The sequence below is a fragment of the Dama dama genome, chromosome 30, assembly GCF_033118175.1.
Source record: "Dama dama isolate Ldn47 chromosome 30, ASM3311817v1, whole genome shotgun sequence".
Classification (NCBI taxonomy): domain Eukaryota; kingdom Metazoa; phylum Chordata; class Mammalia; order Artiodactyla; family Cervidae; genus Dama; species Dama dama.
Genome location: NC_083710.1, coordinates 82,704,273 through 82,776,361, shown reverse-complemented (window position 1 = coordinate 82,776,361; position 72,089 = coordinate 82,704,273).

Below are 72,089 nucleotides of genomic sequence, written 5' to 3'. Positions count from 1 at the left end.
CAAAGGGTGACAGACTACAAATTTTCCTTACAAACTCAGAGATGCTTCTTGTCTTGGTACCCTTTTCTACACTATTCCCTTAGCCTAAAAAACATCCCTGTTATATTGTTACTTATGTATTTTCAACAACCTAGCATCTCTTACAAAACTCATCACTTCCTAGGTCAAATATGAAAGTCTATTACAAAACTCATCACTTCCTAGGTCAAATATGAAAGTCTATTAGCTAAAATGGTTTCAGTATTGTAAGTGTGTGAGTGTATTAAGTTGCTCAGTCAGGTCCAACTCCCCATGACCCCATGCACTGAAGCTCACCAGGGTTCTCCTGTCCATGGGATTCTCCAGACAAGAATACTGAGTGGGTTGCCATTTCCTTTTCCAAAGTATTGTAAATGTATTACATTATCCTTTGCATGATCCAAATTAAGAAGCAGCAGTAACAAAATAAAACTTTATATGTATGCATTATTTGCACATATATGAAAGTATATTTAATATGTAACTAATCAGAAATAAGCTAGGTTATAAATATAATATAGTTACAAATATTATATAAGATATCACAGGCTTACATATGATATAGCATATCATGGAGCCTATATCAAGCATCTACAAATATCAATATTGTTGGATATTTGTGTATATTTGGTACTACTCAACTGAATCTATAAAAAATTAAATATTTTCATTGAATATTTTTAAGGAGAATTTCATCACAAGATCATTAAAACTGGAATCTTTGACATCATGCCAATGTAAGGGAATATGCATATTCTAATGACTTTGTGAACCGTTTTTAAGATAATATTTATTTATTTTTAATTATTTTTATTTTTTTTTCCAGTGGGTTTTGTCATACATTGATATGAATCAGCCATGGATTTACATGTATTCCCAATCCCGATCCCCCCTCCCACCTCCCTCTCCACCCGATTCCTCTGGGTCTTCCCAGTGCACCAGGCTAGAGCACTTGTCTCGTGCATCCCACCTGGGCTGGTGATCTGTTTCACCATAGATAGCATACATGCTGTTCTTTTGAAATATCCCACCCTCACATTCTCCCACAAAGTTCAAAAGTCTGTTCTGTATTTCTGTGTCTCTTTTTCTGTTCTGCATATAGGGTTATCGTTATCACCTTTCTAAATTCCATATACATGTGTCAGTATGCTGTAATGTTCTTTATCTTTCTGGCTTACTTCATTCTGTATAATGGGCTCCAGCTTCATCCATCTCATTAGGACTGGTTCAAATGAATTCTTTTTCATGGCTGAGTAATATTCCATGGTGTATATGTACCACAGCTTCCTTATCCATTCATCTGCTGATGGGCATCTAGGTTGCTTCCATGTCCTGGCTATTATAAACAGTGCTGCGATGAACATTGGGGTGCATGTGTCTCTTTCAGATCTGGTTTCCTCAGTGTGTATGCCCAGAAGTGGGATTGCTGGGTCATATGGCAGTTCTATTTCCACTTTTTTAAGAAATCTCCACACTGTTTTCCATAGCGGCTGTACTAGTTTGCATTCCCACCAACAGTGTAAGAGGGTTCCCTTTTCTCCACACCCTCTCCAGCATTTATTGCTTGTAGACTTTTGGATAGCAGCCATCCTGACTGGCGTGTAATGGTACCTCATTGTGGTTTTGATTTGCATGTCTCTAATAATGAGTGATGTTGAGCATCTTTTCATGTGTTTGTTAGCCATCTGTATGTCTTCTTTGGAGAAATGTCTGTTTAGTTCTTTGGCCCATTTTTTGATTGGGTCATTTATTTTCCTGGAATTGAGCTGCAGGAGTTGCTTGTATATTTTTGAGATTAATCCTTTGTCTGTTTCTTCATTTGCTATTATTTTCTCCCAATCTGAGGCTGTCTTTTCACCTTACTTATAGTTTCCTTTGTAGTGCAAAAGCTTTTAAGTTTCATTAGGTCCCATTTGTTTATAAATCAAAGCAAGATCCTCTATGACCCACCTCCCAGAATATTGGAAATAAAAGCAAAACTAAGATAATATTTAAATGTGCAGAATAAATCTACTCCAACTTTGGGACTGTGTGTAGCCTTCAGTGTTATTTATAAGTTATATCCCAGATTTCTCCTTAGAGATGATCTAAACTGTTTTTACCCTACATACAAAGAATGATTATTTTAGAATTCCATTTAGTGAAATAACCTATTAGCCAACCTATATTTCCAAAAGTACATGATCTTTACTGTAAAAATATTTGGGTTTTCTCTTTCCTTTCTGAGGGCGGGTGTCAGTGCTACATGGGAGAGTGTGTGCTAAGCAGGTCTCGGTGCTAATGCAGCGTAAGTGAGCCGCCAAACCAGCTGAGAAATACGCGCTGTGGGTCCTAAACCCTGGCCCCAACACAGGGCTGGCTTTGAGGTCATCTTCACAACGTTCTCTTCTTTCCACTCTCAAAGTTAAATGTAATGAAACGGAAGTTTGGGATTCCAAACAGGTTTTCTTAGGGCTTTTGAAACAACTTCAAGTCATGTTTAGTGGATATATATTCTAATCTTCTCATAAGCCTCTCTCAAGACGGTGCATGACAACAATTAGTGTGAAATTTAATGTAGAATCTCCTCTAGAAGAGGTTTAAAGTGAAATATATTCACAAAAGAATATCACTGGCAATTCCTAATTACTGTTGCTCTATACTTACAGGTGATATGAAATTCTTCTTTATGTTGAAGGACTTATAAAGTTTTTATATCCATTGCCAAAATATTCTGTCATCAATTAACTGAGCTCATGAACAGAATACTGTCCTTTTCCTCATTTAAAGCTTCTGAAATGCTTTCAATCAGGCAAAATGAACACAGTCTATGTGTCACTGGAAACTATTTTGCTTTCATAATGTGTGTTCCTCCTCTTATATTACTTGTTTAGCCTATTTATCAATATTAACTTTTCACTTTAATGATAAAATTGTCCTTCAGATAAAACAGTTAGGTATAAGCCCAAATTGCAAACATATAGAGGGTGATGTCTACCTGTAAAATCATAAATAGTGGAAAAGGAAAGTAATTTAAGGAATAACCTCTATCAATTAACATCACATTGTACATACAAGAACATCACATACCTCACATTTTCAAACAAGAAAACTTGCTTGACCAAAATGAAATTTAGTTAACTTGAACACAATATTTCATCACAAAGAAAGAAAGTACTTGTGTAACTGGAAAGCCCAAGTGGTGTAGAGACTGATAGATATCACATTTGTGCTTGAGTTTATGGTCAAAAGTCGTTTGAGTTCAATAAAAATTTGAATCATCTTAAATTGGCTTATTGAATACATTGCTTGAGGACATCAGTGCAAAATCAAATTTATAACAAGAAAGGATTTGGGAGGGGCTATGTTCTTTTGTGATTTTTTTCTTTTCAAAATGCAGATACCACAGTGAGATTTCTGATTCATTTTTAACACACAATGTGAGTTAGGCCTTCATTACAGATGCACTATTAATGCCGTTACAACTAGAGAAACTGAGGAAGAGAAATCAAGATGCAATTAACACACTCTATTGCATTATTAACATGTAAATGTACACCTGGATTATGAGAAATCTGTAGATTTCTTCCATTACAATGGGAGTTATACAATGAAATAGCAAAAAATCTTGTGTTTAATAACACTAGTGAGCTTCTAAAATTTGTTTGCCCTTATTCCCATGATGAAACTAAATAGTAAAAACATATAATCTGTATTTTATTTAAATATTAAAAATATTTTATATTTAAAATATTAAATTTGCAAAAAAAATGCTAAAATAAGTTGCACAAAAAGAGTATTAATGCATTGCTAAGGAAATATTTGGAAGACTCAGCAGTAGCCACTGGACTTGAAAAGGTCAGTTTTCATTCCAATTCCAAAGAAAGGGGATACCAACGAATGCTCAAACTACCCCACAATTGCACTCATCTCACACGCTAGCAAAATAATGCTCAAAATTCTCCAAGCCAGGCTTCAGCAATATGTGAACCATGAACTTTCAGATGTTCAAGCTGGATTTAGAAAAGGAAGAGGAGCCAAACATCAAATTGCCAACATCCCCTGCATCATTGAAAAAGCAAGCGAGTTCCAGAAAAACATCTATTTCTGCATTATTGACTATCCCAAAGCTTTTGACTGTGTGGATCACAATAAACTGTGGAAAATTCTGAAAGAGATGGGAATACCAGACCACCTGACCTGCCTCTTGAGAAACCTGTATGGAGGTCAGGAAGCAACAGTCAGAACTGGACATGGAACTATAGACTGGTTCCAAATAGGAAAAGGAGTACGTCAAGGCTGTATATTGTCACCCTGCTTATTTAACTTATATGCAGAGTACATCATAAGAAGCGCTGGGCTGGAGGAAGCACAAACTGGAATCAAGATTGCCGGGAGAAATATCAATAACCACAGATATGCAGATGACACCACCCTTATGGCAGAAAGCGAAGAACTAAATAGCCTCTTGATGAAAGTGGAAGAGGACAGTGAAAAAGTTGGCTTAAAGCTCAACATTCAGAAAACTAAGATCATGGCATCTGGTCCCATCACTTCATGGAAAATAGATGGGGAAACAGTGGAAACAGTGGCTGACTTTTTTTATCTGGGCGCCAAAATCACTGCAGATGGTGACTGCAGCCATGAAATTAAAAGACACTTATTCCTTGAAAGGAAAGTTATGACCAACCTAGACAGTATATTAAAAGCAGAGACATTACTTTGCCAACAAAGGTCCATCTAGTCAAGGCTATGGTTTTTCCAGTGGTCATGTATGGATGTGAGAGTTGGACTATAAAGAAAGCTGAGTGCTGAAGAATTGATGCTTTTGAGCTGTGGCGTTGGAGAAGATTCTTGAGAGTCCCTTGGACTGTAAGGAGATCCAACCAGTCCATCCTAAAGGAGATCAGTCCTGGGTGTTCATTGGCAGGACTGATGCTGAAGCTGAAACTCCAATACTTTGGCCACCTCATGCGAAGAGCTGACTCATTGGAAAAGACCCTGATGCTGGGAAAGATTGAGGGCAGGAGGAGAAGGGGACGACAGAGGATGAGATGGTTGGATGGCATCACTGACTCAATGGACATGAGTCCGAGTAAACTCCGGGAGTTGGTGATGGACAGGGAGGCCTGATGTGCTGGTTCATGGGGTCGCAGAGAGTCAGACACGACTCAGCAACTGAACTGAACTGAACTGAAGGAAGTATTGCTTATAATTGCACAAAAGAGAAAACATACATAGAAACAAACATGTTCTTGGTTGTACTCTTTTTAAAAATTTGGGTATTTACTGTGGCATGTATTGAAGATTACTTAATATGACTACTAATATTGTATAAGGTAACAGGGTGACCTCTTAGACCTTGTGTATGATGCCTTAAAAGTCTCAAGAATATGTCCTGAATTATATAATATTTTCTGTAATAACAGCTGTTAATCTTTTCAAAAAACTGGTCCTTAGGGTAAAGTGTTGAAAGCTCTCAACAGAGAGTAAGAATCCACCACCTGCTTCAGTTTATTTTCTATAAGTTTTCAGCTAAGTTTTTCTCTTAAAAATATGCTTTAATGTGACTGCAAGTGGTTGCCTCAGAACTCATCAAATTATAAGTAGGCGATATGGATTTGTTAGATGCATTCTCATTTTCAAATATATATATATATATGTGTGTATATATATATATATATATATATATATATATATGGATTTGTTAGATGCATTCTCATTTTCAATATATATATATGGCAATACTTAATCACAGAAGTAAAATGATAGGAATAAAATAAGATGGCATAAACCACTGATTAAAACCATACCCAATTATAAATGTGTATGTATGTCGAGTGTTGAGTTTAGTGGAAAGAACTTTGGTTGCTTTATCATAAATTCTCCTCATTAATAAATGTGCTAAAATGGCCAATTCATTCTTAATACAATTTAATAGCATTTAATTTGCACCTTAGTAAAACTGAGGTGCAAATTCTGGCCTGATTCATTGATTAACTGAAACTAATAATCCTTGCCAACATCATACTGATATTGCAAGGGTAATTCATTTTAGGGTTATAAAAGATGATGCTAGTATTATTTAAGCTTGCCTGTGTGACCACTACAGACCCCATTTAAACAGGAATCCTGGTTATCTTCAATAACTGATTTCAACAAGCAAATCAATCAAATATATATCAAAAGCTTGTTAAATCTGAAACTCAACATGAAGTATTTTGAGCAATATTAAGATGAATAGGGGGTATTACTAGTACTTAAGGGGTGTTTAATTTAGTTGAATCACTTTGGCTGCAATGAGCAATTCACAAGTCACTTATTTCTCAAGATTTCATTCCAAAATAATCAGGATTCTTTATTGAAAGAAACAGCAACCAAGATTTATTCACCTGGAATGAAGCTACTAGAGCCATGAACTGTTAGGAACACTTTATTATAATTTTTACAAATTGCTGAAATCTGAGTGTGGACTATAGCGGAACAGTGAGGAAATCTTAGGACTGCAGTCTCTGGGGGACCTTGAACTATACTTACTAAAGAGTTCTACCAGCTTCTCCTAATAAATATCCAAGGAAAGTCCCCTCCTGACTCTGCCCAGGGAAGGGAAGAGTCAAGACAAGAAATGCAGAGACTTAACATCACCGAGGCCTTCAGAGCACAAGGCCTTCTGAAACACTATCTCAGCTCTAGGAAGGGAATTCTCCCCATCCTGACCTTCTCTAGTCACCCTTGTAAGAGGGAAAATGTGAAGAAATAAAAAATATAGACAAAAGGCAATAAGACATCACAGAAATAAATCGTGCTGCTACAGCCAGGAAAGTGCTTCAGGCAGCTCAGGGGTAAAGGACCCGCCTGCAAGGCAGGAGATGAAGGTTCCATCCCTGGGTTGCGGAGATCCCCTGGAGAAGGAAATGGCAGCCCACTCCAGTATCCTTGCCTGGGAAATGCCATGGACAGAGGAGCCTGGAAGGCTACAGTCCATGGGGTCACAAGAGAGTGGGACATGACTTAGCAACTAAACAATGACCATGTACTAAACACATATATTGGCTTGGCCTATTAGTGCCAAATTCTGTATTTCTGTGTCGTCAAGTGTGACATAACTGATAAGACTGCACTAAGTATTGTGTAAAGGTTTTTCATGTCAAATGTTGTATCCTGCTAGCCCATACTCTTTCAAAATTGAGTCTTAAATAAGTATTAAAAAAAAAAAAATCCCTGTGTGCAAAAGAAGCGTGATTTTCTGTCCATCACCATTATCATTCTATGCCTTCACTTACTAAGAAAATTTAAACAACAAATACACAATTGTAGAGTAAAGAGGATGAAACTGATTTTCAACTTGTATTTTGCCGATTTCTCTTTCTCATGCTAAATGCTGGGCTGGATTAAGCACAAACTGGAATGAAGACTGCCAGGAGAAATATCAATAAACTCAGACATGCAGATGACACCACCCTTATGGCAGAAAGTGAAGAACTAAATAGCTTCTTGATGAAAGTGAAAGAGGGAAGTGAAAAATTTGGCTTAAAATTCAACACTCAGGAAACTAAGATCATGGCATCTGGTCCCATCACTTCATGGCAAATAGATGGGGGAAACAATTGAAACAGAGAGAGACTTTATTTTGGGGGCTCCAAAATCACTGCAGATGGTGACTGCAGCCATGAAATTAAGATACTTGCTCCTTGAAAGAAACGCTATGACCAACCTAGACAGCATATTAAAAAAGAGAGACATTACATTGCCAACAAAGGTCCATCTAGTCAAAGCTATGGCTTTTCCAGTAGTCACATATGGATGTGAGAGTTGGACTATAAAGAAAGCTGAGCGCCAAAGAATTGATGCTTTTGAACTGTGGTGTTGGAGAAGACTCTTGAGAGTCCCTTGGACTGCAAGGAGATCCAACCAGTCCATTCTAAAGGAAACCAGTCCTGAATATTCATTGGAAGGACTGATGCTGAAGCTGAAATTCCAACACTTTTGCCACCTGATGTGAAGAACTGACTCACTGGAAAAGACCCTGATGCTGGGAAAGATTGAAGGCAGGAGGAGAAGGGGTCAACAAGGATGAGATGGTTGGATGGTATCACTGATTTGATGGACATGAGTTTGAGTAAACTCCGGGAGTTGGTGATGGACAGGGAGGCCTGGCATGCTGCAGTCCATGGGGTTGCAAAGAGTCAGACAGGAATGAGCAACTGAACTGAACTGATGCAATACTAGGTGTAAACCATGCAATGAACTTCACTGTTTTCTGGGTTGTTTTTTTCCCCCTTTTTTGCAATTTCAAGTATAGATCTGCCTTTCTTAATGTACAATATTCCCTTGCATATTTATATTCAGTGCCAGTTTTGTATTAGGTTTGGCAACGTGAAAAAGGAAATGGCAACCCACTTCAGTATTCTTGCCTGGAAAATGCCAAGGACATAGGAGCCTGGTGGGCTATAGTTCATGGGGTCTCAAAGAATTGGACACACCTGAGCACACAGTAAAATCTGAAGTGAGGAAAAATAAAAAATTTCTTGTTACCAGAATTTCAGGGAGTACAAATTCTACAGCCTTTTATTGTAAAAGTGGATTTGTGCAGAATAATTTTAGCTCTCTTTCTGATGTTTAGGGGTATCTCCAACTATTGGATAGTATGAATGAATAAAGTAAACAAAATTGAATATTTATAAATAACTTAACATTCTTCTGTTTAACTCTTATAAAATATAAGCGAAAAATGAATTATGCTGTGATCTAGCCTGTATTTAGAAATCTTAAAATAACATATTTCTTCCAAATACACACATTCTTGGTTTAAAAATCCATGCATCTCCTTAATCTGAGGTATTCAAGCCCTACACCTTTAATCTTTGCTTAATTTTAATGTATAATTAATGAGTTCCCACATGTATACTGTCATTCTAAATTATTTTTACTTTATAAACACTCCTTGTTCAAAGTGATTCCAAAACCCACAATCGTTTCTCATTTTGCCCACCACTCTATGACTATATTGAATCCTCTAAGAACTGTTGATAGGAATAAGTATGATTTTGTATACAAATTGCCTGGAAAGTTTTTAAATGTCACAACCTTTTGTATGCTTCCCTTTAAATGATATTTTAATTGACTGAGTGCTACCTTACAGGCACAGAAACATACCAACCTGCAATAACCAGGGGCAAACTGGCAGAGAGACATACCTATGCCCAAGAAAATGTTTGACGTCAGATTTACAATTCGGTTTTTATTTAATAAATACAAAATAAATGTTGTGTGTGTGAAGGGAAGCATCCTTAACAAAAAGTCATTATCCATGTCTTACATTTGATAAAGCTTACCCCAAATCATTCCTGTATGAATTGGCTTCCAAAAAGTAGAGTGACTTTCACTAGTTTAAGAGCTCTTCATGTTACCTGTTTTTATTCCAATGTATTAAATTGTATCATTAATATCTGTTTCCAGTTAACTTCTAAAGACTTTTGAATAGTCAACATAAACAACATGAGTTGGGTCCTTCCTCTCCTGTATCAACTCATGTAATCTGTTTAGGTTAAAATCTTGCTATAGTCACACAGGGCTATTTTGTTGTTGTTCAGTCACTAAGTTGTGTCTGACACTTTGCGACCCCATGGACCACAGCACCCCAGGCTTCCCTGTCCTTCACTATTCCCAGAGTTTGTTCAAACTCTAGTCCATTGAGTCGGTGATGCCATCCAACCATCTCATCCTCTGTTGCCCCCTTATTGCCCTCAATATTTCCCCCATGAACAGGGCTCTTTAGTATTTCCTAAATAGATCACTTTTTGTCTCCATTTTCATACTAATGTCTATGGGTATCTCATATTGTGAGTTAAGCATCCTCTTGATACATGGTTGTCAGCTCCATGAATCCTTTCCCAGTTCGTGTATTTATAATGTATGCTTCTAGATGCTTTCCTTTTTCTCCACTCTAGTTCCAAGTCTGCTCTCCATGGAGAAGGAAAAAGAGCATTGATGAGATTTAGGAACTGCATGTCTCCTGTTAGTACATTCATCATGTGATTCTGGACATGTACTTTGATATCTCCCGAATTCAGTTGTCTCATCTATAAGGAAAATATGTTGAAAAAATCACCTGACCCATGCCCCAAATTCCATAATGCCAAGCAATTCTGGGCTGCTCAGATGCAGGTCTGCTGTGTTCTGACTTTTGGTTTCTTTGTTTATTTTTGTTGTTCCCACTGTGCCTGACACATATACTAAACAGTCTTAATTAAATAAATGCTTGTGGAATAACCTTATTGCATCAAGAATCTTCCTGGGAATGACTCCATCTAGCGAAATGAGTGCTGAGTGTACTTGTGTGCTGAATTCCCCTGGGTTGCAGAAACACTGTGGCCCCTTTGACTCTAAAGCATTTAAAAAATCAGAAACCCAAGCCACTCATGCAACTTGAAAGTATAGTATTGAAAAGTGAACTCAGATCTCTGTTTCTACCGTGAGTAGATGCTGAAGCAGAAACTCACTTCATGCTATTTCCAAAAATAAAAGCAAAAACAAAAACCTTTAGCATCTTCAAAAAGAGATGAAAAACTGAGCATCAAACATGAACAAAAAGGTTGGAGCTTATCCTTCATCACAACCTAGACTCACCAGCAAGGAAAATAACAAATAAATACAGAAGAAGGAAGAAAAAGATTTAACTCACTTAAAAAAAAATAAATTTCCCTCTAAATCTAGGTTTTTTCCCTTTTTAAGACATTCCAAAGGGTGCATTGGCAAAAGTAAACATGATTCCAGTAAACATTACATAATGTCCGAACAGAAACACCAAGGAAAGCTCACAAGATCAAATACGGTTTAAAATTTTCGTGCCTTCCACTCTATCATCCACCAGTTTATTTAATTTTTTTCCCCATCTCATATCCTAGAGAGCCCTGGGGCTTCAGCCAAATGCTGCCTGGATAAGAAGTTTCTTTGTGGCTTGAGTGAGTTGCATCATTTTTGAGCTATCTTCCATTCAGCGTGCCTCACGCTCTCGGGACAGCTGAAGATAGATGGGGGTGTCAGGCTGCAGTAAGTTAGACATTAATCCACGCTCCCACTGCAGTGACAGTTAACTTTCCTTGATGGGCGATGGGAAAGAACCATGATGCAAGCGTGTACGCTGCCCGGCTTTTTCCATTTTTCACATGGCTTGCTAGCTCCTCTTGAAATGATGAGAGGACGCTTACTAAAAATCCATCCAGCGGGAAACAGGCTCTATTTCACAGGCGGTTACTGTTCTTTCTTTCAGTGACATTTCCTTAGGCTTCAGGTACATTTTAATTTTACTAAATATTCAGATAGACGATTTTTCATCTACCTAGATGAAGGTATTTTTTATCCTCCATGAATCCAATGTGTTTCCATCCATAAGTCACATGCAAACCTTAAAGGCAAATGGACTTATTTCATTTTACTGCTTACTGTATAATCCACTGCCCTGCTCTCTCTTTAATTGTATTTATATGAATACTGATGTGAAGTTAAATGCCATGGTTTTAGTTGAATCATGTACAACATCACTTTACAATAGTGATATCGCCTTAGTTTAATTTTTCCCCTTTGTTCAGTCAAACACTATTTTTCTATTGCATCTATATTTAAATAACTGAATGCATTTAACATTAAATACCAAAAATTCTTGCCTAAGGCAGAGAACAATTTATAAAATTTCAAACATAACACTAACTCCTATACAAAGTCTAGCTGTGAATATTTAATATACTAATCATCATAATAATTAAAGACTGAGCATATCCATGTTATAAAATCTGAAAATAAATCAAAAGAAAAAAAGCAAAGTTGCTTAGAACAACAGTGAGTTTTGAAGCTAGGCCTCTAAACGGAGAATATTTGACTGATTTTTTTAAACATTTTTTAAATCCTTCTAGGCATTAGGTTGTGGCTTCCCAGGTGGCTCAGTGGTAAAGAATCCATCTGACAATGCAGGAGACAGAGGAGAGGTGGGTTTAATCCCTGGGTCAGGAAAATCCAGTGGAGGAAGATATGGCAACCCACTCCAGTATTCTTGCTGGGAAAATCCCATGGACAGAGGAGCCTGGCTGGCTACAGCCCACGGAGTTGCAAAAGGGCTGCTCATGACCAAGAGACAGCACACACACAGGCATTAGCTTCTTTTGCTAATCATGACATAGAAATACAGCCCTTTTGAAGCTAAATTTGAGCTTCCCTGATGGCTCAATGGTAAAGAATCTGCCTGAAATGCAGGGGAGGCAGGTTCAAGATGCCAGTTCGACCCCTGGGTTGTGAAGATCCCCTGGGGAAGGAAATGGCAACCCACTCCAGTACTCTTACCTAGGAAGTCTCGTGGGCAGAGGAGCCTGGCAGGCTATGTAGTCCATGGGGTTGCAAGAGTTGGTCACGACTTGGCCACTAAACCACCACCAGCACCAACACAGCCCTAAGCACAGACTGGTTTAAATGAAGGAACCAATCACTCTGGCCAGAAGGGTGGAATCATGTAATTGACCCGTAATGGGGTATTTAACACCGATTAGAGCTGGAAGGTCAGGTCCGATGCCCTAAATAAAAAAATCAGGCCTGGTTACCATAAGATGGAGGAGGAGTTGGTATCAGTAGTAGGTTGAATGATGGCCCCTCAAAAGCTATGTCCAATCTCAGAATCTTAGAATGTGATCTTATTTGGAAGGAGGATCTTGGCAGATATGGTTATGTCAAGAATGACAAAATGAGATCACCCTGGGTGGATAATCTGGGTGGATCCCAGGTCCAAAGTCAAGGAAGAGAGGGAGACAGAGACACAGAGGACGGGGCATGTGAAAGCTTGAGACAGACACTGGGGTCATGCAGCAAAAAGCCAAGGAATGCCCGGAGCCCCGAGAATCGGAAAGACCCACAGAAGGATCTCCCCTAGAGCCTTCGGAGGGAGCACAGCCCTGACGTCACCCTGATTTTGGACCTGACTCCCTAAAACAATGAGGGAATACATTTCTGATGTTATAAATCACCAAGTCCGTGGTCATTTGTGACTGCAGCACTGAATCAAATACAACATCCAGACAAAGACTGAGCAGACGGAACTTTGAAATTATCTTGTCCAACTCTTCCTGAAATTCTTTTGGGATTCCGAATAAAACTGCATTTACTTGAAAATAAATTTTGGGAGTAGTTAGGGAGTTTGGGATGGTCATACACATAATGCTATATTTAAAATGGATAACCAACAAGGACCTAATGTATAGTACAGGGCCCTCTGCTCAAAGTTACACGGCAGCCTGGATGGGAGGGGAATTTGGTGAAGAATGGATACATGTATATGTATGTCTGAGTCCCTTCACTGTTCACCTGAAACTCACAACATTGTTAACTGGCTACATCCCAGTGCAAAATTAAAAGTCAAAAGAAAAAAGCTCTTAAAAAAAATAAATAAATTTGGGAAGGATTGACAATTTCCAAGTGTTAATTTAGAAAAGTGGAATTTCTCTCCATTCATGCAATTTTTGATTTTGTGTCCCTAAATAAATTTTATAATTTCCATTATGAGCATCCTGTCTTTTTATTGGTAAATGTTATCAAATATCTTTTTTTCTATTTCTACTTACAATCTGTCTTAGAAGTTATAATTGCAGTATTTGGCAAAATTATTCTGTTTTCAGACCCCACATTAGCTTTAATATTTATCATATCTAAGTCTCTTTATATATCTTACCTTTGCAAACAATAATATAAAGAGGAGTGAAAGAAGAAAATAATCAACATTATACTACCAGCACTTGGAAGTCACAATCACTTAAAATTATTTATTATCAAAATCTACCACTGAACTCCTGAACAAGGAGGATAAAGCATCCTGTGCTTTCTAGCCTTATCTAGGTCTCAGTTTTCTTATCAATTCAATTTTCTACTTCCCTGATTGACTGCTCTATATTAGCTTAGGACAAAAAAAATTAAGAATTAAATTCTGCTAAATATAAGACTATATGGTCCTCTATATTTGCAGTTTGGTAGTCATAGGCAGAAATGGTCTACATCTCTCAGTTCAGTTCAGTTCAGTTCAGTCATTCATTCACGTCTGACTCTTTGCAACCCCATGAACTGCAGCACACCAGGCTTCCCTGTTCATCACCAACTCCCCGAGCTTACTCAAACTCATGTTCACTAAGCTGGTGATGCCATCCAACCATCTCATCCTGTGTTGTCCCCTTCTCCTCCTGCCCTCAATCTCTCCCAGAATCAGGGTCTTTTCAAATGAGTCAGTTCTTCATATCAGATGGCCAAAGTATTGGAGTTTCAGCTTCAGCATCAGTCCTTCCAATGAAAACTCAGGACTGAATTCCTCTAGGATGGACTGGTTGGATCTCCTTGTTGTTCAAGGGATTCTCAAGAGTCGTCTCCAATACCACAGTTCAAATACTGAAAAAACAAAAGCTTTGACTAGATGGACCTTTGTCGGCAACGTAATGTCTCTGCTTTTTAATATGCTGTCTAGGTTGTTCACTGAAGCTACTTAGCAGCAATAGCAGGTTGTTCATAACTTTCCTTCCAAGGAGGAAGAATCTTTTAATTTCATGGCTGCAGTCACCATCTGCAGTGATTTTTGAGCCCACAAAAAAAGTCTCTCACTGTTTCCATTGTTTCCCCATCTATTTGCCATGAAGTGATGGGACTGGATGCCATGATCTTAGTTTTCTGAATGTTCAGTTTTAAATCAACTTTTTCACTCTCCTCTTTGACTTTCATCAAGCAGCTCCTTAGTTCTTCTTCCCTTTCTGCCATAAGGGTGGTGTCATCTGCATATCTGAGGTTATCGATATTTCTCCTGGAAATCTTGACTTCAGCTTGTGCTTCATCCAGTCCAGCATTTCTCATGATGTACTCTCCATATAAGTTAAATAAGCATGGTGACAATATACAGCCTTGATGTACTCCTTTCCTGATTTGGAACCAGTCTGTTGTTCCATGTCCAGTTCTAACTGTTGCTTCTTGATCTGCATACAGATTTCTCAGGAGGCAGGTCAGGTAGTTTGGTATTCCCATCTCTTTAAGAATTTTCCAGTTTGTTCTGATCCACACAGTCAAAGACTTTGGCATAGTCAATTACACAGATATAGATGTTTTTCTGGAACTTTCTTGCTTTTTCAATGATCCAATAGATGTTGGCAATTTGATCTCTGGTTCCTCTGCCTTTTCTAAATCCAGCTTGAACATCTGGAAGTCCATGGTTCACGTACTATTGAAGCCTGGCTTGGAGAATTTTGAGCATTATTTTGCTAGCATGTGAGATGAGTGCAATTGTGCGGTAGTTTGAGCATTCTTTGGCATTGCCTTTCTTTGGGATTGGAATAAAAACTGACCTTTTCCAGTCCTGTGGCCTCTATCTATATCCCTATCCCCTCCCTAGCCTCATATTATTTTTTTTTGAGAGTTCACCTCCAATTCATATTTATAAGGTACATCATTGTAGTTACATTTACCAGAGCTCCTATTACTTACAGCTGGGTTTCTAAGGAGTATTACAGCCACTGGGGACAAGACAACAATATGTTGTTTGAGGAGCTAGTACCTAAATGGGTAAAAAAGAAAAGAAATAGTTAAGGAAACCAAGTATTCTTAGTGTACATATCTAGTTCCAAAACTCTTGGTTGGTTTACATAAAGAATTCTTCTTCACTCTAATCATTGCTTTTTCCCTTGGGGCCCATTCTCTTCTTTATTATTTGTCTTCAATCAGGTTGATCATCCTCACAACTCATGATTTCCCCCTATTATCTTGGAAATCCACAGCAATCATGTAGTTGCTTCAATTTCAAAATTACTGGGCCCATCTACAGAAAGGACTCTCTCTTAGCCCAAACATATATGTATATATAGAGAAAGCATCATGTATTTTATTCATCTTAATGTACTCTCTAATATTTCTTGGTTTTCCTTTTCTTTTTGCTTCTTTTCTTTCTGCTGTTTTGGCTGTGCTGGGTCTTTGTTGCAATGCTGGCTTTTCTCTAGTCCTGGGGCGTGGAGGCTCCTCTCCAGCTGTGGTGCCGGGGTTCTTACTGCAGAGGTTCCTGTTGTGGTGCATGGGCTGAAGGGTGCGTGGGCTTCAGCAGTTGTGGCACTCCAGCCCAGTTGCTCTGCGGGCGCATGTGGGTTCTTCCCAGACCAGGGATCAAACTCGCGTCTCCTGCATTGACAGGCAGATTCTTTACCACTGAACCACCAGGGAAGCCCGACCCATTGATATCTTAAGAGTGTATTATTTAAATTCCACATACCTGTGAATTTCTCAAATTTCCTCCTGTTGATTGATTTCTAATTTTATTCCATTGTAGTTGGAGAAAAACTTTGCATGATCTCAACACTTTTAAATTTATTAAGGTCAAAAGTATTATGTCTAAAGGAAAAAATAATCTGTACTTATTTTTGTGGTCCTGCTTAAAAAAATGATTAAACAAACTTCAATGAAGGGCCATGTCTCTTACTGGGACCCAGACTTGTGTCTGCACTGATCAAGAAAACAATGAGAGAGTGCATATATTATAGAAAGCCAAGCTGACTGCCGAATTTGTGTTTGACTACACTGTTCATTGCTTTCAGTATCAAACCACAACCTATTTATGAGAATTATATTTCATGAGTCATAAAACTTAAAATAGCTGATTTGTTACTTAAATTTGAATTATTTTAATTAGTTTAATACTTTTTGAATATCAGGTAATATTTATCCATTAGGGTCACACTTTATAATAAAATAAATCATGCCCTTCTTTTTTCTAGCCTGCTCCAATTTGTTTTATTGTTAAGAGTCTTCTCAAATGATGTAACATGAAGAAGACTATGTTGAAAATATTGGAGATAATGTTTCCAACATTTCATTCCAATGAGTTTAAATAAGAAAATAGCCTCAACAATTTTTTTACAAATGCACACATGTGAGATGTGAGGTTAATAACAGAGCAGTGTGATTTATTCAAAAACAGAAATAAACTGTCTCTCGGTTCTATAATTTCTAGAGGAAATCACTTACTTCCTGTTTCTGTATCTTTTACTCATGGCGAGAAGGATATCTGTGTTCATCACTATACCTAGACCTGCACAAGCTAAAATGTAATAGAAGGAATGTAGCTTTATACACTCTCTATTGGTAGTTTTAAAACTGACGATTTGCTATTTACTCTTTTGAAAGTAGAGGTGAAGTTCACATATCTCTAAACATCTAATTCATCATGCTCCTCTAATTCATCACAGCTCAGTTGCTAAGTCGTGTCCGACTCTCTGTGACCCTACAGACTACATAGCCTGCCAGGCTCCTCTGTTCATGGGATTTCCCAGGCAAGAATACTGGAGTGAGTATAAAGACCTTTCTTGTATCTCCCAATCCCTTAATGTAAAGTACAATGCAAGAAATCTTAGAAGGTCTTTATCTCCACTTACCCTTCCCATCAGAGTTGTTAGAGTTGCCACTTTTTCTTTAAAAAAAAAAACAATTAGATTTTAGCCTCCTAAATTTATCCAGTCATCTGGAAGAATCAGCATATTTATATTTTATTTGTTTTTAATTCCATCTCGGATGTGTTTGTATCATTTTTCTTCTACTAGAAATTGGATTCTTAGACTTCACATTGCCAATGATGATCTTCCCAAAGTGTGACAGTCAAATTCATCAGGAGAAGAGCAGCTATGGACCTCTGTTTATCTCTCTGGAGTCCTGCGTTGCTTAAATTTCACCAGACAATTTCTATCAATATCATTCCCTCTTCACACTCTTAAGATTTATCTTACATGTATCTAACATTTTTAGTTACATTCTGAGGAATGGTTATGCTAAAATAACATAACCTAGTATATTCATGAAAACCACTGACTTTTCTGGGATTTTCTCTCAACTAGCTTCCATTTTTTTTTAATATTATAAACACACTTCAATTTTATCAGATATTTGCTGGTTTTTTTTTTTTTTTTTAATTAAACTAGGAGCTCCAAGTGGGCAGAGCTATGTCTCTCTCTTTTTTTTTTTTTTTTTATCTTTTGTCTCTTGTTTCAGGAGAATCTCCCTAGTTCAAAAACAGAAACTCAAGCTTATGTTTTATAGACATGTATATAGTTGAATGTGTATTAAGACCTTTAAAAGCTCATCACACAAACGTTACCATCATGATACAAAGTATTGTTTCAGATTTCCACTTTTAAAATATTATTGAAGAACAATGTCCCTTTCTTTTCAACATCTTCAAAAATTTTACATTTGTTCTCTGAGTGTGAATGTTATTCATTAGAAACACTTGAAAATAATTCGAAACCCATTTTAGTGATTACAGGAGTAAGCTAACAGATCATAAATAAACTTTAATTAAAAATAGGCATGATCGTAGAGTAGTAAGATATACTTTTTTAAGGAATCAGTCCTAAACTGATTTTGCCTGAAATTCCAAATCCCATAATTTCGTAAGACTCATTTAGGAAAATAAATGTGGGTAGATTTATTTAAATGTCTCTTTACCATAAAGTTGCATTTTTGCAGATTGATGTAGTCAAGTAAATGTTTCTATATTTTCATTTCATTATACTCGGTGACTAGATAAATGAGTATTCAGAAACATCTGCTTCTGAGTTATGGAAACTTAACTTTTTCTGCTTCCACACTCATACACGGCAGACATGATTATATCATTTTGAGATGTTTTCTTTCGTATATAGCACTTCAGGTGATCATGAGATACACTGATAATGCCAGCTACTGGTCTTAACTGACAGTTTACAGTTTCCATTGCTATATTCCAAATTTAATATATCTATAATATTAAATATATAAAGATTATTCAAGCATTCAATATTTAATTTTAAAAGGGTGATTTAGGTTTACATTTGAGAGTATGTACTGCATGTGGAAATAATGTGCTAATGTGTGTAGGGGTCAACTTATAAATTATTTGGGGAATGGGCTGCCAACTGCATCACAAATTTTAGGCTCTATTTTCTGGAATTGAGTACACCTCTGAAGATACTGTATCCATGAAATTCAGGAGCAAACTGTGATGTGCAGAAATAACATTAACTCACTGTAGAGTTGCATTTACATAAGAGATTACACTGTTAACGAAGATACCAAGTTCACCTATCTACAGCCACAGAGCATTACATTTTTTAAAATTAAATATATATTAGTAAGTAGAGGTTTATTATTGATGTGTAATTTCCAATTTTATGAATTTATATAGAAGCATGGGAAAAATGGAAAAGACTCTGATGCTGGGAAAGATTGAAGACAGGAGAAGAAGGGAAACACAGAGGATGAGATGGTTGGATGGCATCCCTGACACAATGGACAGGAGTTTGAGCAAATTCCTGGAGAAAGCAAAGGACAGAGAAGCATTCCATGGATCACAGAGTCTGACAGGACCAAGTGACTAAACAACAACAAACAAGAGGCAAAAATGCGAACGGCAAAATTAAAGAGAAAAAAAAAAAAGGGGCTACTTGTGGCAAGTGTAGAAGAGCAATCAGTGAGTTCTGGGCTGGAGATGCCAGGTGACTTCTAAAATTTCCTTCACATTCTATGGTGTCATGAAAAATAAAATAATTATCTGCTATTAAATAGTTTGACAATCAGCATTTCCTCTACCACAGCATGCACTGGGGCAGACTGCCTTTATTAGAACCTTGGGTTTTCTGATCCTGTGATTTTCTTCCTAATCTCATTGTTTAAAAGAAAAAAAAAAAATCATGCATTAGCGTTTATTTGTCTCTGCAAACACCATGAGTGACAGAAGCAGCAGAGAAGCCGGAAGTGCTCAGGGCACCGCGGCTCCTCCCATTGCATCTGGATGGCTGAGATCACTAATTGCCTGTCACAGCCACCGAGCCATGGAGCCGGCAGGCTGCCACCTCCTGTTTGGTCAAGTTGTCATCTCCTATTAATCCGAACCCTGTTGTTTTTTTCCATTGCCTCTACTTTCTCACTCCAGACAGAATGTAAATTTATGATCTCACTGTGATATGAGTGTATCAAAATTTTATTTTTGAAGAAAAGGCTGAATAAAAAGGACTTCTTTAAAAAAAAAAAAAAAGAATCTCTCACCAGGACAGCATGGCATTTTCTCTACCATGCTGGTTTAGAGGGTTCATGCCATTTTCTTTTCCACCAGCTGTGTTCTGACTCAGCTAGTTTCATAGCGCTAGAGGTCATCTGGCGAAATTTTGCAAACTGTGAGCAAGAACAAAACAAAAAAAATATATGCAAATCCAATGAAAGTTGTGAGGCCAGTTCGGTAATGATCAGAAAGTTTGTGTTGCTTATGGGTTGCTACAAAATATTAAAACGGGACCAGACAAGGCCTGGAATCTCATTTCAAGTCCATTGAAGCAGATCCAGCAAAAGGCCAGGCAAGGAGAACACCCCTGGATCACAGTAAATCCATCAAAACCACCAAGTAGGAAAAAAAAAAAAGCAAAAAATTCATTAGCAAGCAATCTTAAGAGTCTTGCAGGTGGAAAAACTCTTGAACTACAGCCTCTGTATAATCAGGTAAGAAGGGTCTACTAACACTTATGTTACTGCTGCTTGCTGTCATTCTAGAGGGTCATTCTAGAATTCTTTTGTTTTGTTTTGCTTTCCTGAGGGCGTGGTGTCTCAGCCTGCCCAGTTTAATTGCTATCTCCAGTTCAGTAAAGGGCTTCTCAGGTGGCTCAAGCAGTAAAGAATCTGCCTGACAGTGCAAGAGACGAAGAAGACACAGATGCAATCCCTGGGTCAGCAAGATCCCCTGGAGGATGGCAACCCACTCCTATATTCTTGCCTGGGAAATCCCATGAACACAGGAGCCTGGTGGACTACTGTCCATGGGATCGCACAGAGTTGGACACAGCTAAAGCAATTGAGCACAGAAGTTCAATAAACATGAGGTTCTGAAGTGAAAGTGGTCACAAGAATCAAGCTAAGTTGACTGGTTTCCTAAAGCTGATACAAAGATCAGCTGCAGTGTCTGCACAGATAAATCTCTTCCCCGAAGATCACATGGACTCAGGGTGTGGGAAAAGTGACCGTCTTGTCTGGATGACCAGTTAAAAAAGTCATGCAATAACCTTCCAAGTACCTGAGTGTGTATACAACTAACTAGGTGGCCAAGCCTGATACAGTGGTTGAATTTAACATGCCTGACACTTTCTCTTAAATGTTAAAGATTTTGCATAGGAAAACAGGCCCATTCCCCCATTTCCACCATGTTCCCCTACAGATGTTCTTCTGGGACTAGCAGGAGCCTGTTATCATTTGCTCACATAACCCTAAAATTGGTCAGATCAGGACATTAATGAACTCCAGGGTCCTGCATGAAAGTGTGAAAATATTAGTCACTCAGTCAAGTCTGACTCTTTGTGACCCCATGGACTATAGCCCACCAGGCTCCTCTGCCCAGGGAATTCTGCAGGCAAGAATACCAGAGTGGACAGCCATTCCCTTCTCCAGGAGATCCTCCTGACCCAGGGACTGAATCTGGGTCTCCTGCATTACAGGCGGATTCTTTACTGTCTGAGCTACCAGGGAAGCCTGTTATCATTTGCTCATGCAATCCTAAAATTGGTCAGTGTAGGACATTAATGAACTCCAGGGCTCTACTTTACCCAAAGGTTGAAGATTTACTCTCAATGCTAATTTATGTTCCGAATGACACCCAATCTGTCTGCCCCATATATTCTAATAGGTTAGGCAAAAAGGTAATATAAAGTTCAACATATTTGACATACAGCTGTCTCAAAGCAAAGCTCTACTTTTAGCAAATTCTGAAAGAGAAATTTTAGATCCCCAAACTACTGCCTTTACAAGTTAAACGTCAAAGAAAGTTTCATATGCCAACTTCAAAGTCCAAAGAAAATAAAATGACCACATGGAGGACAACAAATATTAATTTTATGCTATTATCTAACATACATCATACCCAGTGTTCTCCAAGTTTCCCAATATTGTCCTCTAGAGCTGTCAGTTTTTGTTTGTTTCGTTAATCCAAGATCCAATTAAGGTTCATCTCTTGCATTTAATTGTCATGTCTTTTTGGTCTTTTTTAATCTAGCAGGTTTTTCAAGGTGTTTTGTCTTTTATAAAATCGATTTTAGTTGTTTACTTTTGTCTCTTGGTTTACTCATGCTTAGCTACAAACTAAAGCCTTCTGGCAGAAATACTATATGGGTGACAACTTTGTTGTTAATGTACCTTATCTTCCTATGTCTTCCTGGAGTTCTAATTCCATAAATCTCTCCAGCATGTTCTCCAAGGAAACAAGTGACACTTCTATCTTCATCCAGGTGAACTGGGTCATCTGAAAGCTCATCCAATTGTTCTTTGAGTATTGTACTTAATCTTCTTGATATTTCCCTCTGAAATTGGCTCATGTTTTTACCAGTTCCTTAGAACAACGGCCCAAGTGTTCAAGAAGATTCTCTCACTGCACTTTAAAAACACGCTTTAGAAACATGCTTCTTGGTAGAATCTAGGCAGCTTCATGGGGACTCATTCCTGACTCCTTTCTGAGCCCTACTGAATCACCTGGGGCCCCAACCATCCTTGCTGATGTAATAACAAGTTGAAACAACTCCTCATGTTTTAAATATGCTGCTTGAGGGCTTTTAGACCATAGGGGATGTTTTGAGGTCTATCCCTTTTCTTCCATATAGATCTAGATTTACTTCGAAAATCCCAGGTCTCTTGACACACATCCATCTGTTCAGTCATGTCTCATTACAGATTTCCTAGTTGGCCCTGTATTTTCTTTTTTTTTTTTTTTGATTGAAATTGTTTCCAAAGGAGAAATATGAGAAGTTGGGAATATGTGCACCCTTAATACTCCATATAGCATATATTAATGCCTTCCCTGTCCTTCCAACACATGAACTGGGAGGTAAATGTGCCTTGGGTCCCCCAGAAACAAAGCCTTAGATGCATCTGAGAGCACAAGATTTACTGAGGCTGTGAGAGATGGACCTGATATACAGGGAGCTCAAAGAACGACTCACATTGCAGCACTGTCCTTTCTGGAAGAAAAAGGGTTGGTCTTTTGAAATCTGCATCAGCCCATCCATCTCATCTGCATGTCACTCCACAGACCAGGGCAAATGGGGGTGCAGCAGGGCTCGTCTTAATCTTGCAGGAATTTGGCCCCAACCATCTGAGAGGAAATCTCCGGGGAAGAAGGGGCAGCTAGGAGCCAATAGCAGCTAACTCTCCCTACTGAGGGCTGCTGTGTTGGCTTGGTCAGCGGATCTGGGCAGAGAACCAACAGCATTCACTCCTGGTGGTCAGGCTTGATCTCCCAGTAAGTTCTAGAGACGGGGTCTTCTTAGAATGTGAAGAAACTATCCCTGATCATGTTTCAGGGATGAGCCTATGTTCCAATTCTGGAGCAACTAAAGATATATCATTCTACCTAAGTACACATGCAAACCCAAGGAATTCTCTTAAACAATCCTTTGGACTTTTAATAAAGTGTTTGACTCTGTGACTCCCATGGACTGTAGCCAGTCAGGCTTCTCTGTCCATGGGATTCTCCAGGCAAGAATACTGGAGTGGGCTGTCAATTCCTCCTCCAGGGGATCTTCCTGACCCAGGGATCGAACCTGTGTTTCCTATATCTCCTATACAGGCAGGCAGTTTCTTCACTGCTGAGTCATCGGGGAAGTCCCTGATGGAACTAATGTTATGCAATGGCTTTTCCGTCCGCCCCCCGCCCCCAGCCTCTGTTCTCTCTACCTAATCCCAGGCCTGGGAGGAGGCTTAATTCAGAAGTCTGCTGATACACTACAGAAGGAGGATGCTTCTTATAAAGTCCTCCTCTTAGATCCTTCTTGCCATCCTCCCAATACACCCAAGACATGGTTCTTTGGCCTAACACAGGCTGAGACTCTCTTTGGGGTTGGGGTGTGGGGAGTCATTCATTCCAGAGACAGTGCCCACATGTCCTTCCAAGAACCTTCCAAGAAGATTCCAGCGTTCTCCAGAAACTTCTGAAGCTGCTTGGGTCATGCTGGCTACAAGCCCTGCTCATCAGCCTGCTGTTCATTCCAGAAGAATTCCTGGCTGCCAGGTAATAAATTCTTGTTTTTCTTAAGTTAACTGTACCTGATTTCAATTACATATAACACTAGAAATTTTCCATTACAAATAAGGGTTTAAAAGTTTACATAATCTAAAGTTGCCCAAGTGGCACAGCTATAGGAATTACAACTCAGGCAAGTAGGACATTCAAGGGTGACCCCTTAGTCAATATGTTATTTCTATTTTTATTAATATAGTTAGCCTTTATAGATTATAATGCACAAACTGTACAGTTTCCAAATATGAAGAATTCTATACCAATTCTTCAATGATAAATATTTCAGTAGGGAGAAGCAAAAGGCATACATGGCTGCATATGGATAAGAACTTCAATGAACATCAATATAATCCAGTTTTAAAATATTGGCCCTTAAGGGCATAACAGCATCTTTTGTCCACTAGAGGACAAAAATGCACCTTTCATATCTTCCAGAAGGCACTCAGTACTGCTAGCTGTTACCCCAGGCTGCCAGCTCCCTCAAACACTGACATCTTTGATGAAATTACAGTTTAGAAGATGCTTGAAAAGGGTAGGGTGTGAGAGATTTGTGGGGAACTTTTGGAGGTTAATCAAGGTTCCTGGTTGTCATAAACCTAAATATGCTTCTTCAAGACCTTTCTTTGCCATCTCCAATCTGGGCCCTACCGACACTGTGCTCTATGGGACATCTCAGGCGGCTCAGTAGTAAAGAATCTGCCTGCCAATGCAGGAGATGCAAGAGACGTGGGTTGGTTCCCTGGGTCGGGAAGATCCCCTGGAGTAAGGAATGGCAACCCACTCCAGTACTCTTGCCTGTGAAATCTCATGGATAGAGGAGCTTAGCAGGCCACAGTCCATGGCGTCACAAAGAGTCAAACATGACTAAGGAACTTCACTTTCACCTTCTTATCTGTAAAGGCTCAGCCCCTCGGCGCGCCCTGCAGGAAGGGTTCAGACCATGAGAGCACCGGTCAGGGAGCAGCAGCAGCATCCGTGGAAGCAGAGTCCTTTCTGAGAGACGGACAGGAACACGAGGTGCTTGGTGGGGTTCCTCGGTGGAAAATGCTTAGCAAAATCCCCGTGAAATGTAACAGCGTCCTGTTCCTTCTCCCTCAATTCCCACACGAGTACACTGTGACTCACTCTGACCTGTCAAGGCCAATGCAGGACACGGTCATCCGCTTCGCCTGCCGCCCGCCGGTGGGCTCATCATCGCCGCGAACCACGTGAACAATTCCCGGGGAATAAAAATGGAACCTGGGTCACAAAGTCTAATCTTTTTCTTTCCCCTTGTGCTCTGTCTAGTTTCACTGCTCACGTGGCATCACGGTGCTGAGCCCTCGCACAGGGGACTTCGGGCCAGACTTCCTGGTGCTGAACGGCAGACAGCCCGGCTCCCCAGTCCAAGGATGGACGCCCCCGGAAGTGCGTCTGCGCCTGCGCCTACCAGCGGAACCCCGCCCCCTTCCCGCTGCCCGGGTCCCTGTGAAACAGCCTCGCCCCGCGCCTGCTCTCCAGAGAGACCTCAGTTCAGTTCAGTCCTGTCCGACTCTTTGCGACCCCATGACCCGCAGCACGCCAGGCCTCCCTGTCCATCACCAACTCCAGGAGCCCACCCAAACCCATGTCCATTGAGACAGTGATGCCGTCCAACCATCTCATCCTCTTGTCGTCTCCTTCTGCTGCCCTCAATCTTTCCCAGCAGCAGCGTCTTTTCAAATGAGTCAGACCTCACATCCCTCCATTTTCTGATTAAAGGACAAAACTTCCCTTTGCTTCCAAACCACCACCACCAACAACAAAAACAGACTGCCCTTTAACACCAGGCCAAAATGACTGATGACCTTCCCAGGAGGCTCGGCGGTAAAAGAATCCACCTGCCACGCAGGAAAGGTGGGTTCCATCTCTGGGTCTGGAAGATCCCTTGGAGGAGGGCATGGCAACCCACTCCACTATTCTTGCTTGGGAATCCCCATGGACACAGAAGCCTGGTGGTCACAGAGAGTCAGCACTGAGGGACTATACCACCACCACTAAAATAACTGATGGCAATCACGAGGCTTCTTCTCGGTAAGGTCCTCAGGGGACCTTGCTCTGGCTGAGTTGCCCTGAATCCTGTACTCCTCGAGGGGCAGCTCTCGGAGAGCTAGACGTGAGGAGGACATTGCAGAATGTGGTAAGCTACGCAGTTCTCCTAACCCAAGGATGCTTAGGAAAGGGGAGTAAGACAGAACTCTGCGGTCCCCACGGAGCGCGGGGCCTCGGGAGACAACCTTGATTTCTCTTTGATCTGAACAGGGACAAACCTGGCTCTCAGCGCTCCCCGCTTCTCACAGCCACAGATGTGGTTCAGGGACTCTTGAAGGTGTATTCTCTTCTGAGACTAAATTGTGTCTTCACAGGAAATTGAGAGCCACAGTCAGTGAAATTAATCATGAAAGTTTGCCCATCCAAGTAACTTGACCGAAAAGCCAGCCTGTATTCAGGCATCTGAATTTAGGGAGAGCCATTTAAATGTATCTGTTCCTAAACTGCTTTCTTTATACACAAAATAATATACACTTTATACTCTACATAATATATTACACCCACATTAACTCGGGGCTCAATTTGAAGGTTATTATTTGCATAACAATCTGTCACTGCACATCTCTCTTCCTGCTGCTTCAACAACCACCTCTGTTTCCTCAGAGATTACTAATTAACTCAATATACTTTTATATATATTGGGTTTATTCATTGCAGTGTGTTTTTTTTTTTTTTTAATTTCACCAAAATTCACATTCCTCTTATCTGGCTGAGGTACAGGGAATTTAGAAGCTGGGAGACATTCTCTTCTAGGTCTGACATGGGCCATATTTCAACAAAGAATTTACTTTTAACTGGCAAAGAAAAAATGAGTTTTCTGTGGAATCTGATCAAAACACTCAATGACTTTCTTCATTAAAAAGGAGACACATTTGAAAAGCATTTCTCCCCAGGGTTAGGAACCGTTTTTCCCTTTCCAAGAGTTTTTCTGGCAAAACACACACACACACAGAAACAGACACAAAATTAACAACAATAACAAAAAGCAAAACAAATATTCTTTCTCACTGCGTGCATGCTCAGTCACTAAATTGTGTCTGACTCTTTGAGACCCCATGGACTGTAGTCCACCAGGCTTCTCTGCTCATGTGGTTTCCCAGGCAAGAATACTGGAGCAAGTTGCCATTTCCTTCTCCAGGTGATCTTCTCCACCCAGGGAAGGAATCCCGGTCTCCTGCATTTTCAGGCAGATTCTTCACCACTGAACTCTGGGAAGCCTCATTCCTTCTGCTGCTGCTGCTGCTGCTGCTAAGTCGCCTCAGTCGTGTCCGACTCTGTGCGTCCCCATAGACGGCAGCCCACCAGGCTCCACCGTCCCTGGGATTCTCCAGGCAGGAACACTGGAGTGGGCTGCCACTTCCTTCTCCAATTCGTGAAAGTGAAAAGTGAAAGTGAAGTCGCTCAGTCGTGTCCGACTCTTCGCGACCCAATGGACTGCAGCCTACCAGGCTCCTCTGCCCATGGGATTCTCCAGGCAAGAGTACTGGGGTGGGTTGCCACTGCCTTCTCAGATTCCTTCTACTAGAGGGTGTTAAATGGAAAGATTCTTTTCCTGTCCTACTCCAAACTCCTGCCTTTAGAAGGAAGTATGCTTTCTGACTCTTGGCATGGCAAGTGATGGGAAAACCATAAAACAAAGTCTAAGAGATGAAAAGACTTATGGGTTTTCAAGAGCAAAGGATATTCATGGAACTTTGAGATATTATAGGACTAGAGTTTGTTGGGGAAGTTTAGAAAGGTAGATATGGAACAGATTATAAAATATTCCATATGTCATACAGTGGAATTTAGATTTATTGTGCAGTAAGTCACTGAAATATCTTTAGCGTTGAAATAACAACATAGCTATATTTAACTTTCAGACAGACAGCTCTCATACCAGAATGAGGATGAATTAGAGCTACTGAGATAAAGCAGAAGTTATTGGAAGTAACAGAACAAAGATGGTAACAGTCTTTACTAAGAAAGCACCTACAGAAATAGGGATGAAGGGCGGTAAATAAGAACATTTTAACCACAGAAACAAACTGATGGCCAGTTAGAGATACAGAAGAAAGGAGAATAACTAACTGAGACTGTTTCATTCTTCTTATAAAGATATGAACATAAAAACCTTGTTTGCTCCTTGTTTATTGGGTCTTTTCACAAAACTTCTCATTGCTTTGGTTTAATGTTGTTACTTGAGGGTAACTCCTGTACAATGTTGTGATGTGTTTCTGCTGGGCAACGAAGTGAATGAGCTATGTGTATACACATAGATGATGTAGCTATATGAGCCCCTCTCCCACCCCCAACCCCATCCCACCCATCTAGGTCACCATACAGCACGGAGCTGAGCTCCCCCTGCTCTAATTATTTTGCTTCCTAAGAAATGGGCAAGTCTCAGCTTAGGGCGTTTCCTATTGATCTGAAGCCCCTTCCACTTACATTTTATAGAAAGGAACAAAGAACAGTGTAATTTAAAACTCAAGTATATGGTTCTTTTTCCCTGGGACTTTAGGTAATAATGACTGAGGTGACACTTATAGCTAAAGGAACAGATAATAGGGAGGACTTCCCCAAGGGAAATAGAAAACATAATGTCCTTGAAGCTAACCCTCAGTTTTTCCCATAATTTCCACCATTGGGCCTATATAATATCTATCTATAAACTAAGCTGCTTAAAACCTAAAACCAATCCTGTTTATAAACATCTCAAGGCAGTAGCTCCATGGCTGAGCATCAAATTGGACTTTAGCACTGGTCCCTAAATGAATACACAAGCTGGTCTACTCACAAGGTAATTCCTTGGTCATTTTTTTCAAGTCTAATTATTCTATTGCATCCTTCCTGACTGGATCCTTGCATCACCTGACTTGGTCAAGTTTGGGCCAATTTGCACACACTCAAGTTTATTCAAGATTAAAATGTGCCTTATCTTTTTATTCCCTTTGGGGATGAGAATTGTTTCCTTGTATTAGATTATCAAGTTCCTGGGTTTCTAGTATTTTCTTCCAGCCCATGCTGAAATCAGCAGTTTTATTTTATTGTAGATTCTTCATTACAGATCTCAGGTATATGGATCCACATTTAGCTCTACTGGATCCCCTGATTCCACATTCCTGCCTTTCTAAGAACATCCTCTTTCAGTTCACCAGTGGGCCACACTAGACTCCCTGCCTTCTTGCCGAATCTCCGGTAGTTATCTAACCTCCCATCGCACACATTTACTTATAAACTCTAAAGCTCTCAAACCTATGTAGCCTCAGCATCTTGGTTTTCTGTCTGGCCCATCATACCAGCAAATGCTTTGAAGACTGAACTTTTTGAGAGTGCATGTTTCTGCCTTTCCACTCTGTCCGGATCAGCATTCCAATACATTTTAGTATTCTCATATGTTTACATGGTTTTGCTACAAAATTATATAGACATACCCCAATATGAAAAGAAAATTGTTTAGGGTCAAAACTGCAATCTCTGTCTGGCAGAAATGAGTACATTTTCCAAAAGTCTCAATTTTCTCTTTTTTTCATTGTCTGATTTTACCAGAAAGATGGCCAGAGAAGAATCTATTTTGTACTTTGTTGCATTCTATTATCTCTACCTGTTACCAAGAGAGGTAACATAACACAAAAAATGCTGTTAAAAATAGAATAAAAGAGTTATTTTTTAAAAGGCATATACCTATAAGAGCAAAGAGAGTAGAAAAGAAAACAACTACACAACTTTTCCAGCAAACTGGCTTGAAAGTGAAAAAGTGTGAGTTGCTCAGTCATATCTGACTCTTTGCAACCCCATGGAACGTAGTCCGCCAGACTCCTCTGTCCATGGGATTCTCCAGGCAAGAATACTGAAGCGGGTTGCCATTTCCTTCTCTAGGGGATCTTCTCAACCCAGGTATCAAACCTGCATCTGCTGTGACTCCTGCATCTTAAGCACATTCTTTATCCCTGAACCATCAAGAGAAGCCCAAATACTCTAACAGTTCTCTAAACCTCCCTGTAAATTGTTTCCTCATTCAGTTATCAGGGTTGAGATCACCACTGCTTCTTTAGGCTGTTACTTTAAACCAAAGATTTATGTGACACTTTCCAAAGAAATCAGGCCATTCAACTGGAAATCTTGTATTTTTAAAAATACTTACATGTTATTCCTCCAAAGGTACTTTTCATATTTACAAGGAGTTTCAAAAATCTTCTAACCTGCTTCTATATTTTAAAAGATCATTTTGTCACAGGTAAATCTTTGGTTAAATTATTGCTAAATATATACATACATATATTCATACATACATGCATCAGTTCAGTTCAGTTCAGTCGCTCAGTCGTATCCGACTCTTTGCGACCCCGTGAATCGCAGCACGCCAGGCCTCCCTGTCCATCACCAGCTCCCGGAGTTTTACTCAAACTCATGTCCATCGAGTCGGTGATGCCATCCAGCCATCACATCCTCTGTCGTCCCCTTCTCCTCCTGCCCCCAATCCCTCCCTCCCAGCATCAGGGTCTTTTCCAATGAGTCAACTGTTCGCATGAGGTGGCCAAAGTATTGGAGTTTCAGCTTCAGCATCAGTCCTTCCAATGAACACCCAGGACTGATCTCCTTTAGGATGGACTGGTTGGATCTCCTTGCAGTCCAAAGGACTCTCAAGAGTCTTCTCCAACACCACAGTTCAAAAGCATGCATACATATTGCTAAACTGCCTTAATTCACAAGCAATCCTTGATACATATTAAATGGTGGCCAATAAATACTTACTATTTGAAAGCATGGTTCTGTATACAAGTAGAAATTCTATTCCATGAAATCTAAGATATGGATTACTTAAAATAGTGTGTGGTTTCTCAGGTATCAATAACACCGTCATTATATTTTTATTTAACCTTTAAATATCTATCTATGAAGCTCTATACTTCTGTTGATAAGACGATACATAGCATACACAATACTAAATTTATTTTAGAGAAGTAAATTACTTCTGTGACTTGATAGAGCTTTCCTTTAAACTTGCACATTTCTGACAGTGGTTGGAAATGTCATATTTTACAAAGTGGGTGCCATATTGTGTGACTGCCTTTTAATCAACTTTATTCTTAAAAAAAAAAAGAAGACATACAACACAGATATGAGTTACATAAAAAAAAATAGGCAGGAGAAGAAGAGGTAAAAGAGATCTTTGTCCCTGCTTTTCTCTTATGTTACAAGATCTCTTCTGTTGAAGCTGCAGGCAGTAAGAGCTTGGAGGAAAGCTCTTTTCCTTGAATATCAGTGCTCCTTTAAAACTCCCAGGTTTGTTTGTTTCTTAATATCCTTTTGCATTTGTTTGCCTGATTTGCTTTCCTCCTGTCTGGAGGTTGCTCTCAGGTACGCTCAGTTTTGTGTTAAGTAAGTTTCTGAGCCATAGAAACAGACTGTTTCACTTGGGGATATTTCCACATTTGTCTTCTTCAATGATAACTGCCTAATAAAAGCATTTAGAAAAATACTACTCCTGTTGAATGACTTTCACCTGTGGTATCACCCAAACACAAATGAAAACCCTCCTTCTTCAAGTAGGGATCTCTGCAAAGTCAGGTGCTAATCCAGACTGACCCTTCCAGGGTGTTCTTTAATTGCTGATGACAGCAAGCAAAATAGAACTGGACACAGAGCAAATTGCTTCATTAGCAACGTAGCCTAGCATACCTGTGGACTCGCAACCTGCATTGCCAAATACATGGGCCATGAAATGTGATCATTTAACTCCCACAATTTAGACACATATCGTCTGCTCAAACTGGATTTTTTTAAGTTTTAGTAACTTGTTACAATGAAAAATGATTCCATTTTCCTAATTTTTTTATGTTCTAAAATAGTACACAATGCTGGTATAAGCAACAACATGGTTAACAAAAATAACACAAAACTGCAAATAATTGATGATAGTGTTTATTTAATAGTGTACACCCAAAGGGGGCATGCATTAAGTGACAAATTTGTACTCTTTCATTTTTGTGAGTGATTTATGAAATGTACTAATTCAATCAGGACCAAATGGATGTAATCATTTTAAACCATGATTTGGTTGGCTTTAGCAATATTTCCTAACTGCAGAAATGAGTGATGACAAATTAATACCATAACTAAAATGTTTTTCCATATATATGCCCTTAACCCCCAATAACTAAAAGCTCGGATGCAAACTCTGGAAGCAAGGTGAGAGAAAAGATAGTGCACAACTGAAAAAGAAATTGCACAGAACAGCCTCTCAAAAACGAAGAAGTGGGACATTTTTAAAAATGAGAGTTTTCTTCCAAAGAAAGATCCTATTCAACAAAAGAGAAAAGTATTAATAACACTGCCCTTTTCAGAAGTTAAGAAGTTATAAATTATACAAATGGATGACACCATAATCAAATTCATTTCAAATATTCCTCTAGACTTAGGAGAGAGAGAGAGACAAAGTAGAAAGTATCTTTTGTCAAATACTACAATAATAAATCGTCTTAATTTTAATCACAGAGTCCCAGTACACAAACTCTTTTTTTTAAAGTGCTAGGTGGCCAACATATAAGGTCTGGTGATGCAAAGACACAGTTCAGCCACTTTGGCCCAAAAGCAGTCACAGAAATACATAAAGGAGGAGCATGACTGTGTTTCTAAACAATTTTATGTTCAAAATTAGGCAACCATATTTGGTTGTAGGCCTTAATTTACTAGAACTATCTTTTCCAGAATAACTTTAAGAGATTATTATTTGTAACTAATTTATTTTTTAACTGAAGGATAATTGCTGTAAAGAATTTCATTGTTTTCTGTCAAACATCATGAATGAGCCATAGGTGTGCATATGCCCCTCCCTCCTGACCCTCCCTCCCATCTCCCTCCCCACCCCACCCCTCTAGGTTAATAGAGAGCCTTTGTTTGAGTTCCCTGTGACATGCAGCAAATTCCCACTGGCTATCTATTTTACATATGATAATGTAAGTTTCCATGGTACTCTCTTGATCCAGCTTACCCTCTCTTCCCCTCTCCCCATGTCCATAAGTCTGTTTTCTTCTAAGAGGCTCCACTATCCAAGTAAGTTCTTGAACCAAATAAAATTAAGTTAGGATTGAGGAGAAAGATAAAGGATATGCTAGCCCATCAGCTCAGTTCAGTTCAGTCACTCAGTCGTGTCCGACCCTTCCTGATACAATGGACTGGAGCTCACCAAGCTTCCCTGTTCATCAGCAACTCCCGGAGCTTGCTCAAACTCATGTCTATTGTGCTGGTGATGCCATCCAAGCATCTCATCCTCTGTCGCCTCCTTCTCCTCCTGCCTTCAGTCTTTCCCAGTATCAGGGTCTTTTCCAGTGAGTCAGTTCTTCACGTCAGGTGGTCAAAGGATTGGAGTTTCAGCTTCAACATCAATTCTTCCAATGAACACCCAGGACTGATCTCCTTTAGGATGGACTGCTTGGATCTCCTTGCAGTCCAAGGGACTCACAAGAGTCTTCTCCAACACCACAGTTCAAAAGCATCAATTCCTCAGCACCTAGCTTTCTTTATAGTCCAAATCTCACATCCATACATGACTACTGGAAAAACCAAAGCTTTGACTTGACGGACCTTTGTTGACAAAGTAATGACTCTTTTTTTTAATATGCTGTCTAGGTTGGTCATAGCTTTTCTTCCAAGGAGCAAGTGTCTTTTCATTTTATGGCTGCAGACAACATCTGCAGTGATTTTGGAGACCAAGAAAATAAAGTCAGTCACTGTTTTCATTGTTTCCCCATCAATTTTCTAGTGATGGGACCAGAGACCATGATCTTAGTTTTCTGAATGTTGAGTTTTAAGCCAACCTTTTCACTCTCCTCTTTCACTTTCATCAGGAGGCTCTTTAGTTTTTCTTCCCTTTCTGCCATAAGGGTCATGTCATCTGCGTATCTGAGGCTATTGATGTTTCTCCTGGCAATCTTGATTCCAGTCTGTGCTTCACTCAGGCTGGCATTTCACATGATATACTCTGCATATAAGTTAATTAAGCACGGTGACAATATACAGCCTTGATGTACTCTTTTCCCCATATAGAACTAAGTCTGTTGTTCCATGTCCGGTTCTAACTATTGCTTCTCAACCTGCATACAGATTTCTCAGGAGGCAAGTAAGGTGGTCTGCTATTCCCATCTTTTGAAGAATTTCCCACAGTTTGTGGTGATCCACACAGTTAAAGGCTTTGGCATATTCAATAAAGCAGAAATAGATGTTTTTCTGGAACTCTCTTACTTTGTTGATGATCCAACAGATGTTGGCAATTTGATCTCTGGTTCCTCTGCCTTTTCTAAATCCAGCTTGAACATCTGGAAGTTCATGGTTCATGTACTGTTGAAGCCCGGCTTAGACAATTTTGAGCATTACTTTACTAGCATGTGAGATGAGTGCAATTGTATGGTAGTTTGAACATTCTTTGGCATTGTCTTTCTTTGGGATTGGAATGAAAACTGACCTTTTCCAGTCCTGTGGCCACTGCTGAATTTTCTAAATTTGCTGGCATATTGAGTGCAGCACATTCACAGCACCATCTTTTAGGATTTGAAATAGCTCAACTCGCATTCCATCACCTCTACTAGCTTTGTTCCTAATGATGCTTCCTAAGGCCCTCTTGACTTCACATTCCAGGATGTCTGACTCTAGGTGAGTGATCACACCATCATGGTTATCTCAGTCATGAAGATTTTTTTTTTGTATAATTCTTCTGTGTATTCTTGCCACCTTTTCTTAATAGCTTTTGCTTCTGTTAGGTCCATACCATTTCTGTCCTTTATTGTGCCCAGCTTTGCATGAAATATCCCCTTGGTAGCTCTAATTTTCTTGGAGAGATCTCTAGTCTTTCCCATTCTATTGTTTTCCTCTATTTCTTTGCATTGATCATTGAGGAAGGCTTTCTTATCTCTCCTTGCTATTCTTTGGCACTCTGCATTCAAATGGGTATATCTCTCCTTTTCTCCTTTGCTTTTCACTTATCTTCTTTTCACAGCTATTTGTAAGTCCTCTTCAGACAGCCATTTTGCCTTTTTGCACTTCTTTTTTTGGGGGATGGCCTTGATTACTACCTCCTTCACAATGTCATGAATTTCTGTCCACAGTTCTTCAGGCATTCTGTCTATCAGACCTAATTCCTTTAATCTATTTGTTACTTCTGAATGGTCTAGTGGCTTTCCCTACTTTCTTCTATTTAAGTCTGAATTTTGCAATAAGGTGTTCTATTCTATCAAATGAGTTGAATTCCTATGTTCAGAGCAATTGATTTAGGCCGTTTAAAAGCACGGACAGCGATACAATTAAAAAGTATTACTGGTACAATATTTCATCTTTGCAAATTATCAGTCCATCCTGAATGAAGGTACAGAGAAAGGGTGATGAACAACACTTCAAGTTACACATGTTCAAGTTCATTGAAAAGCATAGATGCTCTTCTCCCTTTAAAGTAATTGGATGAATCCACACAAAATAAGCCGATTTTATAAACACTGTTTTCCTAAATAGAAATATTTTCTTTGTAGATCATTTCAAATCAAAAAATTCTGTCATTACACGTTTCATCAGTTTGGTCATCAAGTCTTTCATTCATTAACTAATAAAAATAACACAAAACAATCACTAACAATACGAGCTATAATTTATCTGCACAGCATCTCACTTATCTTTCTAATAACAGTAGGACTAATATTTTAGAAATAAAGAACATTTAAATTTAGGAATTCAGGTAATTGGCAAATATTTGACATATCTAATCAGGAATGGCATCAAGATTTAAGATAAGGTCACTTTGCAGTTACAAACTTTTCTCACTACAACATATTAAAAGGGTTGTATTTTGAATCTGGTGCATTTCATACAGAATTTTAATCTCCAACAATCTTGCAAAGTTAGTGTTGGTATTTCTCTTGTCTAACTGGAAAACTATATCCAAATGACTCACCATGATCACAGAGCTACCAGACCCTGAACTGGAACTTTTTCTTCTGTCTCCAGATCCACACTCGCCCTGCTAAGCCAAGCTGATGGTATGTGAATTGAGATGTGAGCATACATTTCAGCCAGACTAATTTAATGGTTAGATTTGCAAAAGCAAAGGCTAGTTGAGATTAATAAAGAATAATATGGGATGAGATTTTGAGTCTATGAGGATAGAATTAAGGAGAAAAGAGATGTTTCAAGAAGAAAACAAAATAAGGAAAACCAAGAGGTTTACCAATATTGACCACTGTACTGAAGAATTGATGCTTTTGAACTGTGGTGTTGGAGAAGATTCTTGAGAGTCCCAATATTCACTGGAAGGATTGATGCTGAAGCAGAAGCTCCAATACTTTGGCCACCTGATGCAAAGAGCTGACTCACTAGGAAAGACCCTGATGCTAATGAAGATTGAAGGCAAGAGAAGGGCACGACAGAGGGTGAGATGGTTGAATGGCATCACTGACTCAATGGACATGAGTTCAAGCAAGCTCTAGGAGTTGGTAAAGGACAGAGAAGCCCGCGTGGTTCAGTCTATAGGGTCGCAAAGAGTCAGACATGACTGAGCAACTGAACAACAACCATTGTATCAACTTGAGTGAATGACTTAACAGTGAGGAGTCTGTTGATTCATCTTCAAAAGAAAAGTAATGAGATTGACACAAAATATATCGATTTGAACATTAGATGATAATCCACATAATGTGAATTACAACAATAAACATGCATACATCTTTACGTAAATATACGCAAATAAATAATGACACATTCTACATATTTACTTTAATCTCTTTTAATAGTTTTTGTTAAGTTTTGTCTTATATCTAACATCGAAGCAAGAGACACGGGTTTGATCCCTGGATCAGGAGGATCCCCTGGAGGAAGGCATGGCAACCCACTCCAGTATTCTTGCCTAGAGAATCCCATGGACAGAGGCACCTGGCAGACTATGGTCCACAGAGTCACAAAGAGTCAGACACGATTGAAGTGACTTAGCATACACACGTGTGTTATTTCTATAATTGTATGTCATTCTTAGTATTAAATGTAGCTCTATATGGTCATGTTTCACTTATTCTATAGTAGATTTTGAATATTTTTATTTACATATGTATAATTAAATCATGTAATTTGCAGCCAATAATTCCAAGATCCATTCTTCTAATGTCTGAATCTCCAGGGATGTGTTTCAGCTCCTGGTTGTTTCTTCTCCGTGTTCTAATGGTTATAATTTTCCTCATGTGTTTTACAAATTCTGATTAGTGAGGAGTCTTCAAAGTGTAGGTTGAAGGTGCATGCCTACCAGGGTGATATATGTTACCTTCTCCCAAGCAACCAAGGGTACTTCCTAATCAGGACCATTTTAAAAGAAATGATTACATGATAGCTCTTGTATCTCAAAAATGGTTACACACATGAGAGCTTTGCACTGATCCATGGCCAGGAATTTATCGGAAATGCTATTTTTTCATACTCTGATTCAAAACCAAGACAAGGAAGTATCCTTATTATTTTTTGTTACAAACTTTCACCAAGTGCGTAACCACTGAAGCACACTACAGGGACCTCTGTTAGACTTGGCAGACTAGGTTGGTTCTCTGTGCCCTGAATGAGGCTCACTGACTTGGAGATTCTGCCCATCAAGATTAGTATCTGCTCCATACCATCAACTAGGTTTAACTCTGGTTTAGTTCTGTGGATTAGTATTTAATTTTTTGACTTTTGAAGATTTCCTGAATTTTGCTGACATTTTTATGTTTCATCTAGTATATTTTGACTTTGTGCTAGATGAATTTTCAGGGTATTGAATTTACCATATTATGAGAAACTGAATGTTTTGATAATTCACAATGTTTCAAAAACAAAAAACAATGAATATACTCTACCATAGACTGTGCTAAAGGAAATCCTAAAGAAAATCAGTCCTGAATATTCATTGGAAGGACTGATGCTGAAGCTGAAACTCCAGTACTTTGGCCACCTGATGCGAAGAGCTGACTCATTTGAAAAGACCGTGATGCTGGGAAAGATTGAGGGCAGGAGGAGAAGGGGATGATGGAGGATAAGATGGTTGGATGGCATCACCGACTCAATGGACATGAGTTTGAGTAAACTCTGGGAGTTGGTGATGGACAGGGAAGCCTGGCGTGCTGCAGTCCACAGGGTCGCAAAGAGTCGGACACGACTGAGCAACTGAACTGAACTGAAGACCGCACTACTTCAGTAAGCAACACAGCTTGAATTCATTCCCTCTCTCACTACTGAGCCCTGAGTTGGTTCTCTGTTTCCACATCTACTCTTAAGCACCACTTAGCTGATCTCCATTTCTAAAATGAAACTTCACTTGTGTCCACTTACGAATGCCAGGGAAGTTTCAAAGCGCCAAATCAATCTAGTTAACTTGTCCTTTCAGAAAAGTCTGTTTAGATATACATGGTAGGGCTTCTCAGTGGCCTCCAGACATCCCAAAGTGATCCTTCCCATTTTAACAAGAAGTATTAAGTTCCAATTTTGTCTAATCATTACCATGGCTGACTCAGAGCTTTCCCATAGGAAGCCAAATGTAAACAGTGCTTTGTATAAATTGCTTTCTTTTCCCTCTCTCAACTGAACATCAGAGTGATGTTGAAAATAAATTTCCTTTGTATTTATTTGTTTTAATTTCCAAATGAGCTTAAACAACAAAAAGAATGGTTATGTCAATACACATAGTTAAAGCCTATCATGTTGTTTTTGTAAACATCACTAATTTTGGAATGAAAATATAAAAGAAACTACCAAGAGTTGAATACAATGTCACAACACATCTTTTGTCTGTCATTTTCACAGGTCCACGATGAAATGGATGCAGTTATAAAATCTGTTCAGGCAAGAATACTGGCACGGGTTGCCACTTCCTTCATATCCTTCTCCAGGGGATCTTCCCGACCCAGGGATCAACCCTATGTTTCCTGTGTCTCCTGCATTGGCAGGTGGGTTCTTTACCACTGCGTCACCTGAGAAGCCGCTGTTACAGCACTCACAGGTAAAACTAACCCCAACTAACACAGATTTGGGTACCTGGAAATTAGGGGCCAAAAAGAAGGAAATAAGAAGCAACATGTAATAGGACCTAAACTTGAAGCCTTTGCTTAGTGGAACTGGTCGGGTGGGACATCCCATAAATTGAGTTATTGTCTTGTGATGGCTTATTATACCCAGACTGAACACTGATAAACCTATCTCCAGCTGTTTCTTAGGCAGATCATATGTACTTAGGCAGATCACAGATACGAACATTAGGGAAAACACTAAGAGCTATTACGAAAACTCAGATGATTAACTTTTGCTGGCTGCTCCTTGTCACTTTTGGCAAAGCCCTGAGAAGAGATGAAGGTTGCCTCTTCCTGGGCTGTCTGCACGCCACTACGGGGGAGTGTAAGTGAAGTGTCTCTGTCTGTCCGGGTTGCCCTGTAAACAAAACAACAATCAGTACATGCATGCTCAGTCACTTCAGTCATGTCCATCTCTTTGTGACCTCATGAACCACAGCCCACCAGGCTCCTCTGTCCATGGGACTGGGTCCAAGCAAGAATACTGGAGTGGGTTGCCATGCCCTCTTCCAGGGAATCTTCCAGACCCAGGGATGGAACCCGGGTCTCTGTCTCTTTCACTGGCAGGAGGATTCTTTACCACTAGCACCCCTGGGAAGCCCTATGAATCTAGTAAACCACAGTTATGCACACCGAGAAAGTAGCATGCTTCCCTTCTCCAACTAGAGCAGCTACCATCCATGGCTCTTAAATAGCAAACTGGGTAGGAGATTAAGACCCAGAGCTTTAATTTCAAGGGCCTTCCATTAAACGTTCTATGCCCTCTGCACCATTTTTCTAGACTCCACATATTTTCAGGGCAGGTATAGAAATGCAGACATAGAGAATGGACATGTGGACACTGGGGAGAGTGGGACTAACTGGGAGATTAGGACTGACGTGTATACGCTGCCTTGCGTAAAGGAGACAGCTAGTGGGAGGCTGCTGCATTGCACAGGGAGCTAAGCTCTGAGCTCGGCGCTGCGATGACCTAGACGGGTGGGATGGAGGCTGGGGGTGGGACGGAGGGGATATGTGCATACTTACAGCTGACTCAGTTCACCGTACACCAGACACCAACATATTGTAAAGCAGCTATACTCCAATAAAAAGAAAAAACTCTATGCCCCACAATGGCGGGGGGGGGGGGGGGGTCAAACCAACAGCAAACTCAGGTTAAAAGTGTTGGCTTTCCATTCAAACCCCTTGTTTAAGAAATCCTCAAAAGAGTGTTAGCCAGGGAAGCAGCATATCTGTGTGTGTGTGTGTGTCTGTGTGTGTGTGTGTATAGACCTATACACAAACATATGTAGGGCTACATATCTTATTTGTAGATATATATCAATGTATCACTATGATACACAGATATGTAGGTATAGACTACTTATTTACTTATCACAGGAAAGTATCTGATCGTAGGTCTGGCTGAGCTAGCTCCAAGTCCCCTGGATAAGGATCGGGAAGGCAGGATCACCATTAGGGCTGGAAGCTGCAAGCTTGGGGTAAAACGTGAAGTCCACAGCACAGGCAGAAGCACAATTACAGGTGTCGCTGCTGCTTCACACCAGGGAGGTGAATCAGCAGGTCAGCAGCATCACAGTGGGCCCACAGGTCAGAACGAAGGGACAGTGCAGGTCCCGGAAGGTAGAGAATCCTGCGCTTTTCCTGGCATTTTGTCAGGGAAGTGGGAGGAGGGGAAAGAAACCAGTCAGTCAGATCCGTGACTTGAAAGCTACAAGCTCTGAGTACCTACTCAGGAAAGGGCCAGGAGCAAACAGGCGAGAAGTCTATTAAATGTGTGAAACAATTATATTTTCAAGGAACTGGTGAGCCTGACAAGAACCGCAGTTTGTTCACATCTGAAATGCCCTGGAGCCTCCAAACTCACACCCTCAGAAAGCTGACCAGCTCCCATGAGCTGGTTCCCAGGCTGGCAGTAGGTGTGGCTGGACGCGGAAAGTAACAGAGGGGAGGGGTCTCCCAGAGGCAGAGCCAGCTGCTCACAAAGGACAGATGTTGGGGGAGATCTGCTGGGAAGTCAGAAACAGAAGCAGGCAGAAGGTCAACAGTAGCTGACCCCACTGCCCACAGTGAAGGAGTCACTAAGGTCAACAATGGCTGACCCCACTGCCCACAGTGAAGGAGCCATTAACCCATCCCTCGTGGATCTGACAACTGCTAAGAAGTAGTGACTGCTTTTCCAAGTGAGAGTTTTTCATTGCAGTTATCCTGTTTTTGCATATTAAAAAGCAGAGACATTACTTTGCCAGCCAAGGTCCGTCTAGTCAAGGCTATGGTTTTTCCAGTGGTCATGTATGGATGTGAGAGTTGGACTTCTAAAGAAAGCTGAGCACTGAAGAATGGATGCTTTTGAACTGTGGTGTTGGACAAGACTCTTCAAAGTTCCTTGGACTGCAAGGAGATCAAACCAGTCAATCCTAAAGGAAATCTGTCATGAATATTCATTGGAAGGACTGATGCTGAAGCTGAAACTCCAATATTCTGGCCACCTGATGCAAAGAACTGACTCATCAGAAAGGACCCTGATGCTGGGAAAGATTGAGGGTGGGAGGAGAAGGGTAAAACAAAGCATGAGATGGTTGGATGGCCTCACCGACTCAATGGATTGAGTTTGAGTAAGCTCCGGGAGTTCGTGATGGACAGGGAGGTCTGGTGTGCTGCAATCCATGGGGCCACAAAGAGCCAGACACAACTGAGCAACTGAACTGAACTGAACTGATCCTGTTTCTACAGACGATTGTGCTTATGTGCTCAGTCACTTCCAACTCTTTGCAACCCTGTAGACTGTAGCCCACCAGGTTCCTCTGTCCATGGGCTTTCCCAGGCAAGAATACTGGAGGGGGTTGCCATTTCCTCCTCCAGGGGACCTTCTCAACCCAGAGATTGAGTCCATGTCTCCTGAGTCTCCTGCATTGCAGGCAGATTCTTTACTGATGAGCCACTGGGGAAGCCCATGGATAATTGCAGTTATTCTTAAGTGTATATTAGAAGTGGTGATAGCAGATGACTTGTCTTTGCATTTCATATAAGTGAGGTTTTCAAACAAGACGAGTTTCTATATTCCATTCACCAAGAAATGTGCCTTATCCAGGTATTCCGGAATCTGAGTTGGATGACAGTTGAACACGGGAAGTGGATGACCAACTGGACTGTCAAGTAACTTCCCATCTTCCCAAGAGACAGCTTCCCATCTTCCAAGTGGTAACATTTTACCTGGATCATGTCTTCCCAAAGCAAAGGTTACATCTCTTTGTCTAACTTGCAACTCAGTGTGGTCATACAACTCAGCCCTGCCCAAGAGGATGGAAGCAAAGGCATTGCATGTCAGCTCCTAGAAAACTTCCTCTGAAGATAAGGGGCATATGGATATGTTCCAGTGTCTCCTAGTTTGTAGTCTATGGGAACTTGAATAGAATTTGTATCCTATTCTTGTGTGAAAACTGCATAAGTCTTAATTATGTTAAATTTGCTCATAGTACTTTTCAGGTCAACTATATCTTTCTATTTCTTTGCATATCCATTCTATTAATCTTTGAGAGTTTGAGAGTGAAACGCCAACTAAAAATCTTAATTCATCTACTTAAAAACTAATTGGAATATATAGTGGAACAATATGTAACTTTGTCCTGTATTTTCCAGGTCTTCTGTAAATGTGTTATCATACTTTCCTAATTTAAAAAATAAAAAGAGAAGGAAAAAAGATAAGTGGCAAGCACCTTCTATTTGTACCTTCAGTATCTATGCCTCCATTTCACTACTGGAAATGGAATCTGAGAGTGGCTGCCTCTGTCCACGAGTTGGGGGACACAGCAGAGTGCTGGTGGGGTGATGACCTGAGAGGAGCCTGGACCCCTGAGACTTCACTGAACAACACCCTTTAATAGCACTGACCTTCCTGATCCAGACATTTAAACTTGCCAAAATAACGTAACTCCAAACCCTCCTGAGGAACGATTTTCCTACAGTGTCTCTAATGACGCAACACTTGCCTTTTATCTGTGTATCACTCCTCACCAACCCGCACCCTGCTTCATTTCTTAAAGTGCTGCCCACGGTTTTACTGAATGGTGCCTTCAAGCTGTCTTTCCCTTGTCCCTCCGGTGGGTAGTCACTTAGAGCCCCTTCTTGGAGATTTCTAAAATGGACGTTTCTACCCATTCATTACAGAACTGTGTGGAAGCAAACACTGATTCAGCTCTCTCACTTGGGCTTCAGAGACTCCCATCTCATTTTTGTGGCCACTGTCTTGCCATTATGTTTAAGCACAGCTCATGAGTTCCACTAATTAAATTGTTCATGAAGCAAAATGTAGCCCAGGCATCTTATAAAGGATCCTGGTTGTAGGAGTGTTAAAACCAAACAGGGCTCTACAGACTTTGTTATATCTTGAACTGGATGGCACCCTATCATTATATTCTGTCTTGTAGGCTTCCATAACCTACCTAGCTATCTTCATTCAGTTTTCCATCTTGATTATTACTGAAGTGAGCTTTGTGGGATCACCGACTACAAGATGGTAACTTCATCCACAAAGACAATATTTAAGATAACAGAACAATTGTAGGAAACAATATTGGCAATTGCACATCAGATATATCCAATTTTAAAGTGGCTTTAATACCAACATTTCCAAAATTCTGTCCTCATGGTAAAGGTTCGGCCACATATGTACAAGTTATATGATTAAAAAAAGGAATTCTGTAACAGTAAGTTTAAACAAGAGAGTGTTAAATTAAAGTTAACAGGTTTAGATGTGCTAGATGCCCTTATGGTAGTAGTAGTGGTTGAGTTGCTAAGTCATGTCTGATTCTTTTGACCGCACGGACTATGGCCTGCCAGGCTCCTCTGTCCATGGGATTTTCCATGCAAGAACACTGGAATGTGTAGCCATTTCCCTCAACAGGGGATCTTCCCAACCAAAGGATCAAAGCTGCATTTCCTGCATTGCAGGCAGGTTCTTTACCACTTAGCCACCAGAAAGTCTCCATGGTCAAGGCCATCCCTGAGCAGTGGAGGCTCAAGCTGTTGGGTATAGCTGAGATGGTGTTTCTCAAACTTATCGGACTGAGAATCCTGTTGCCCTCAATAGCCCAGGTGCCGTGACACATAATTGGATACATGCTGTGTTGCATTGTCAGGACCATTTGACCTTGGGCAATGAGGAAGCAAATGTAGCTCCCTGGGACTTTGGAACCCACAGTGGCCATGACACAGTGAGCAGCAAATGAATAGCTTTTTTCTGTTCACCCGAGTCATGGAGTCAGGTTGAATAAATAGGTCTTGTATGTAAATTTATTGGAAAATGCTTAAATCATAAAAAAAAGTCTGGAGGCTAGTATTAAACTCCAAATCTGACCATCCAGAAACTGCTAAGGTTCGGAATAGCGTCCACAGCTTTCTGGAGGCAATGACTGCACTCAGCAAGATCAGCCCGCGGTTGTCATAAATCATGGTCTGTTTGGCCAAGATGCCCAATGAGGCGTACAATCTCAATAAAACTGAGAAAGTCTGAGTTCAAAAATCTCACGCACCAGGGAAGGGTGACAGAGAAAGACCTTCACTGGCAGAATATCGCTCATGTGTGGTATTCTGTGTACAAGATTGATCAGATCTTTTACAATGAAAGACTGATGTAACAAATGACCTCTAGAAGGAATAGTTGTAGCTGTTTATTCTCATGTAAGGCAGGTTTGCCAATTTGACATTTTAATGAAATCAAAGTCATTCTGAAGTTTGTATAATAGAATAAAACCACTAGTATGAAAAATGATCTAACCTCACAGTAAATTGGACCCTGAAATACCTAATCACCTTATCACCATCCAGTTAAAAGCCATTATTGATGTCAGGAGCAGTTTCTCATTAATGGAGACCCAGAGAAATCAAAACCCACACTTGTATAACTGTGTGTGTGTGAAGTAGGGGAATGGGGTCAACTATTTCGGTTGAAAATCAAATTTGATATTGTTCCTATATTTATAATACATAACCTCCAGAGTTGTGGTGATTTCAAGATCAGCAAACCACAATTTTTCTACCCACAATTTTCAGCTGCTCATTTCTCCTTGGCATAAAAAAATTGCCTGCTTTCCATACCACTTTTCAGCAATAAGAAACCGTAGTTAAAAATATATATCATGGTTAAGACTGTGTCTAATTGCCATTAGCAAAAAAAGAGATAGTAGTTCTACACTGGCAAATTTTGTTACTCCCTGTCTACACAGAAGAAAGGACTGTAGAGCTTGTCGGCTGTGAAGTAGATTATAGTATATATATGAAAGTAGGGTTTTTTTTTCCTCCAGGATGAATAAACAGGTCTAATATAGTTAATTTTATTTAGAAATGCTTAAAAAGTCTCTGGAAAGGACCTAAGGTATATTTTTCTTTCTTCCTTATCCAGTTATTCCTGGCTACAAACGTATATTACCATTCTCATCTTTTTCTCTCTCCCTCACATAGTCACAAATCCAGACTCTCAAGAAAGAAAGAAAAAACAAGAGACAGACCCTAGAACAAATTACTTCCAGACAAAATATAGAACAACTCCCCTTAACTCCACATAGCTCCACGGCTAAAACTAAGTCGGTTAAAATTACTAATATAGTGAAAACCAAAGAATCTTCACAAGACTTTTGATAAAGAAGCTTCACATTTATCAACTATCTGGGACCGACATCCTACATCTCATTTCTAGATCATCATGTCTCAAAGTTATGTCACTAAGGCACAATTTATCTGTCTTGGGTTGGGGGATGGCAGTGGTGGGCAAGAGGTTACCAAACTTTGCCAATCTCTGATCCCAGACCTGCTGAGTCAGAAGCTCAAGCTATGCACCCTTTTGGACTGGTCCACCTACTGCCTGTAACCTGTTTCTTTAACAAAGTGGTGCTCAAATTTTGGTGGGTTGGAATTACCTGGTGTACCTGTGCAAACCACTGGTGTCCTGTCCCACCCTGGAAACAGGTCTGGGGTTCTGAGCATTAATAATCTGAACAAACTTTCCAAATGACCCTGACACTCCCCCTGAGTTTCGGGATTCTGGCTTTTCATCTATGTCATGTAAGCTGAATGGCCGTAAGCAGGCAGGGAATAAAGATTCAATTAGGAAAGCAGGTACCCAGGTTTTCCTCCACATGAATAGGCACGACTTGAGATATATCTCATTTCAGTCTGTATCAATACAAAAGTAAATTTAAAAAAATACACATTTTATTAATAATAAATATCTTACAAAAGATATGTATAGCAACACATATATTACAACAAAATTAAAAGAAAGGGCTATTTTAACACTAAGGTGGTTTGCTGACTACTAAATGATTTACTTGGCTCTTTCCTAGAGTTTAGAGACAGACCAAGAATACACAGCAGGGCTTGTATGCAGAGCATGAGATCTCTCAGTTCACTTCAGTTCAGTCGCTCAGTCGTGTCCAACTCTTTGCGACCCCATGGACTGCAGCACGCCAGGCTTCCCTGTCCATCACCAACTCCCAGGGCTTGCTGAAACTCATGTCCGTCGAGTTGGTGATGCCATCCAGCCATCTCATCCTCTGTCATCCCCTTCTCCTCCTGCCTTCAATCTTTCCCAGCATCAGGGTCTTTTCCAGTGAGTCAGTTCTTCGCATCAGGTGGCCAAAGTATTAGGAGTTTCAGCTTCAGCATCAGTTCTTCCAATGCATATTCCGGACTGATCTCCTTTAGGATGGACTGATTGGATCTCCTTGCTGTCCAAGGGACTCTCAAGAGCCTTTTCGAACACCACAGTTCAAAAGCATTAGTTCTTCAGCGCTCAGCTCTCTTTAAGGTCTAACTTTCTCTAAATACAGAAAGCCCTTAACTGTTACTATTAATAGGTATGTAACAGCATAGCAGCAGGAGTGCTGGAATGCTTGCGTCTGTCTGTCTCTCTCCGTCCTCCCCTCCCCACCCCCACCCAGCAAGCATCTCACTGCCCATCCCTAGTAAACAGGATTTCTCTCCTGACTATACTCTGCAATAGAGAGACGTAAAAACTCCAAATGTGTCCCTCTTGTCTTCAGACAATGCACCAGGGACTTACTAAATGCTCCACCAACAACCTTCAAGTGCTTAAATCTGTTAAGGTGTCCCCTCCTCTTTCTGCTTAAAGTCATAAAATCGTTCCTTCCATCTGACCCTGGGTTTCGAGCCCTCCTTCTGACCCCCACACCCTACTGTCCACAGACTGGCCAAGCCCAAGAAACTGAGTGGCTTCCCAGCCTGGTAACCACCTGTCATGCGCTGTACCCATCCCCTTTCTCCACCAGGTATTCCATCACAAGGGACTGGCTTCCTTCTGGGTCGAGTCTTAGCTTCAGTTAAATTGATAAAACAAAGAGGCCATTGGAATAATGAGGTTCCAGTGGTCTGGGAGCCGAAAAACAAACCAAAATCTAAGTTCCTAAATGCCTCAAGGTAATGAAATCAGAACACCGTGCTGTGTGCTGTACTGAGTCACTCAGTCCTGTCTGACTCTGCAACCTACAGACTGTGGTCCACCAGGCTCCTCTGTCCACAGGGATCTTCTAGGCAAGAATACTGGAGTGGGTTGCCATGCCCTCCTCCAGGGGATCCTCCCAACCCAGGGATCAAACCTGGGTCTCCTGCATTGCAGGTGGATTCCTTACCATCTGGCCACGAGGGAAGCCCTAGAATACTGGAGTGGGTAGCCTATATCTTCCTCAGGGGATCATCCAGACTCAGGAATGGGACCGGGGTCTCCTGTGTTGCAGACAGATTCTTCACCAGCTGGGCTACCCACGAAGCCCGTATGTCAATGGTACTCTTCACACCTGTTCCACCTTCTCACCCCCCGACACTGTGTCCACATGTCCACTCTCAGCTTTCAGCGATAACTAATTAGTCACGTCCTTACTTCCTCCCACCCGTTTCTATACTGTCTGCCATTCTCTCCACAGGCAAGGTGCTCCTAATCACGTCCCCCTTGACACTGACTGGTTCCAGTCAAGTTTGCTCAAATACACTCTTACAATTTTTGATATGCCTCATTTTCTCTTTTAACAACAGTTACAGAGGACTCATAGCCTAATGGTTAAGATTTGAGCTTTCACTTCTGAGGCCTGGGTGTGACCCTTACTCGGGAAACTAAGATCCTGCAAGCTTGCGCTGTGTGACCAAAACAAGACTTGGGCTTCCCAGGTGGAGCTAGTGGTAAAGAACCCGCCTGCCAATGCAGGAGACATAAGAGACGCTGGTTCAATCCCTCGGTTGGGACTAGCCACTGGAGGAGGGCATGGCAACCTACTCCAGTATTCTTGCCTGGAGAATCCCATGGACAGAGGAGTGTCCATGGGGTCACACAGAGTTGGACATGACTGAAGTGACTTAGCATGCATGCATAGAGGACTTACTAGATCTTAAGTACTTGATAATATTCACATTAACAGTAAAAAATACATGAGTGCACATTTGTGAAATAAAATTAGGCTGATTTTCATGCCTTAAGTTCTCCACACTATCCAGGCAGAAAAATTCAACGGTTGTGCAGATCAATATAAGTACCATCCTATTTTGTTGATTTTGCTCTCTTTGCTGAAGGATGGAAAAAACAGCATCACCTCCATTCCAGTCTTCACTCACCTGGCATGCTTCAATGCCTTTAGTTTTCCCCTGTGTCACCAACCCAAATGAAGTGGTCTGCTGAGGAGTACATGGGGACTTCCCCAGTGGTCCAGCGGCTAAAACTCTGTGCTCCCAATGCAGGGGGCCCAGGTTCTATCCCTGGCTGGGGAACTAGATTTCACGTGTCTCAACTAAAGGTTCACATGATGCAACTAAAGATTCTGCATGCCACAACTAAGACCCAGCATTATATATATACATATATAGATATAGATATAGATTTTTAAAAAGGGATGCATAATGCTCTCCTTCCAGAAGGCTGCATAATTCACTGACGGAGGTGGCAGAATGGACATCATAATTTACTGTTCACTGTGCGTTATCCTATGAGCACCTAAATTCAGTATGCTGATAGAGGTCAAAGTAATCAAAAAAGGTAAAAGCCCAAGAACTTAAACATTCACACAACCCGAAAGGATGTCTAATGGCCAAGATCTCATTAAAAGATAAGGTCTGCATGTAAAGGCAGACAAAGGCAAGAGAGGCGGGCAGCCTGTGATTGACAGCGCACCTGCAGCCTTTGCCCACCTGAGACTTCCACGCAGGGGTCAGAAGCCAAGGGCACCAGGCACTTCAGATCAATTTAGAACAAAGAGCTTTCTCCTCCCTCCTTCCCTGGGCTCCAGGTGCCTGAGTTCTTCTATACAGGTCACTTCATCTCATTATCTAAAGAAGTTTAAAAATCCACTTATGTCTTCAAAAAGAAGACTTCAGTCCTTGACACTCAGTGTGAATGCTTTTAAAGCAATTAAGGTCCCTGTAGACAAGTACTGTTAAACTCAAGATTTAGGAACAACAAGTGCAATAAACAAGAAACACACACACACACAATGTCCCAATATGGTTGGATTGTATTTCTACATTCCATGCCTGACTTCTAATTTACTCTGCCTCTTATTTCAATGAGGAACAGAAGGATGTTAGGAAATATGCTTGCTTTGCCAATGTGATTTTCCAAAACGTGACTTTACTTTGTTGCTGCCACTGTCAAATTCACACTCCAAACCTCCTTCTTGAGTGCCCCATGTCTGCACTTGTTGGGTCTCATAAGAGTGTGGCTCTAGTCCCAGGTCCGCTAAACGACCACCTCTAAGGCATCGGGGTAGAGACTTCACTTCCTTAGGATTTAGTGGGGTGAACGGAGTTGTAGTAAAAGCTTTAATATTATTTTTGGAGCATGTATTTAAGCATCTTCTATGTCAGAAGCTCTGCAAAAAATGTGGAAAATATGACAAGTGTAATCAGTCCCAGCCCAGAAGAAGCTTAATTGAACAAGAGAATCAGAGAGAACTGACCATTACAACTGACCATGCATCATGATCACTGCTGTGGCATCATCTTGCCTGACCCTCTATTATGTTAGACCCAATCTGACTCACCTCAATTTGATTTGATTTGATTCATCATACATACTCATGTGGCCACACCAGCTACCTTGTCATCTCCACAACTTCACCATATTTACAACAAAATTCTAACTCCAACACTCTAACCTCCCCATTTTACGACTTAATTAGTTCTAACATAGCAATTATTTGCCTTGCGGTTGCTGTTCAATCGCTAAGTCATGTCTGACTCTCTGCAACCTCAAGGACTGCAGCACGCCAGGCTCCCCTGTCCTTCACTGGCTCCTGGAGTCTGCTCAGGTTCATGTCCATTGAGTCAGTGATGCTGTCTAACCCTCTCATCCTCTGCTGCCCCTTTTGCCTTCAATCTTTCCCAGCATCAAGGTCTTTTCCAATGAGTTGGCTCTTCTTATCAAGTAGCCAAAGTATTGGAGCTTCAGCTTCAGCATCAGTCCTCCTAATTATTATTAAGTGTTGACTGCCTAAAGGATTGACTGGGTTGGTTTTTGCCTATCAAGATCATATTGATCCACTGGCCCCTTTAAATTTCCCTATGCTAAAATATAGTATTACTGGATGTATAAAATATTCAATAATTAAGTAAGAACAGAAATCAATGAGATAGGAAACAAGGTTTAAATAGAAAAATGTTAAACATGCAAATTATGGTTTGCTAAAACAATAATAAAGTTTATAAAATAATAACAAAATTTAAGGAAAATTAAATTCAAGGAATACAAATGAAAAAGTCAGTATAGACATTAATACATAAAATATTCAATATATAAAAAAGAATAAATGAAATTTATGTCAATACATTTGATAATTTAGACAAAATTTCTTCACAAACAAAATTTACAAAAACTAAAACAATACTAGAATTCTAATCCTAAATTCACTTAAAATTAATACTTTTCATTAAAAACTTCATATAAAAATATTTCAGGCCCAGTTGGTTTTCCTGAGAAATTCATCATGGCATTCAAGGAAGTAATAATTCAATCTTACATGAAACCCTTCTAGAAAATAATACAAAAAATGAGACACTTACCACCTCATTTCATGAGGCCAATATAAACTTGATAACCTAAATTCACCAAGATCATTACAAAGAGAGAAAAGTGCAGGGCAATTTTTCTCAGTAGTTAAAGATATAAACCCTAAATATAATACTGGCAAAGAAAAACCTAATGACATATTAAAAGGGAACTCCATGACAACCAAATAATTTTGCTCCTATTAACAGAATAAAGAAAGAAAACATAATCATCTCAAATACAGTAAAAATCATTGATGAAAATAAATGCACATTTATATTTTAAAACTTATCAGCAAACTCAGAACTACAGGAAATTAAATCCCCTCCTATTAACCTATTTTCCTCTTACCGCCCACATGAGAATATTTCTGACCATTTAATCCACATTATCTCTGCTTTTCTTCAGCTTCTATTTTCTACAATAAACAGCCTATTTTTCTTACTATTTTCCCCATATTTGCTTATATAACACATGTAATAGATCTGAGTTTTCTGCAGTATGTGGATAGTCTCTCAACTAAATTATCACCTACTAGAGGTGAGGGCCTATGCATAAGACATACATTTAAGAGATTAAAAATAAATCATTATTTCTTTCAATAAATACAAAGTTGGACCATGTCTCAGACACTAACTTATGTGTTCTAAATAGCCAAAAGACACAAAGCTTGCCCACAAGAAATTCAATCTAAAAAAGAAAACAAACATATTTATGAAAATAAACAATAAACCTAATGGGCAAAGTCAAAGAACAGCGTAAGAACAGAAAAATATAACCATATTTGCATGTATGCTTAGTTGTGTCCAACTCTTTGCTACCCCATGGACCAGAGCCCACCAGGCTCCTCTGCCCATGGGATTTTCCAGGCAAGAATACTGGAGTGGGTTGCCGTATTCTCCTTCAGGGAAACCTTTCTGACTCAGGGATCAAACCCACTTCTCCTGCATCTTCTGCACTGGCAGGCGGATTCTCTACAAGATTTTTTGGGCTTCCCAGGTGGCTCTAGTGGAAAAGTACCCGCCTGCCAATGTAGGAGATGTAAGAGACTCGGGTTTGATCCCTGGGTCAGGAAGATCCCCTGGAGGAGGGTGTGCCAACCCACGTCAGTAATCTTGCCTGGAGAATTCCATGGATGGAGGAACTCTTGGAGGCAGAGTCTCAAAGAGTCAGACACAACTGAAGCGACTTAGCACGCACACACACATGATAAGACTTTAGACCTTAGTTTCTAAGTATTTATTGAATGGAGGAATTATAATTTTCTCTATATAGTCTCTAATATAGGTATATGCAAATAATACTACTTCTTATATGTCCCTGTTATTCCCTTCATAGGTTGAACTAATGTAGCTCTTCTATCAATAAATAATTTATGCCTTAAACAAGGCCACATGTGTATTGGGAGGAATTCTAAATTAAAAAAAAAATTTAAAGCACTTGAATTTCACTACAACTGTAGGATTAACTCAGGATAACACTGACCAAGTCACTTGGTCTTTCTGTATCTCATTTTCTTCAACTACAAAAGGAGGGAAATAATTACCCCTGGGTTTTCAGGTTGCTAGAGAGCTGGAATAAGAGAAAACAGGCAAAAAACCTTTGGTCAACTGTACATGGATATATAAATGAAAGATATTGTTAAGCCAATGTTAACACAATGACCAAGTTTCACAGGATGAGTACGATTCAAGAAAGTCCTGTAATCAGACTGTGTTTGGATATTTGGTAGCTCTGGAACAAGCAGTTGGGAGTGGTGGAATCAAAGACAAAGACAATGGGGAAAATGATAGAGGTTCTCTAAAACAATAGCTCCAAGATAGTTAGCTCTTGCCTGCTAAAAAACAGCACCATTACATATGTGGGTTTGGCAAATGGCAGAAGGGTGTGCGTTGGGGACCCAGAACACTGGTCCAAGCTTTCGGGTGAGTTGTAACTTCAGAGGTTGTACCAGGCTATGTGGATAGAGATGGTGCAGCGGTCAAGAATCCACCTGCCAATGCTGGAGAAGCAGGAGGCGTGGGGTCCTCTCCTGGGTCAGGAAGATCCAGGCAATCTCCTCCAGCATTTTTGCCTGGGAAATCCTGTGGACAGAGAAGCCTGGCAGGCTACAGTCCATAGGGTCACAAAGAGTGAGGCATAACTGAGTATACATGCACACACACGCGCGCGCGCGCGCGCGCGCACACACACACACACACACACACACACACACACACACACACACACACAGTCAATCAGCAGTTCCTAGACAGACAGCACAGCAAGGAATTATTTTCACACTCTGAGATCCTCAGTATTTCCAACTACTCTCCCTTCCTTACTCAACACACAGAGAACCTTTAAAAAAAATTGCTATTTGGCCACAGAAAAGTTGCCCAGTGGAGAAAAGAGTGGCGGTCGGGGCCAAGGGCACTGTCCCTCTGCTTGAGAACACAGCAGAGGGGTGTGATGTTTGTGGACAGGGCCTCAGAAGCAGCTGGCACGCAATAGCAAATAAGGTCAAGTTGATGTCCGTGCAATCAGAGCAGAGGGGGATTAAAGAAGAAATGATAATGAAAACGCTGTAACACTGTATTATCTCTGGTGAGTTACTGCACGGACCAAACAGATCAAATGCACCCTGCTTCTGTCTTTGTAAATACTAGACTCCAACTCATTCATTTTATGCATGGTTATAGACCCACAAGTCTTCCCTGGTGGCTCAGATGGTAAAGAATCTGCCTGCAAGATAAAGGAACCGGGTTCAATCCCTGGGTCAGGAAGATCCCCTAGATAAGGAAATGGCAACCCACTCCAGCATTCTTGCCTGGACAATCCCCATGAACAGTGGAGCCTGGCGGGCTACAGTCCATGGCGTCACAAAGAGCGGGACATGACAATGACTAACACAGCCAATAGGCACCACACGGCAGAGCTGGGGACCAAGACCACATAGGATGCAAAGCAAATACATCTACTATCTTCCCTTACAGAAAAGTCTCCTAATCTCTGTGGTAAGAGGAATGGAAGAAGCCAGATATTACAGGGAATAGAAACTCTCAACCAAAGCCCAGAGCAAGAAGTGGGGTCTGATGTCTGAGAAGAGCCTGATTGCAGGAAGTGGGGATACTTGGGCCAAATAAACAGAACAATTACAACATATATGCATCATGTTATTTAAAATGAATTGAGAACAGATGAATAAAATCCAGCTCTTTGATGTCCTAGTTCCTGGATTTTCTCACAGATGTCATCATCTCTAAAATAAATATTTGAACTAGATGATCTCTGCAGCCCATTCAGGCCTCAAGGTCCATGACTGTAAGCATTTCCAGTCTCCAAGAGTAAGTGCCTTGCTATTCTGCAGGAAAGAGGCCTTATTTCATTCATTTTCTTCTAAACCAAAAGGGAAGAAGCACTGATGTGGATTATCACATTTTTCCTCTTTAACACTTATTGATGAAAACAGTTGATTCTTGTGGAAAAGACCTTTTGAAAGATCTCAAATCATAAGGAAAACTGAACTGGTAACTGCATTCACATTTTATATGAATACGGAGATGACGGGTATCAAGTGGGCACATGTCTTACAAGAAGATGATAAACATTTTTCAGCTGTGAATTCAAGAATCTAAACTCACACCACCCTCACCTTATTCCCAAATCTCCCCATCTCCTACGCCTCCGGTCTCAGTCAATGGCAATGTTACCTACTTAGTGAGCCCAGTGGGGAGAAGTAGCTGTTAATGACCTGTTCTTTAGTCTCTGCAGAGATTTCCAGAGCATATGACCTGGTTCCAGCCTACGTGACAGGGTTCCCAGCTCTCTTTTGTTGCTGTTGTTTAGTCACTAAGTCGTGTCCAACTCTCTTGCAACCCCATGGACTGTAGCCCACCAGGCTCCTCTGTCCATGGGATTTCCCAAGCAAGAATACAGGAGTGGGTTGCCATTTCTTTCTCCAGGGGATCTTCCAGACCCAGTGATGGAACCTGTGTCTCCTGAATTGCAGGCAGGTTCTTTACCACTGAGCCACCACAGAAGCCTTCCAGCCTTCTGTAAAGCCTCCAACATCCCCATCTCGGAGAAGGCAATGGCAACCCACTCCAGTGTTCTTGCCTGGAGAATCCCAGGGACAGGGGAGCCTCGTGGGCTGCTGTCTATGGGCTCGCGCAGAGTCAGACACGACTGAAGCGACTTAGCAGCAGCAGCAGGGTCCCCATCTCTCTCCCTCTCCATTGCTACATCACTAAGTTTAATCCCCCATCTTCCTCCCCTGGAATCACCGCTCCCTTCCTGGGTACACCCCCCTGTACACATGTGGTATTCTGTTTGCATGCACCACTGAGGCAGTCTGGAGAGTGCTGAGATGATAATAAGTAATGACGGTGACTGTCTGAAACATCTTGCTGGCACATCTCCATGCCCCACTGATCTGCAGGGCTGCCTTTATCCAACTGCATCCAAGCCTCACCCTGCTAACTAAACTCATCTCTCAATGCCCACGGGCACCTGTTTATAGTTACAGAGATGACACGGGTCCAAGGAATAGCAAAGGCACTCATCCTAAGAGATCATAAAGAAAACAATGGCACTCTATTTCCAGTCATAAACAGCCATACAAAGTTCCTGACTGCACGGCTTATATTTCATATGATGTGTTAGTGTATGCATAAATAGAGCAATGCAGCCTACACGAACTGAGGGGGAGTCTGCCTGCTCCCCTCTACACGCACTAAATACTATTTTGCCTGTTTAGAATTTATTTTTTATATTGGTATCATGCAATTTGGATAAATTATAAATAGGCTTGCCTAGTTGCTCAAATTAGACACACACGAACGTAACTCAATGCGTTAAATCTATGGGGAGAGTTGATTAACCATATAGAAAAAAATAAAATCAGATCTTCATCCTACACTATACGTCAAGAAACCAATTTTAGAGAATGATAGCAGCAAATATAAAAATACAATTAAAGATATATAAAAATATAAAATAAAAATAATGCGTATCTATTTATCTGATGGAAAATATCAAAGTGGCATTCTGAGCAAAGGCTTTCATGTAGAGAAAGTTGATTAGAGTTAACAACATAAAAAATAAATATTTGCTTAAAATGTAAAAAATATCAAATAGGGTATATCATTTTTAAAAATATTACATATATTATGTTTAAAATAAAAAGAGATTTGACAAACCATCCAGAAAAGGATGATTCAGCTAAGAAAAAAACAAGCAAGGAAAAAATAGACAATTCACAATGAACTACATAAACATATCATTGTTCATTTCTGTCTCAGGATTGTTTTATAAAGATTCAGATTTAAACTGAAGTTAATTTTTTTCTCAGAGAATATTTTTTAAACCCTAATTTTAACAGTTGGCCTGAAAAAGAAAAAAACATATATTTGTCAGTGTAGCTAATTTGACCACATGTACCAGTTACATTAAAATATTAACTTTATAGTCATAATTCATCTTGAGAAAAATCAGAGATGTACAAAAAGGACTATATACAGAGATATTCATCATCAAAACATAGAATAATATGACATGTTTTTGAAAGAGAAGAAAATTTGCTCACTATATATATATATGTAAAGAACAATCTGAAATAAATATATATATATATAAAACTATAAAAATGTATGGGGGTATCATAAGTGGCACAGTGGTAAAGAATTTCTGCCTGCCAATGCAGGAGATGCAAAAGACACAAGTGTGATCTCTGGGTCGGGAAGATTCCCTGGAGGAGGGCATGGCACCCCGCTCCAGTATTCTTGTCTGGAGAATCCCATGGACAGAGGAGCCTGGAGGGCTACAGTCCATGGGGTCGCACAGAGTCAGGCACGACTGAACAACTAAGCGCTCACAGAGCACATAAATATGTAGGAAAATACTAAGAAAACGCAGACCAGAATTTCAAGTGAGACTTCTGCTCCCAATCAAAATGGGATAACAGGACAGATTTATCCTCTCACTTGAAACAACTAAATATTACAACAAAATATATGAAAAAAAAAATCCCTCAAAACACTGGGTGCTGAGCAAGGCAGTGACTTTTAAGAAACGGGAAGTTGGGAGTGAACAAGATGAGCTGGAAGACTACTCCCACTTACTGCCTGGAGAAAGTTTCCGGGTCACAGAACAGGGAGGAGAGACAAAGTCAGAGCCAGGAGCTGAGGGGTCAAAACTGGAGGTCCGACAACGTCAGGACGGATGTAGGTCTCAGCATCTCAGAGACGGGAGAGATGCTGGGAAGGAACTCCACAGACCTGCAGGGGGCGCTCTCACGAATTCTGCTGATTGCTACGGATCAGTGGGCGCCTGTGAGAAACCTACCAGAGACCTGGGGGGAAAATAACCTGAAGGATTAAAGGGAACTGCTTCTGGAGCTCCAAAAGGGCAAGAAACCGTGCCTGCACCCAAAAGGCACAGTAATAAACATAAGTCAGAGGGCATCAGTGCAAGTGCTAAAAAAGGGTCTTGGCTCAGGAAGACATGTTCCCTCTAGCAAAGCCTCGAAGAAAGATCTCCAAGTGACTAAACCCTTGCCTGGTAGCAAGCTCTTAAGTCCTGGAGGTATAAAAATACATACAGGACCACGGTACATCCACTCTGTCCATCAGCCAGTCAAAAATTACAAAGCAAATAAAAACGTAGGAAAATATTACCCACAATGAGGATAAAACTCTATCCATTGAAACAGATCCAGAAGCAACAGAGATAATAGAATTAGTAGACAAGAATATGAAAACAATTTCTACCACTGTATCCCATATGTTCAAGCAGATAGAGGAAAGAACAAACATTTAAGAGTCAAGGAGATATAAAAAGATCCAAATTGAATTTCCGAGCTAAGAATTACAATGTCAGGGAGGAAAAACACACTGATGAGATTGATACCAGATTAAACATGGTGGAAGAAAAGATTAGTGAACCGATGAGTGATAATTCTCATTAGCTTTCTATTGCTTTTGTAACAAATTATTGCAAACTCAGTGGCTTGCTAAACACATTTGCTATCTTCAGTACTGTAAAGCTGAGGTCCAATACAGGGTTAATATCAAGATGTTGGAAGGACTGCTTTCCTTCTGGAGGTTTTCAAGGAAAATCTGTTTCTTTGCCTTTTCCAGATGCTAGAAACTGCCCTCATTTCTTGGTTCAAGGTCCCTTCCTCTATCTTCAAATCCAGAGGTGATTCACGAGTTTATCTCGTGTTTCATGTCTGTGATCTGTTCATCTGCCTCCTTCTTCCACTTTTAAGAGCTCATGTGATTAACATAAGCCTCGGAGATAAACCAGGATAATTACTGTATTTTAAACTCATCTCAATAGAAATATTAGTTCTATCAAGACTAAAGAACAATATTAGGAATGAAGAAATATCTCAGATAAATGACCTCAGCTTCCAGCTTCAGAAATCAAGACAGAATTAAGTTAAACGCAAAGTAAGCAAAAGAAATGGAGAAGGAAATGGCAACCCACTCCAGTACTCTTGCCTGGAAAATCCCATGAACTGAGGATCCTGGAGGACTACAATCCATACAGTCGCAAAGAGTCAGGCAGGACCGACCAACTGAGCACACACACACACAAGCAAAAGAAAAACAAACAAACAAACAAACAAAAGAACAGGTCACAGCAGAAATCAGTTCTTAAAAAGGAAATATATGTATACATTCCATTTACAGACTTTTCTCTACTCGGAATTTTGGTAGAAAGAAATGGGCTTCCCTGGTGCAGAATTTTGATAGAAAGAAATAGCACATGGATATTTTCAGAATTTAATAAATACATTTAAAAATCTTCAGGCTAGTAGATTTAAAACAAAGATCATCTTTAATAAAGAGTAAAGCATATTCAATACTGAGATGCAACTATAGTCGAAGTCTTCAAGAAATTAAAGTCAGTTCTTAGGAGGGGAGGATATTCTTTATCAAGGCCATGTTTCAGCAGGCACACAAAGTAACAACTCCATGCATACATTCATTAATTCCACAAACATGTTTAAGCATCTACTTACTGTGGCCTAAGCAGCATCCTGGGGCCTGAGGATTCATCAGTGAAGAGCCCATAGAATTGTGCTTCTGGCTTGCAGCGTTTGGATGCTGTGACTAGGGACGCCGCCAGCAGCGTCTGGACCACACCCCTCTTTCCATCTCCACGCGAGAAGGTCATTTGCTGCTTCTGACGGAGTTTTTCAGAGATGTTTCACCTGCACATGGAGTTGCTCCCTGACCACGCACCTCTCCTCTTTCCGCACCCTTCCCCTTTCCAGGGCTTGGAGGCACGTTGCACGCGTGAGTACGTGCGCGCACATGCGTGCTGAGGGGAGCGCGGGCTAGGCCCCTGCCAGATGCATCGCGTCTTCCCATTTAATATATCCGAACTTGCCTGGGGTCTAGCCGACAATGGAAAACCTAAGCACAAGCAGTGACCTTCTCTGTACCTCACAAACCCTATAGCTTCTCCCTTCAGTTGGCTCCCTTTTGGATCCCAGAAAAACAGTAGCTTCCATCATCTCCTCCATTTCAATTCTGGTCTGAGTTTTAATCCTTTGTAGCAGGGATTCTGGGCTATATTTTTTAAAAAGGACAATGTGGATATGTCTTGTCTCTAACCCTAACTCGGGTGTTTCCTGGCTCCGTGGCATTAAAGAGGTTGAAATGGAGATTTCAACCTAGAGAATGGTGTAGCCTAAAACCACAGGTTGGCGTAATTAGTGTCAATGGCATAGCCCTCAAATCAGTATTAACTATAACTTTTTTTTTAGGTCTTTACTAAATTGTGCATTCTTTTAGGGGCTGTGTTGCACTCATTTTATATCGTTAACGTCTTACAAAATCTCGCATGGAAGAAGCAGCAGCCAGTAAATATGTGTTAATAATAATGGTTAGCAATTTCATCTACAAACTTTGACTTTTATTCAGGTTTTGCTAAGCACAGCCCAAAGGAACATACTCTCACTTTCTCACTTCAGAAATTGTTGAGACCATGACAACCCACCATGGATCTCATTTTCAGAGATCGAGCTAGAAAAAACTACCCTTCTTTTTTCCTCTCTGAGTCCTACATATATTTATGATATACCTACTGTGAGTTCACTCCGGGCACCTCAGAGCTCTTCTAAAAATTTAATAAGTAAAATTATATCATTTTGGTAGTGAACTTTAGAAATCACTACTTCAAATGTGAATCCTTTTAAACAAGTTTTTTGTTGTTTGGGGTTTTTTTTTTTCAATATGTAAAGATAAAAATAGCTCAAAGTAGGTGCTATCTCGATAGTAACCAAAATTTCCCGTCTTCTGCATCAGGGAGTATTCTGTTTTCCTCTTTTTCTGTTAAACCATCTTATTTATTTATGCCATCCTACACACTAATACTTGTTTATGTTGTGTATTCCGTTTTTGCACCGGCTTCTCTGAAACATAAACTGAAGAGACACTCATGGTTCCCTGGGCTGCTTTTTGTTTGTTCATTGTGTTGCTATTATTTTGTTTTTACTGTTTTGTGTACACTTGTAAACAACCAAACATCATTTTTCCTCAGAACTGCCTGATTAGAGGAAGTTCACGATTAAGGTTGCTCACAGCAACCGTGTCCTTCAAAAACTCCCCAGCAAAACTTTCTCAAGAGCGTGGAATGGTGGGACATCCCTGAAGCTTTGTGAATTGCCTTTAACAAGAATTATTTTGACCAAAGTCCCCTAGAGTCCTCCTGACAACGTGTCACACAGTGCTCTCTGAAGGAGCTTGTGCCTGAAAACATACAGGAATTATTTATGTGTACCCCCAGGGCTGATTAACAGGAGCCTCTACACCGTCAAATAGATACCCACAGTAATCTAACAAGTTGACAGTGTCACTTGCCATTCATAAGCTTTTCCCACTATCACTGTTTGGATTATTTGCCTTTTGGAACCTCATAGGAAGGTCTCAATGGGACAAGCTGGAAACAAGATCACATGTCAACCTCCCACTGCTGGCAGAGGGAAGCTGGTGTGATGAATGGCTCCCCATAGTTAGTGAATTTCCGACTTGGTACATAACGCATACGTGCCCTTCCCCTATCACCTACTAACGGTTCTTCCTTCTTTCAAGTGCTAAGTTGCTTTGGTTGTGTCCAACTCTTTGCAGCCCTATGGACTGTAGCCCGCCTGGCTCTTCTGTCCAGGGGATTCTCCAGGCAAGAACTTGAGTGGGTTGCCATGCCCTCCTCCAGGGGATATTTCCAACCCAGGGATCAAACCTGCATCTCTTCTCCTGCATTGGCAGGCAGGTTCTTTACCACTAACACCTCCTGGGAAGCCCTCCCTCTTTCAAAGAACAGATGGAAATTATGATTTGATCTTAGTAATTTGCATCATGATATCCACGCCTTCACTTTGTATCTCCATGGTATTGTGGCATTAATTTAAATATGAATAGGAGGTTTTGATGCTTTGATTTGGGAAAGTTTAATAAAGAGAAGTGCCATTTCTAGGATTAGAATTTTTCTTGATAATTAAAAAATAAGATGTTAAAATTATCTTCAATTACTAGGATTAGAATTTTTCTTGATAATTAAAAAATAAGATGTTAAAATTAACTTCAATTACATTTGAAGCATAAAACAGGATAGAAATGTTAAGTTAAATATAAATAAAATGAATTTAAATTTTGATTCATATAGAATCATAGTCAGAAATACCTGAAATAACACAGCATACATTTATTCAGGGCCCAGGGATCAGAAACTTGTTATGGTCATTATTCATTATCATTACTTTCAGCCTTTTTGATCAGATCATATGAGAGATTTTAAGATATAGTAGGATGTTTAACACATCCAGAGTGTACATACTTTGTGGCATGTAGCTGTAAGCATAAAATAGTATATGTACTATTAGTTTGAGAACTTACACATTTTGAAAAATAATGTAAATAAGTTTTTAAATGTTTAGATTTAGGAAATGAGAGATATTTATGACTTGCTAGTTTTCAAAAACTTTTAATTTTATTTGTTAATATCAAAAGCAAACAAAAGCCCTATTGTTAGCTGTTGTTGTTTTTTTTTTAAGAAAATAAACTATGATAATGCAAATGCCTCAAAATAGGTTCAAAGACAAACATTTCTCCATAATTCTAATGCAGAGACCTAAATATTTACATGGACATATATAACTGTCTATAAACAGACTATTCTAAATCATAACAGTGTTAAACAGTAATTCTAAAATATCCTGTAAATAAGAAAATGCCCACATTAGAAGAAAGACCATAAATATAATAAAGTACCATTTTTTCCCCTTATAGGATTAAAAAATATTCCTATGTATCTTTATTTTGCATGAAAGCTGTGAGGCTATAAATTGTAAAAGCACAAAAACCAGTAGAAAGCCTAACTATTGTGTAAAGAAATCAAACCAGTTTGTGTTGAAGATGGATTTTGAATTCTGTATACGTGATAAAGATGTACATTCTGTGAATGATTGCGGCATGCGTACATATCATACACACGAACATGCATTTAATGATGTCTTAAAGCCCAGTAGAAATACTGAAGGAAACAGAGGTGGTCAGAGCTCAGAGGAACCCAGAGGAGCCAAGAGAGGAATTTGTGAAGATATCACTGTTCCCAAGACCTCCAGCTTTGAAGAGAGGAATTAATAGCTCTAAAGGATGTGTGACAGTGAAATTTCTCAAACATTTGGCACATTATTTGTCCCAGACCACAAAATGATGTGTAAGCACTTCAGGAAAGTCTCAGGAGTAAAAGAAAATGGCTCTTACTTGCTAAAAAAAAGCATCTCACAATTTGTCACCTTGGAAAGATTCCATTTCGGGTTTTTTGTGAAATTTGTTTTTAAATGTGAGGTGCAGAAATTTCTCTCACACTCCTCAGTGCCTTACTCTTCGCCTTGTATTCACAGGGTAACTCACAGGAGGATATATGCCATATATTAAACAGCCAGTGTGGATGGCGAAAGGGTTTAACGCATTTTCTTGTTATAGTTCTATTTATTTTATTTTTGTTGAAAATTGGAGCCTCTTTTAAAGTATAATAGAAGGATGAGGGCTCTGCCGATGGTTATGATACTCTTTTGCTTGTCAGCACACAAAAGCTGCCTTTTACGTGGTTGTCCCACCTACATAATCACTCCTACACCTCAAATTTAATCATTATATAGAACATACAATAGCACACATTTTCTTGTATGTTAGGTTTTGGGGGATCACACCAGACTCTTCTATGCTATTTACTTTAATCTCACAAAAAATCCATTATTTCTTTTACCTTTGTTGTTGTTCAGTCGCTTAGTCATGTCTGACTCTTTGCAACCCCATGGCCTGCAGCACACCAGACCTCCCTTGTCCTTCACCATCACCCAGGCCTTGCTCAAACTAAAGACCATTGAGAGGGTGATGCCATCCAACCATCTCATCCTCCATTGTCCCCTTCTCCTCCTGTCCTCAATCTTTCCCAGCATCTGGGCCTTTTCCAGTGAATCAGCTTTTCACATCGGGTGGCCAAAGTACTGGAGTTTCAGCTTCAGCATCAGTCCTTCCAATGAATATTCAGAGTTGATTTCCTTTAGGATTGACTGGCTTGATGTCCTTGCTGTCTAAGGGACTCTCAGGAGTCTTCTCCAGCACCACAGTTTGAAAGCATCAGTTTGTCAGCACTCAGCCTTCTTTATGGTCCAACTCTCATATCCATACATGACTACTGAAAAAACCACAGCTTTGCCTATGTGGACTGTTGTCAGTGATGTCTCTGCTTTTTAATACACCGTCAAGGTTTGTCATAGCTTTCCTTCCAAACAGCAATATGCGGGTAAGTATTTTAAACACTATTAAAAGTAGTTAATCCTTGCAAAATTTAATTCTCTTCACTAGGGAATTTCTCTCCACAAGTTAGAGAAATATATGTGATCTAATTTTAGCAAAGGGCAGAAACAATCGTCTGTATTGGCTATTTTACTCTTGTATAAGAGCATCTCAGCTGTGAGTGCCAAAACTACAACATTCTTTCTGCTATCACATCACACAATTTAATAATTCATCTATTTTCTATTCCCATTTAGCAGCAATAGACACGGATTAAAAGAATAAAGAATAGAAAGGATAAAATGAAAATCTGTGGTCTTTGGGAATAATTTTAATTTCTGCATATATTTTGAGAGAATGAGACTTGATTCTTCATAAGGTTGTTAAACTAACCCTGAAGACAGTTTCAAAATAATAGAAGTGGTAGACGTAAAACTGGTAACCAAGTCCATTCCTAAATTCTTCTTAACGTTGTACTTCTCACAAAATTAGGGGCTTACCAGCAGATGCTTACTGTCTTAGCCTCCTTTTTGTCTAAGGATACATGAGACTGATTCCAACCCAGAAAATGTAGAAGAAAATTTTCTAGGGGTGCTTCTGAGAAAACAAGTAGAAAAGAATAGACACATGTAAGAACCACACACAAGAAAACAAACAAAAGACAGACATCGATAAATGTAGTGTAAGAACCACACACACATTACTCGTGATGTCATGCTGGGAGTGGTGGCAGCCCATGAGGTTAATGTCAACTAAACAGGCCCATTGGCTCTAAGAGTATTTAGACACTGCATCAATACCAGCAGAGCCTGAAGAGCTGCTTACATGGGACAAATGAGCCTCAGTTCTCTGAACCACAGCCGTCAGGGTCGTTCGCTGTTGTGTTTTCGCTGTTGCAGTTGTTACGGTTTTCGTTACTTGGACTAAACTGATTCCTGATCAATTTAAAATCATCACTGAATAAAAGCAGGGTGTAGCATGAAGGATAACTGTGAAGAATAAACATGCTCTTGGACCTATGAGGTATATAGGCTCAGGAATATCATGTTTTTAATTTCTGTATTAACCATCCTTATTACCAAATAAATAAAATATAGTTATCCAATGAAGGTTTTAGTCCACTATAATAACACAGAATTCAAAAGTTACTAATAACATGAATAGCCATTGATTTTTAAGGTTTATGATCCAATTTATCGAGATGAGTTTGAGATTATCATGCACTTGAGACAAGACTAAATCTGTCTATTTTTGTTGCAAAATAAAAATATATAAGTGTATTAAAAATATTTTTTCAGATTAGAGATATTTCATATATTTTAAGAGCTAGAACCACTAGTATTAATGACATCTCCTAGCTGCATAAAGAATTTTGGTCTGAAGGAAACAGAATGTCTAATGACATATATGTTTTATAACTACAGGTGGACTTTTCAATAAGAAGAAGATAGCAAAATGTCTCTAGATCTTTTCAAAAGTACATTTAATAAATGCTATTTTAAAATTTTAAAAGGTCAAAAATCATTAAAAAGTAAGACATTTTAGCATACACTCTTCTATTTGCTCATGTTTTATTTTAGCAATTAATTACCATACTCAGGCTGGTGTATGCCATCCTCTTTCATTTTAAATGAATTGAAATAAATGTTTATAAGCTACATCTTCTCCATCTTTGTAATCTTGTCCACTAGAGTCTGGCTGTTGGTAATGAAATTAAGAATACTGAATGCCTCTAAATGCACCTTTAGGCATTAAAGAGAATGGAGAAAGCTCTTTGGTATTTAGTAATTCATTACTATAACTAGACTAAGCTTCCTGGAAAATGGGGAGAAGTGTAGCTTAATGTGGATGCAACTTTTCAGGTGTAATAGAAAAAAAAAAAATCATTTGTGACTTCTACCAAAAAGCATGATAGTTACTGAAGAATAAAAAACTCAAAAGCTAAAGAAGTTTGTTCTGCAAGATGACATCTCTCATTGGTGTTTTCAGGGAAAGAAACCATCGTTCAGTAGTGCTACACTGATTAAACAAACTTTAAGAAGCGAGATGCGTTAAAAGGAATCTGTCGCTGCCATACAATTTTTATAAGCAATTCAAGCACTTAAAACTGTTTTCCAAAGTGAGGAATGCGATGAGTGGAATTTTGTGTGTCTGTACTTTGAGTCTATTCTCTTTTAACCTTTCTCTGAAAAGACATGCCAGACATTATTTTCAGACAATTGTTCTGTTCAGAGAAACATCAAGAAAAAATAAGCATTTGCACTTGAAGTGTGAAGAACGTTTTAATGGTGTTAGAAATAATTTTTGCTTTGCTGACTGCAGGGCAAATGAAAAAAAAAAAAAACTAAAGAAAAACAGTCCAAAAATGTGGTGAAAAGATATTTAGATTTATCACTGATCTTTGTCTGCTGTTTTTCAGACCTTTTCTTTCACCAACTGATAATAAATGCCATGTATCCTTCATAGCCAGGCCACCAAAGAGAAAGCATCTCCTCACCGAGGTGGAAGGCTCTTTATCTTTTCAAAAATGACAGACTTCCAAATGAAAGATTAAAGATCTAAGATAGTTATCCCTCTAAGTTGAAAAAAAAGTTTATAAAATGTGGGTGTCTTCTCACAATGACAAATGATGGTAACATAACCAAGAGATTAAAAGCTTATTCAGTAATAAGTTAAGTTGTAAATAATTTATATTATTTGCATATTATCCTGTAGGAAACTTTCAGGAGATGTGGGTTTGATCCCTGGGTCGGGAAGATCCCCTGGAGAAAGGAAATGCCAACTCACATCCGTACTCTTGCCTGGGAAATCCCATGGACAGAGGGGCTTGGAGGCCTACAGTCCATAGGGTCGCACAAAGAGTTGAACACGGCTGAGCAACAACAACTATAAGCCTCAGTTTTCTTATTTGTAAAATCCATTTTCTTGTCATTTGTGCCCTACCAACCATCCTCCCAGATGTTCAAGACAAATCTGAAAACCACCCTTCTCTCTGCATAGAGCTTTCTTCAAATCCTACGGTTCCCTGCACCTCTGAAATGTCTCGTGTCTCCTTACACACAAGCCAGCTCTATCCTCACTCTCATGAGTCAGGTCTGCATAACTCCATGAGCTTCTCAGTTTAATGTCCTCCCGACCAATTTCATCCCCCATGTTCACTCTCTAATTCGTCCCACAAATTACCATTTGAATCATTTTCCCCCACCCCACCCCTAACTGTGACCAGTTTGTGTCTCAGCTTTCTCATTGCCAAAAATCCAAAATAAGTAAGAAGGTTCTTTGTTACCAGACTTCAGTTCACGCTGCAGTCTCTTCCATTGCTAATCCCTCCATTCCACACCCAATGCCTACCCCACGCAACGTAAACTCTAGTCAAGTGATAGTACTCCTCAGCTCCGTCTATAAACATCTAGGCATCTTTGCTCATGGTTGAAACACACCCTGAGTCAGGTATATTCCTAAGGTGCTTGATGATTGGGTCAAGTTATTTGTTATGTCATTGGGCAGTTCCACAAGCCATCAATACTCCTTAAATGCATACATATATTTAAGCATTTTACGTGGCAGTTGCCTCATTAAGCTATATGCTTCATAAAAGCAAGGGTGTGTCTTTCCACCTTAATATTAAGATATCCACCTTAATATCTAGCATGGGACATAGATTTAAGTTTCATTTGAGACATCTCTCCTATTGCCCCAAGAAAAGGATACCCATTTATCTTGAAACAACATTTTGTATGTCTGTCTCTGTCTCTCCAAGATACGTTCTATCTCTGTTCAGTTTTCTTTTCCAGTATTTCTGGCAAGATGTCTCCTTTTCCTCTTTCTCCTCATCCATCTTGATAATAAAGTCCACCGGCAAAGTTCATTAAAATTATTTCATGTTCAAAGTGATGATAATGATGATGGTGATGACATCAATATTATGTTAATTATTGGTTATTCATTATTAGCTGAATTTAAGTACTAGATGGGTTTCCCAGGTGGCGCTGGTGGTAAAGAACCCACCTGCCAAAGCAGACCTAAGAGATGCAGGTTAAATCCCCGGGTCAGAAAGATCCCATAGAGGAGGGCATGGCAACCCACTCCGGTATTCTTGCCTGGAGAATCTCATGGACAGAGGCGGCTGGTGGGCTACACAGTCCATAGGGTCGCACAGAGTCAGACATGATTGAAGTGACTTAACACACACACACACACACACACACACACACACACACACACACAGTACTAGATAAATAAACAAACCTGGGGGCTGCAGGGGGAGTTTTCTTTTCCTTATTGAAATCTGCCGGAGCTCTCTACCCCACCTCCCATCACTGCCCTGCCCCCAGGGCCCTCTCCAGTCACTCTGAGCCAGGAATCTGATCCTCCTGCCTGAGAGAGGAAGGTTCGGAAACGATCTCTGTCCTCTTCCTGCCTTCCTCCTCCGTCTCCCTTTTGCTGGTGAGGGTAGTCTTCTTTCTGTGCATGCTGCATGCTAAGTCCCCTCAGTTATGTCTGACTTGCAACCCCATGGACTGTAGCCCGCCAGGCTCCGCTGTCCATGGGATTCTCCAGGCAGGAATACTGGAGTGGGCAGCCATTCCTTTCTCCAGGGGATCTTCCGGACCCAGGGATTGAACCCACCTCTCTTGTATCTCCTGCATTGGCAAGAGGGTTTTTTACCACTAGCGGAACCCGGGAAGCCCTGAGCATATGCTGATTGTTACGTCATCACAAGGGGCTGAGGCATACTGAAGACACCAAGAGTCAGCACTCCGCGTGGGACCTACAGCAACCCCAGACTGCATGCAATCCCTTCCTCGGCCTGACCCCACTCCCTCCCCCAGCATGAGTTTCTATCCTAACTCTGGTGACTGTTACTCCCAGGCATTTCTTTAAGCTTTTACAACTTGTGTTTGTATTTGTAATTATATACAAACATTATCAAATAGCAGGTCTTCTGCCAACCCTTCCTTGCTGAGTATTGAGCCGCCAGGGAATCCCTATTGTTACTGAGATTCATTCATAGCTATGTGTGGAGCTCAAGTTATATTTTCTGTCATTGTCATAGGCAACTTTAATGTGTTAATATGTCATCCTTTAGTCTCACTTTGATGAACCTATTTGCAGTTTCCTTTATTTATTATTATTGTTTGTACAACGATTCTGCTAAGAAGACTCTTATATGTATCTCTTTGAGTACATTTCTAAGAGTTTGTCTAGGATACAATATGTACGTATGAATGGTATTTTAGGAGATGCATAGTCTTACAAGTTTTCTCCACCATACAAAAATTTTTTTTGCCAGGATTTTTGTTTGAATTGTACTGGTTATTTACTACCTTCAGGAAGATTGTCATCTTTATAATATTAAGATTAAGTCTTTAATAATATGCTCCAATAAAATGCCGTATTTTTCTTCATGTTGACTGTATACTTTGGTTTAATCAAGTGGGTCCCAAGTACCAGATTTTTGTTTTTAAAATTAACATCTGTATATAAAAGAATATTTTATAAAATTTTATTTATGAGCTATAGTGATATACATGTTTTATATTAATCATATATCCAGTAAAGTTGGCCAACTTATTGCTTACATTAACATTATTGTTCTGAGCCTGGTGGCCCAGAGAGTAAACAATTTGCCTGTAATGCAGGAGACCTGAGTTCAATCCTTGAGTCAGAAAGCTCCCTGCAGAAGGGGATGGCTTCCCACTCCAGGATTCTTGCTTGGAGAATCCCATGGACAGAGGAACCTGGTGGGCTATAGTCCATAGGACCACAAAGAGTTGGACATGACTGAGCAACTAACACTTGATTGGTCAGTTAGGTTTTGTAAGTCAAATTATGTCATCTGCAAGGAGAGACATTGTTTTCTCGTTCTTGCCAAGTTTTCTGTTTTACTGTATTTCTTCTTTTGTTCCAGTTAAGATATACAGGACCATACTGAAGGTAAACGATGGTGTCAGTCATCCATGTTTTGATCCCAGTTTTAACCAGAATATTTTTCTACTTTTCACTCAGTTTTAACTTTAAATATCATCTAGCTAGAATTTCTGGGTAGGCACTGGCTAGCAGTTTAAGAACTATTTCCTTAATCTCTAGTTAATTTAGACTTGTTTTGATTTTTTGAAACCACAAATATATGACAGATTTTTATAGAATCTGTTGACTTGATGTTTTTCATCCTTTAATTTTAAAATGTGGTAGAATACATTAATGACTTCCTGATGTTAACCCATTCTTGAATCTATGGCACAAACAAGTTATTCATGAAAGGTTATGTGTTTCATATATAGCCAGATTTTAATTGTTAAAATTTATTTCCACTTTTTAATTTTTATCAGTGAACAAGAGCGTCCTGTAATTATTTTTAAAAAGACCTCATCTGATTTGGTTCATGAAATACATTTGGAATAGTTTACCTCCTTTTACTAATTTATCAAAGTCTTAACAAATAGATCACCCGGGAAATCTTAAGTCTAATTTACTTTTAAAATAAAGCTAATTTAAAAACAACAGTCTAAATAGTTGAATAAAGAAGCTTCCACTATATATTTCTTGTAGTATATGCTTATAATGTATAATATTTTGCTATTAACAAGCATGTATTTTATGTATATTTTCAATAAAATTTTATTAACAAGTAAAAAAGCATATTTCATAAGAACACTATGTATTATAAATATATATAATAATTTACTGTGAAAGTAATTAATTTTTCATTTTGAAGGTGACAATTTTTAAAATTTCAATACAATAAATATAACATAAAATTTATCATTTTACAAGATACAATTCCAGGATGCTCAGCATGCATTGCTGTGCAACCATCACACCATCCACTCCTGAAAGCTTTTTCATCTTCTCCATCTAAGACTCTGTACCCATGAAACACTAATCGTAGGTTGTATTTCAAAAATATGTATATGTGTGTTCAGTTGCTCAGCCATGTCCAATTCTATGCAACCCCATGGACTGTAGCCTACCAGGCTTCTCTGTCCATGGGATTTCCCAGGCAAGAATACTGGAGTGGGTCGCCACTTCCTTCTCCAGAAGATATTCCCACCCCAGGAATCGAACCCACATCTCTTGCATCTCCTATATTGGCAGGTGGATTCTTTACCACTGTGCCACCTAAAAAATACTTTCTATTGGTTTTAAGTAAGATAGACCTGCTGGACTTGCAAAAACCATGGGGGAAAAGAGTAGAGGACATATTATTTCTAAACATTTTGTTTCACAGTGTCAGGAAGGTCACCAGAATCCAGAAGGTTTCCTCCTCAAGTAACCATTTTGCTTACCTAAGATACAGAAGTCATTGTCAAATCTTGGGGAAAAGAGAGAAGGTTTCCTCAAAAGCAACAGCTCCCCAGACAGCCTCCGATAAGATATCTAACCTGAGTCATCAGTGGAATAGCATCTATGAGTTGGAAATTTAAGTTAAAGAAAATAATTATTTCATGTCTACTTAATGTAGGTTGTTAAGAGTCATACCCACGTCATATAAATTCTAAATGTGGATTTCTTCTGATAAGATTTCTCCCAGCGTCTGGTGCAGAACTCTCTCCCTATATGGAAATTGTTACAAGAAATAGTAACAGGAATCTTGGGCCAGGAAAGTGTCTATTTATCCTGCATCACTCTATGACAGCAATATTTTTCTAAAGCCAGTTGACAGCCTCGTGACTTTGGTGCCCAAAACACAACCCCTTAGTGCTGGGAACTTTAATATTATAAGTACTCACATCAATCACATCAAGTCTCCAAAAGTATTACCCTTATCCACCTACTGATGTCTTCTCAAACTAGCTTAATCTTTTCTGGGGTACAATCTTGCCTCTACAAATCTACTCTACTTGAAATTCCAGACAGTTCTTAAGATGGCAGTTAGGGAAGGGAACCAGAAACTTTCTCTGTTTATACTGATACTGAAGTTGAAATGTAATCCAGTCTATTTCCAGCTTCAAGGGGAGCGATTTAGCTCAGAGATGTGGGGTGGAAGTAGGGATTTACTGCAGAATTTTAGGTCTTTTCATCTTTCCTATTATATCTTCACCATGAGGCTTTAATATCTT